Source organism: Ranitomeya imitator, chromosome 3, assembly GCF_032444005.1.
Source record: "Ranitomeya imitator isolate aRanImi1 chromosome 3, aRanImi1.pri, whole genome shotgun sequence".
Taxonomy (NCBI): domain Eukaryota; kingdom Metazoa; phylum Chordata; class Amphibia; order Anura; family Dendrobatidae; genus Ranitomeya; species Ranitomeya imitator.
Genome location: NC_091284.1, coordinates 615,831,183 through 615,903,271, shown reverse-complemented (window position 1 = coordinate 615,903,271; position 72,089 = coordinate 615,831,183).

The following is a 72,089-nucleotide window of genomic DNA, read 5'->3' as shown; positions in this document are numbered from 1 at the left end:
TCGCCCATCGTCGTCACCATTGGGAGCAGGGTTCTTTTTTGTAGCCAAGAAGGATGGTTCGCTAAGACCGTGTATTGATTACCGCCTTCTTAATAAGATCACTGTTAAGTTTCAGTATCCCTTGCCATTGATTTCTGACTTGTTTGCTCGGATTAAGGGGGCTAGTTGGTTTACTAAGATTGATCTTCGTGGTGCGTATAATCTGGTGAGAATCAGGCAGGGAGATGAATGGAAAACGGCATTTAATACGCCCGAGGGTCATTTTGAGTATCTGGTGATGCCGTTCGGACTTGCCAATGCTCCATCTGTTTTTCAGTCTTTAATGCATGACATTTTCCGTGAGTATCTGGATAAATTCTTGATTGTTTACTTGGATGACATTTTGATCTTCTCAGATGATTGGGAGTCTCATGTGAAGCAAGTCAGAATGGTTTTCCAGGTACTGCGTGCTAATTCCTTGTTCGTGAAGGGATCAAAGTGTCTCTTCGGTGTGCAGAAAGTTTCATTTTTGGGGTTCATCTTTTCCCCTTCTACTATCGAGATGGATCCGGTTAAGGTTCAGGCCATCCAGGATTGGACTCAGCCGACATCTCTAAAAAGTCTGCAGAAATTCCTGGGCTTTGCTAATTTTTATCGTCGCTTCATCTGTAATTTTTCTAGCATTGCCAGACCATTGACCGATTTGACCAAGAAGGGTGCTGATTTGGTTAATTGGTCTTCTGCTGCCGTGGAAGCTTTTCAGGAGTTGAAGCGTCGTTTTTGCTGTGCTCCTGTGTTGTGTCAACCTGATGTTTCTCTTCCGTTCCAGGTCGAGGTTGATGCTTCTGAGATTGGTGCAGGGGCGGTTTTGTCACAGAGAGGTTCTGGTTGCTCAGTGTTCAAACCATGTGCTTTCTTTTCCAGGAAATTTTCTGCTGCTGAGCGTAATTATGATGTGGGCAACCGAGAGTTGCTGGCCATGAAGTGGGCATTCGAGGAGTGGCGTCATTGGCTTGAGGGTGCTAAGCATCGCGTGGTGGTTTTGACTGATCATAAGAACCTTACTTATCTTGAGTCTGCCAAGCGCTTGAATCCTAGACAGGCCCGTTGGTCGTTATTTTTTGCTCGTTTTGATTTTGTGATTTCATACCTTCCGGGCTCTAAAAATGTGAAGGCGGATGCTCTGTCTAGGAGTTTTGTGCCCGACTCTCCGGGGTTATCTGAGCCGGCGAGTATCCTCAAGGAAGGAGTCATTGTGTCTGCCATCTCCCCTGATTTGCGGAGAGTGTTGCAGAAATTTCAGGCTAATAAACCTGATCGTTGTCCGGCCGAGAAACTGTTCGTCCCTGATAGGTGGACTAGTAAAGTTATCTCTGAACTTCATTGTTCGGTGCTGGCCGGTCATCCAGGAATCTTTGGTACCAGGGAGTTGGTTGCTAGATCCTTCTGGTGGCCATCTCTGTCACGGGATGTGCGTGCTTTTGTGCAGTCCTGTGGAATTTGTGCTAGGGCTAAGCCCTGCTGTTCACGTGCCAGTGGGTTGCTTTTGCCCTTGCCGGTCCCGAAGAGGCCTTGGACACATATTTCGATGGATTTCATTTCTGACCTTCCCGTTTCTCAAAAAATGTCGGTCATTTGGGTGGTCTGTGATCGCTTTTCTAAAATGGTCCATCTGGTGCCCTTGGTTAAATTGCCTTCCTCCTCTGATTTGGTGCCTTTGTTCTTCCAGCATGTGGTTCGTTTACATGGCATTCCTGAGAATATTGTTTCTGACAGAGGTTCCCAGTTTGTCTCGAGGTTCTGGCGAGCCTTTTGTGGTAGGATGGGCATTGACCTATCTTTCTCCTCGGCCTTCCATCCTCAGACTAATGGCCAGACCGAACGAACCAATCAGACCTTGGAAACATATCTGAGATGTTTTGTTTCCGCTGACCAGGATGATTGGGTGTCATTTTTGCCGTTGGCTGAGTTCGCCCTTAATAATCGGGCCAGCTCGGCTACCTTGGTCTCTCCATTTTTCTGCAATTCTGGGTTCCATCCTCGTTTCTCTTCAGGACAGGTTTAGTCTTCGGACTGTCCTGGTGTGGATTCTGTGGTGGACAGGTTGCAGCAGATCTGGACTCAGGTAGTGGACAATTTGACCTTGTCCCAGGAGAAGGCTCAGCTTTTCGCTAATCGCAGACGCCGTGTGGGACCCCGACTTCGTGTTGGGGATCTGGTTTGGTTATCTTCTCGTCATATTCCTATGAAGGTTTCCTCTCCTAAATTTAAACCTCGTTTTATTGGTCCGTATAGGATTTCTGAGATTCTCAATCCGGTGTCTTTTCGTCTGACCCTCCCAGACTCCTTTTCCATACATAATGTATTCCATAGGTCGTTGTTGAGGAGATACGTGGCACCTATGGTTCCATCTGTGGAGCCTCCTGCCCCTGTTTTGGTGGAGGGGGAATTGGAGTATATTGTGGAGAAGATTTTGGATTCTCGTGTCTCTAGACGGAAACTCCAGTATCTGGTCAAATGGAAGGGTTATGCTCAGGAATATAATTCCTGGGTTTTTGCCTCTGATGTCCATGCCCCAGATCTTGTTCATGCCTTTCATGTGGCTCATCCTGGTCGGCCTGGGGGTTCTGGTGAGGGTTCGGTGACCCCTCCTCAAGGGGGGGGTACTGTTGTGAATTCTGTGGCTGAGTTCACTTCTGTGGTCACAAGTGGTATTGCAGTCTCTGGGCTTCCTCCCTCAGGTGTTTTGGTGAGCTCGTTGGCTGCCTTGCTATTTAGCTCCACCTGAGTCTGTCTTCCTTGCTCCTTGTCAATGTTCCAGTGTTGGATCTGAGCTACTGCATCTTTCCTTGGGCCTGCTGCTCTGCTAGATAAGTGCTTCTAGTTTGTTTTCTGTTTTTTCTGTCCAGCTTGCTATTATCTTTTGCTGGAAGCTCTGAGAAGCAAAGGGGTGCACCGCCGTGCTGTTAGTTCGGCACGGTGGGTCTTTTTGCCCCTTTGCGTGGTTTTCGTTTTAGGGTTTTTTGTAGACTGCATAGTTCTCTTTGCTATCCTCGCTCTGTCTAGAATATCGGGCCTCACTTTGCTGAATCTATTTCATTCCTACGTTTGTCTTTTCATCTTGCTAACAGTCATTATATGTGGGGGGCTGCCTATTCCTTTGGGGTATTTCTCTGAGGTAAGTCAGGCTTGTATTTCTATCTTCAGGCTAGTCAGCTCCTCAGGCAGTGCCGAGTTGCATAGGTAGTGATAGGCGCAATCCACTGCTGCTTATAGTTGTGTGAGGATAGATCAGGTACTGCAGTCTACAGAGATTCCACGTCTCAGAGCTCGTCCTATTGTTTTTGGTTTTTGCCAGATCTCTGTATGTGCGCTGATTACTGCACGCTGTGTTGCCTGATTGCCAGCCATAACAGGGTCCCAGTTTGTGTCTAGATTTTGGCGGACGTTCTGTGCTAAGATGGGCATTGATTTTTCCTTTTCGTCTGCATTCCATCCCCAGACGAATGGCCAGACGGAACGAACTAATCAGACCTTGGAAACTTATTTAAGGTGTTTTGTTTCTGCTGATCAAGATGACTGGGTTACCTTTTTGCCGCTTGCCGAATTTGCCCGTAATAATCGGGCTAGTTCTGCTACCTTGGTTTCTCCTTTCTTTTGTAATTCGGGGTTTCATCCTCGTTTTTCCTCTGGTCAGGTGGAGCCTTCTGATTGTCCTGGAGTGGACATGGTGGTGGATAGGTTGCATCAGATTTGGAGTCATGTGGTGGACAATTTGAAGTTGTCCCAGGAGAGGGCTCAGCAGTTTGCTAATCGCCGTCGCCGCGTGGGTCCTCGACTTCGTGTTGGGGACTTGGTGTGGTTGTCTTCTCGTTTTGCTCCTATGAAGGTCTCTTCTCCTAAGTTCAAGCCTCGGTTCATCGGTCCCTATAGGATCTTGGAAATTCTTAACCCTGTGTCGTTTCGTTTGGATCTCCCGGCATCGTTTGCTATTCATAATGTGTTCCATCGGTCGTTGTTGCAGAAGTATGAGGTACCTGTTGTTCCTTCGCTTGAGCCTCCTGCTCCGGTGCTGGTGGAGGGAGAATTGGAGTATGTTGTGGAGAAGATCTTGGATTCTCGTGTTTCCAGACGGAAACTTCAGTATTTGGTCAAGTGGAAGGGTTATGGTCAGGAGGATAATTCTTGGGTGGTTGCCTCTGATGTTCATGCTGCTGATTTGGTCCGTGCATTTCATAGGGCTCATCCTGGTCGCCCTGGTGGTTCTCGTGAGGGTTCGGTGACCCCTCCTCAAGGGGGGGGTACTGTTGTGGATTCTGTTTTTGGGCTCCCTCTGGTGGTTACAGATGGTACTGGGTGACTTGTGTTCTCTGCGGTCTCTGGTGTCCACCTGTTCTATCAGGATATGGGAGTTTCCTATTTAACCTGGCTTTCTTGTCATTTCCTCGCCGGCGATCAATGTAATCAGTGTGTCTTGTTACCTCTGCTTTCCGTTTCAGTAATCTTCAGGACAAGCTAAGTTTTTGATTTTCCTGTTCCACGTTTTGCTTTATTTTTGTTTTAGTCCAGCTTGCAGTTATGTGATTCCTTGTTGCTGGTTGCTCTAGTGGGCTGATATTACTCCTCATGTTCCATGAGTTGGCACATGAGTTCAGGTAATTTCAGGATGTTTTTTTGTAGGGTTTTTCGCTGACCGCGCAGTTCACTTTTGTATCCTCTGCTATCTAGTTTTAGCGGGCCTCATTTTGCTGAATCTGTTTTCATTACTACGTATGTGCTTTCCTCTCATTTCACCGTCATTACATGTGGGGGCTGCTATTTCTGTGGGGTGTTTCTCTGGAGGCAAGAGAGGTCTTTGTTTCTTCTAATAGGGGAAGCTAGTCCTTCGGCTGGCGCGAGACGTCTAGAATCATCGTAGGCACGTTCCCCGGCTACTGCTAGTGTTGTGAATTAGGTTCAGGATCGCGGTCAGCTCAGTTTCCATCACCCTAGAGCTTGTTCTGTTTTTTGTGTGCTTGTCCTTTTGTGATCCCCTGCCATTGGGATCATGACAGGTTTCATTCCTGCCAGGTTCAAAGAATGTGAAAGCGGATGCTCTTTCTAGGAGTTTTGTGCCTGACTCCCCTGGAAATTCTGAGCCCACTGGTATCCTTAGGGATGGGGTGATTTTGTCGGCTGTCTCCCCAGACTTGCGACGTGCTTTGCAGGAGTTTCAGGCGGAGAAACCTGATCGTTGTCCGCCGGAAAGACTGTTTGTTCCGGATAATTGGACTAGTAGAGTCATCTCCGAGGTCCATTCTTCTGTGTTGGCAGGTCATCCTGGAATATTTGGTACTAGAGACTTGGTGGCCAGGTCTTTTTGGTGGCCTTCCTTGTCGAGGGATGTGCGTTCTTTCGTGCAGTCTTGTGGAGTTTGCGCTCGGGCTAAGCCTTGCTGTTCTCGGGCCAGTGGATTGTTGTCACCTTTGCCTATCCCGAAGAGGCCTTGGATGCACATTTCCATGGACTTTATTTCGGATCTCCCTGTCTCTCAAAAAATGTCCGTCATATGGGTTGTGTGTGACCGCTTTTCTAAGATGGTTCATCTGGTACCCTTGCCTAAGTTACCTTCCTCCTCTGAGTTGGTCCTTCTGTTTTTTCAAAACGTGGTCCGTTTGCATGGCATTCCGGAGAACATCGTTTCTGACAGGGGATCCCAGTTTGTGTCTAGATTTTGGCGGACGTTCTGTGCTAAGATGGGCATTGATTTTTCCTTTTCGTCTGCATTCCATCCCCAGACGAATGGCCAGACGGAACGAACTAATCAGACTTTAGAAACTTATTTAAGGTGTTTTGTTTCTGCTGATCAAGATGACTGGGTTTCCTTTTTGCCGCTTGCCGAGTTTGCCCTTAATAATCGGGCTAGTTCTGCTACCTTGGTTTCTCCTTTCTTTTGTAATTCGGGGTTTCATCCTCGTTTTTCCTCTGGTCAGGTGGAGCCTTCTGATTGTCCTGGAGTGGACATGGTGGTGGATAGGTTGCATCGGATTTGGAGTCATGTGGTGGACAATTTGAAGTTGTCCCAGGAGAGGGCTCAGCAGTTTGCTAATCGCCGTTGCCGCGTGGGTCCTCGACTTCTTGTTGGGGACTTGGTGTGGTTGTCTTCTCGTTTTGTTCCTATGAAGGTCTCTTCTCCTAAGTTCAAGCCTCGGTTCATCGGTCCCTATAGGATCTTGGAAATTCTTAACCCTGTGTCGTTTCGTTTGGATCTCCCGGCATCGTTTGCTATTCATAATGTGTTCCATCGGTCGTTGTTGCGGAAGTATGAGGTACCTGTTGTTCCTTCGCTTGAGCCTCCTGCTCCGGTGCTGGTGGAGGGTGAATTGGAGTATGTTGTGGAGAAGATCTTGGATTCTCGTGTTTCCAGACGGAAACTCCAGTATTTGGTCAAGTGGAAGGGTTATGGTCAGGAGGATAATTCTTGGGTGATTGAATCTGATGTTCATGCTGCCGATTTGGTCCGTGCTTTTCATAGGGCTCATCCTGGTCGCCCTGGTGGTTCTCGTGAGGGTTCGGTGACCCCTCCTCAAGGGGGGGGTACTGTTGTGAGTTCTGTTTTTGGGCTCCCTCTGGTGGTTACTGATGGTACTGGGTGACTTGTGTTCTCTGCGGTCTCTGGTGTCCACCTGTTCCATCAGGTTATGGGAGTTTCCTATTTAACCTGGCTTTTTTGTCATTTCCTCGCCGGCTATCAATGTAATCAGCGTGTCTTTTTTCCTCTGCTCCCTGCGTCTGTTATCTTCAGGACAAGCTAAGTTTTGATTTTCCTGTTCCACGTTTTGCTTTATTTTTGTCTTAGTCCAGCTTGCAGATATGTGATTCCTTGCTGCTGGTTGCTCTAGTGGGCTGAAATTACTCCTCATGTTCCATGAGTTGGCACATGAGTTCAAGTAATTTCAGGATGGTTTTTTGAAGGGTTTTTCGCTGACCGCGCAGTTCACTTTTGTATCCTCTGCTATCTAGCTTTAGCGGGCCTCATTTTTGCTGATTCTATTTTCATAACTACGTATGTGCTTTCCTCTCATTTCACCGTTATTACATGTGAGGGGCTGCTATTTCTGTGGGGTGTTTCTCTGGAGGCAAGTGAGGTCTGTGTTTCTTCTAATAGGGGAAGTTAATCCTTCGGCTGGCGCGAGACGTCTAGGTATCATCGTAGGCACGTTCCCCGGCTACTGCTAGTTGTGTGTTTAGGTTCAGGATTGCGGTCAGCTCAGGTTCCATCACCCTAGAGCTTGTTTGGTTTTTGTGCTTGTCCTTTTGTGATTCCCTGCCATTGGGATCATGACAGTAAAGCCAGTGACTGAGGGCAGATATTAATAGCCTGGAGAGGGTCCATGGTTATTGCCCCCCCCCCCGACTAAAAACACCTGCCCCCAGCCACCCCAGAAAAGGCACATCTGGAAGATGTGCCTATTCTGGCACTTGGCCACTCTCTTCCCATTCCCGTGTAGCGGTGGGTTATGGGGTAATGAAGGGTTAATGCCACCTTGCTATTGTAAGGTGACATTAAGCCAAATTAATAATGGAGAGGCGTCAATTATGACACCTATCCATTATCAATCCAATACTAGTAAAGGGTTAAAAAATACACAAACACATTATTAAAAAGTATTTTAATGAAAAAATCACAAAGGTTGTTGTAATATTTTATTCTACGCTCAATCCACTCACTGAAGACCCTCGATCTGTAACAAAAAAAAATAATAAACCAACAATATACATACCTTCCGCAGATCTGTAAAGTCCAACGATGTAAATCCATCTGAAGGGGTTAAAATATTTTGCAGCAAGGAGTTCTGCTAATGCAGCGATGCTCCTTGCTGCAAAACCCCGGAGAATGAAGGTAAAGTAGGTCAATGACCTATATTTACATTCATTTGCGGTGAGGCGCCCTCTGCTGGTTGTCCCTAGATCGCGGGAACTTTCCTAGAAAGCTCCCAGGCTAGAGTTAATATGAGGACAACCAGCAGAGGGCGCCTCTTATGAACTGGAGCCTGGGAGCTTTCTAGGAAAGTTCCCACGATCTAGGGACAACCAGCAGAGGGTGCCTCACCGCAAATGAAGGTAAATATAGGTCATTGACCTACTTTACCTTCATTCTCCGGGGTTTTGCAGCCACGAACAATGTTGCATTAGCAAAGCTGGTGGCTGCAAAATATTTTAACCCCTTCAGATGGATTTACATCGTTGGACATTACAGATCTTCGGAAGGTAAGGATATTGTTGGTTTATTATTTTTTTTGTTACAGGTCGAGGGTCTACAGTGAATGGATTGGGCGTTGAATAAAATATTACAACAACCTTTGTTTTTATTTCATTAAAATAATTTTTAATAATGTGTTTGTGTTTTTTTAACCCTTTACTAGTATTGGATTAATAATGGATAGGTGTCAGAATTGACGCCTCTCCATTATAAATTTGGCTTAATGTCACCTTACAATAGCAAGGTGGCATTAACCCTTCATTACCCCATATCCCACCGCTACACGGGAATGGGAAGAGAGTGGCCAAGTGCCAGAATAGGCGCATCTTCCAGATGTGCCTTTTCTGGGGTGGCTGGGGGCAGATGTTTTTAGCCAGGGGGGGGCCAATAACCATGGACCCTCTCCAGGCTATTAATATCTGCCCTCAGTCACTGGCTTTACTACGCTGGCGGAGAAAATTGTGCGGGAGCCCACGCCAAATTTTTCTGCCATTTAACCCTTTAATTTAGTAGATAGAACGGCCAAATTTTGCACATACACACTACTAACATTAGTAGTGTGGAATATGCAAAAAAATGGGGATATGACATGGTTTACTGTATGTAAACCAGGTCTCATATCAAGTTGGGTTTAGGAAGGAGATAGCAAAAGTCGGTAATTGAATTACCGGCTTTAACCCCTTCCCGACCCATGACGCCACGTAAGCGTCATGAAAGTCGGTGCCAATCCGACCCATGACGCCTATGTGGCGTCATGGAAAGATCGCGTCCCTGCAGATCCGGTGAAAGGGTTAACTCCCATTTCACCCGATCTGCAGGGACAGGGGGAGTGGTAGTTTAGCCCAGGGGGGGTGGCTTCACCCCCTCGTGGCTACGATCGCTCTGATTGGCTGTTGAAAGTGAAACTGCCAATCAGAGCGATTTGTAATATTTCACCTATTATAACGGGTGAAATATTACAATCCAGCCATGGCCGATGCTGCAATATCATCGGCCATGGCTGGAAATACTAATGTGCCCCCACCCCACCCCACCGATCGCCCCCCCAGCCCCCCGATCTGGCCGGTACACTGCTCCGGCTCCCCTCCATCCAGTGCTCCGCTCCCCCCGTGCTCTTGTCCGCTCCCCCCGTGCTCCAATCACCCCCCTGTGCTCCAATCACCCCCCCTGCATTCCAATCCACCCCCCCGAGCTCCGTTCCACCCCCCGTGCTCCGTTCCAGCCCCCCCGTGCTCCGTTCCACGCCCCCGTGCTACGTTCCACGCCTGCTGCGCTCCGATTCCCCCCCCGTGCTCCGATCCCCCCCCGTGGTCCCCCCCACCCCATCATACTTACCGATCCTGCCGTGGTACCGTCCGTCTTCTCCCTGGGCGCCGCCATCTTCCAAAATGGCGGGCGCATGCGCAGTGCGCCCGCCGAATCTGCCGGCCGGCAGATTCGTTCCAAAGTGCATTTTGATCACTGAGATAGATTATATCTCAGTGATCAATATAAAAAAAATAATAAATGACCCCCGCCCCTTTGTCACCCCCATAGGTAGGGACAATAAAAAAATAAAGAAATTTTTTTTTCCACTAATGTTAGAATAGGGTTAGGATTAGGGGTAGGGTTAGGGTTAGGGGTAGGGTTAGGGTTAGGGTTAGGGGTAGGGTTAGGGGTAGGGCTAGGGTTAGGGCTAGGGTTAGGGTTAGGGGTAGGGTTAGGGTTAGGGTTAGGGGTAGGGTTAGGGGTAGGGCTAGGGTTAGTGCTAGGGGTAGGGTTAGGGGTAGGGTTAGGGTTAGGGCTAGGGTTAGGGCTAGGGTTAGGGTTTCGGTATGTGCACACGTATTCTGGTCCTCTGCGGATTTTTCCGCTGCGGATTTGATAAATCCGCAGTGCTAAACCGCTGCGGATTTATGGCGGATTTACCGCATTTTTTTCTGCGCATTTCACTGCGGTTTTACAATTGCGATTTTCTATTTGAGCAGTTGTAAAACTGCTGCGGAATCCGCACAAAGAAGTGACATGCTGCGGAATGTAAACCGCTGCGTTTCCGTGCAGTTTTTCCGCAACATGTGTACAGCGATTTTTGTTTCCCATAGGTCTACATTGAACTGTAAACTCAAGGGAAACTGCTGCGGATCCGCAGTGTTTTCCGCAGCGTGTGCACATACCTTTAGAATTAGGCCATGTGCCCACACTGCGGATTGGCCGCTGCGGATTCGCAGCAGTATTCCATCAGGTTTACAGTACCATGTAAACATATGAAAAACCAAATCCGCTGTGCCCATGGTGCAGAAAATACCGCGCGGAAACGCTGCGTTGTATTTTCCGCAGCATGTCAATTCTTTGTGCGGATTCCGCGGCGTTTTACACCTGTTCCTCAATAGGAATCCGCAGGTGAAATCCGCACAAAAAACACTGGAAATCCGCGGAAAATCCGCAGGTAAAACGCAGTGCCTTTTACCCGCGGATTTTTCAAAAATGGTGCGGAAATATCTCACACGAATCCGCAACGTGGGCACATAGCCTTAGGGTTAGGGTTGGAATTAGGGTTGTGGTTAGGGTTGTGATTAGGGTTATGGCTACAGTTGGGATTAGGGTTAGGGGTGTGTTGGGGTTAGTGTTGGAGGTAGAATTGAGGGGTTACCACTGTTTAGGCACATCAGGGGTCTCCAAACGCAACATGGCGCCACCATTGATTCCAGCCAATCTCGTATTCAAAAAGTCAAATGGTGCTCCCTCACTTCCGAGCCCTGACGTGTGCCCAAACAGTGGTTTACCCCCACATATGGGGTATCAGTGTACTCAGGATAAACTGCGCAACAATTACTGGGGTCCAATTTCTCCTGTTACCCTTGTGAATCTAAAAAAATGCTTGCTAAAACATCATTTTTGAGGAAAGAAAAATGATTTTTTATTTTCACGGCTCTGCATTATAAACTTCTATGAAGCACTTGGGGGTTCAAAGTGCTCACCACACATCTAGATAAGTTCCTTTCGGGGTCTAGTTTCCAAAATGGGGTCACTTGTGGGGGGTTTCTACTGTTTAGGCACATCAGGGGCTCTGCAAACGCAACGTGACGCCCACAGAGCATTCCATCAAAGTCTGCATTTCAAAACATCACTACTTCACTTCCGAGCCTCGGCATGTGCCCAAACAGTGGTTTACCCCCACATATGGGGTATCAGCGTACTCAGGAGAAACTGGACAACAACTTTTGGGGTCAAATTTCTCCTGTTACCCTTGGGAAAATAAAAAATTGGCTCTGCGTTATAAACTTCTGTGAAGCACTTGGGGGTTCAAAGTCCTCACCACACATCTAGATTAGTTCCTTTGGGGGTCTAGTTTCCAAAATGGGGTCATTTCTGGGGGATCTCCAATGTTTAGGCACACAGGGGCTCTCCAAACTTGACATGGTGTCCGCTAATGATTGGAGCTAATTTTCCATTTAAAAAGCCAAATGGCGTGCCATCACTTCCGAGCCCTGCCGTGCGCCCAAACAGTGGTTTACCCCCACATATGGGGTATCAGCGTACTCAGGACAAACTGGACAACAATATTTGGGGTCCAATTTCTCCTATTATCCTTGGCAAAATAGGAAATTCCAGGCTAAAAAATCATTTTTGAGGAAATAAAAATTATTTTTTATTTTCATGGCTCTGCGTTATAAACTTCTGTGAAGCATCTGGGGGTTTAAAGTGCTCAATATGCATCTAGATAAGTTCCTTGGGGGGTCTAGTTTCCAAAATGGGGTCACTTGTGGGGGAGCTCCAATGTTTAGGCACACAGGGGCTCTCCAATTGCGACATGGTGTCCGCTAACAATTGGAGCTAATTTTCCATTCAAAAAGTCAAATGGCGCGCCTTCCCTTTCGAGCCCTGCCGAGTGCCCAAACAATGGTTTACCCCCACATATGAGGTATCGGCGTACTCGGGAGAAATTGCCCAACAAATTTTATGATCCATTTTATCCTACTGCCCATGTGAAAATGAAAAAATTGAGGCGAAAAGAATTTTTTTGTGAAAAAAAAGTACTTTTTCATTTTTAAAGATCAATTTGTGAAGCACCTGAGGGTTTAAAGTGCTCACTAGGCATCTAAATAAGTTCCTTGCGGGGTCTAGTTTCCAAAATGGGGTCACTTGTGGGGGAGCGCCAATGTTTAGGCACACAGGAGCTATCCAAACGCGACATGGTGTCCGCTAACGATGGAAATAATTTTTCATTCAAAAAGTCAAATGGCGCTCCTTCCCTTCTGAGCCTTACCATGTGCCCAAACAGTGGTTTACCCCCACATGTGAGGTATTGGTGTACTCAGGAGAAATTGCCCAACACATTTTAGGATCCATTTTATCCTGTTGCCCATGTGAAAATGAAAAAATTGAGGCTAAAAGAATTTTTTTGTGAAAAAAAAGTACTTTTTCATTTTTACGGATCAATTTGTGAAGCACCTGGGGGTTCAAAGTGCTCACTATGCATCTAGATAAGTTCCTTGGGGCGTCTAGTTTCCAAAATGGGGTCACTTGTGGGGGAGCTCAAATTTTTAGGCACACGGGGGCTCTCCAAATGTGACATGGTGACCGCTAAAGAGTGGAGCCAATTTTTGATTCAAAAAGTCAAATGGCGCTCCTTCCCTTCCAAGCCCTGCCGTGCGCCCAAACAGTGGTTTACCCCCACATATGAGGTATCAGCGTACTCAGGACAAATTGGACAACAACTTTCGTGGTTCAGTTTCTCCTTTTACCATTGTGAAAATAAAAAAATTGTTGCTAAAAGATAATTTTTGTGACTAAAAAGTTAAATGTTCATTTTTTCCTTCCATGTTGCTTCTGCTGCTGTGAAGCACCTGAAGGGTTAATAAACTTCTTGAATGTGGTTTTGAGTACCTTGAGAGGTGCAGTTTTTAGAATGGTGTCACTTTTGGGTATTTTCAGCCATATAGACCCCTCAAACTGACTTCAAATGTGAGGTGGTCCCTAAAAAAAATGGTTTTGTAAATTTCGTTGTAAAAATGACAAATCGCTGGTCAAATTTTAACCCTTATAACTTCCTAACAAAAAAAAATTTTGTTTCCAAAATTGTGCTGATGTAAAGTAAACATGTGGGAAATGTTATTTATTAACTATTTTGTGTCACATATCTCTCTGGTTTAACAGAATAAAAATTCAAAATGTGAAAATTGCGAAACTTTCAAAATTTTCGCCAAATTTCCGTTTTTATCACAAATAAACGCAGAATTTATTGACCTAAATTTACCACTAACATGAAGCCCAATATGTCATGAAAAAACAATCTCAGAACCGCTAGGATCCGTTGAAGCATTCCTGAGTTATTACCTCATAAAGGGACACTGGTCAGAATTGCAAAAAACGGCAAGGTCTTTAAGGTCAAAATAGGCTGGGTCATGAAGGGGTTAAAGCTATCTAGCGCTGTATGAAGTAATAATATATATACATATATGTGTCTAATGACACACACACATATATATAGAGAGAGAGAGAGAGACAGTATATACATTTTTTTTTTTTTAAACATGGATCCCTTGTATAGCCGTATGTTGGTTTGGCAAGCCTGCGAGAAAAACACGCAGTACGGATGCCATACGGATTACATACGGAGGATGACATGCGCAAAATACGCTGACACACCCTGCCTACGGAGGAGCTACGGACCACTTTTTTGGGGACTTTTCAGCATATTACGGCCGTAATATACGGACCGTATTGTCTTACACCAAGTGTGACGCCGGCCTAAACCTCTGTGTATCCATGTAGCCTCTGCCCACTACCTTTAGCTGATTGCATGACCACTTAAGGCTGTAGCTTTACATTTGTAACATGTGCTGGACAGCATAGGTCAATGACAGCTGCATCTGTTAGTAAATTCAGAGGTCAGGAACAGAGGTATATCTAGCTCTTCCTGCACCCGGGGCAAAGGATCAGTTTGGCACCCCCGCCCCCCTTCAGATTTCTGCCCCCTATAATATCCTCAGATTTCTGCCCCATAAAGTCCTCAGATTTCTGCCTCCATAATGTCCTGATTTCTGCCCCCATCCCCTCCCTTCCCGGGTGCAGTTGCATGTGGTGGAGAAATCTGAGGAACACAGTAGTATACAGCACTGCCCACATAGTAGTATACAGCACAGCCTGCTTAGTAGTATATAGCACAGCCCGCATAGTAGTATACAGCACAGCCCACATAGTAGTATATAGCACAGCCCGCATAGTAGTATATAGCACAGCCCACACAGTAGTATACAGCACTGCCCACATAGTAGTATATAGCACAGCCCACACAGTAGTATATAGCCCAGCCCGCATAGTAGTATACAGCACTGCCCACACAGTAGTATACAGCACAGCCCGCATCTCTCCTTCTGGCAGTTCGAAGTCTTCAGCTCCAGCCTCCTTTACCCAGCCATATGGAGCTGGAGCACTTACCACAAACCGCAAGGCTGCCTGTGAAGAGCCGGCGAGTGACGTCAGCAGCGTGATCATGTGACCTGATCATGCTGCTTGCGCTTCACTGATGCGGAAGTGCCAGCGGCGGTCAGGGCATAGATCAAGGGTACTAGCATCTGAAGACGCTAGTACATCCTTGGGAACCGACGCGCAGCTCTTTCTCTCTTTCAATTTGACAGCCGGCTCAGAGAACGGAAGAATCTCAGTGTGAGGGCGGCAAAATTCTGCCAACGGGGAGCCTCCTCCTTGGACCGCCACATCAGGCGGCCTGCTGGCACCCCCCTGTCGGCTACGCCCGGGGCACATGCCCCGGCTGCCTCCCCCCGGTTACGCCACTGGTCAGGAAGATGTGACCATGTGATCTCCAAGATAAGCAGAATTCATCCTTGGAATAAGAATTATAAACCACAAAGATTTCTTTAAGAGCACAACCAAGAGATATTTTTCTACTATAGGCTTGTGGGGCTCTGCCTGTAGTAGCAGCACTCTGGGCCGGGTAAATCTCCAGGTGGGATTCAAATTGAAGGGAAACTAAAGAACATAACTTATTTCCCACACACAGGCAACTGTCTCCCGAATCAGGGATGACAAAGATGATAATTATTATTATTATTTATTTATAAAGCACCATTGATTCCATGGTGCTGTACATGAGAAGGGGTTACATACAAATTACAGATATCACTTACAGTAAGCAAACTAACAATTACAGATTGATACAGAGGGGTGACCACCCTGCCCTTGCAGGCTTACATTCTACAGGATGGAGGGGGTGGAGACAATAGGTTGAGGGTTGTAGGAGCACCGCTGTTGGTGAGGCGGTAGCTTCAGTACTGGTGAGGAGGCAGCGGGGTCAGTGCAGGCTGTAGGCTTTCCTGAAGAGGTAGGTTTTCAGGTTCCATCTGAAGGATCCGAATGTGGTTGATAGTTGGATGTGTTAGGACAAAGAATTCCAGAGGATGGGGGATATTCTGGAGAAGTCTTGGAGGCGGTTGGTTGAGGAGCGGATAAGTGTGGAGGAGAAAAGGAGGTCTTGGGAGGACCGGAGATTACGTGAGGGAAGATATCGGGAGATTAGTACAGAGATATACGGAGGAGACAGGTTATGGATGGCTTTGTAGGTCAGTATTAGTAATTTGAACTGGATACGCTGAGGACATGGGAGCCAGTGAAGAGATTGGCAGAGAGGGGAAGCGGAGGAGTAGCAAGGAGAGAGATGAATTAGTTGGGCAGCAGAGTTAAGGATGGACTGGAGAGGTGCAACGGTGTTAGCAGGGAAGCCACAGAAAAGGATGTTGCAGTAGTCAAGGTGGGAGATAATGAGGGCATGCACAAGCATTTTAGTAGATTGACAGTTGAGGAAAGGATGGATTCTGGAGATATTTTTGAGCTGAAGGCGACAAGAGGTGGAAAGAACTTGGATGTGCGGTTTGAAGGACAGGGCAGAGTCAAGGGTTACTCCGAAGCAGCGGACTTCCGGTACGGGGGAAAACGTGATGTCATTAATTGCGATAGATAGGTTAGGTATGGAAGATCTATGAGATGGAGGAAAGATGATGAGTTCAGATTTGTGCACATTGAGTTTGAGGAAGCGAGAGGAGAAGAAGGAGGATATGGCTGATAGGCACTCCGGGATTCTGGAGAGCAGAGATTTGACGTCTGGGCCAGAAAGGTAGATCTGAGTGTCATCAGCATAAAGGTGGTACTGGAATCCATGGGACTTTATGAGTTGTCCCAGGCCAAGTGTGTAGATTGAGAAGAGTAGGGGTCCTAGAATAGAGCCAGGGGGACTCCAACAGAGAGAGGGTGGAATGAGGAGGTAGTGTGAGAGTTGGAGACGCTAAATGTGCGGTTGGAAAGGTATGAGGAGATCCAGGATAGGGCGAGGTCTTTGATGCCAAAGGAGGAGAGGATCTGTAGTAGGAGGCAGTTGTCAACTGTGTCAAAAGCAGAGGACAGGTCTAGAAGGAGGAGTACATAGTATTGTCCATTAGCTTTGGCTGTAAGTAGGTCATTAGTGATTTTGGTCAGGGCTGTCTCAGTTGAGTGATGGGGGCGGAAACCAAATTGTAGATTGTCAAAGAGCAAGTTAGATGAGAGGTGGGAGGAAAGTTCAGTGTGGACGTGCTACTCCAGGAGTTTGGAAGCGAATGGGAGCAGCGATATTGGGCTATAGCTGGACATACAGTAGCTGTTGGGTCAAGGGTTGGCTTTTTAAGGATGGGCGTGATTGTGGCATGTTTGAAAGCAGAAGGGAAGGTGCCAGAAGTTAGTGATAGGTTATTATGTAATTACCTAGTGATAGGTAATTATGATGGTTCTGTGGTGAACTAGACCTAAGAACCAGAGAGGAGTGACTAAAAAGGTTACAACATCAGAGGTGGAGAGTGTTACTTCGGTGATAGCGAAGGCAATGTGTGGCTAAAAGATGCTCTGAGGCAAAATCTGCCTGTTGTGTAGTTGTTTCTAGAGCAGGTGATGCCACATGTACTGTTAGTGGAGGAGGATCAAAAGTGCACGAAAGCTCTGGTCATCTTGGTGGCAAGTCATACATTTCAGTATCTTGTGTTTGGGAATGCTTTTTCGGGTTGCTGCCAGACAATTCTTTTGCAGTCTCTGCAGGAAGAAAATAAGCAGTGAACTTCCTTGTTTGCATAGATTAAGAGCTATGGCTCTTCATCAGCACATGAAGTGACATCGTTTGCTCAATTGGGAAAAGCAAGATGACAGCAATTAAAGCAAACATCAAATTGCCCTCATCCCCCTTCTTACGCTCGTCTTTCAGTTTAGTTAGGACGCAACCTCAAGTAGTACCTGATCAGTGTCTACACCTCCATCATTGTTATTACCCACTACTGCTTATTGTACTTCAAGTATGACTCCTACTCCTTCTCCATTGCACCACCAGATATCCATCCATGATTGTCTGTGAGAGCACCACCTAGTTTGTGATGTTTCACCTCACTGGAATTTTAGGATGCAGATGTTGGATAATCTGTCTGAGCAGTATAAAGAGGTCACAGGTTATATATTATGATGGCGGAATTGGGGAAGAAGGCAATGATGGGGTGATGGAGAGGGCAATGATGGGGGTTGTGGGGAACAAAGTAATGATAGAGGTGGTGGAAAGGGCAATGATGGGGGTGGTGGGCGAGAAGGCAGTGATGGAGGTGGTGGAAAGGACAATGATGGGGGGAGGGGGAGAACTATGATGGAGGTGGTGGAGAGGGTAATGATGGAGGCGGTGGAAAGGTAAATGATGGAGATGATGCTGGAGGGCAATGATTGGGGTGGTGGAGAGAGCAATGATGGGGTGTGGAAAGGGCAATGATGGGGTGGTGGTGCCACACTGCACACAGACACAGGGACTTAGCCTTATTATGTATAGAAGTGTCCAAAAGAAAGAAAAATGAAAGCGCACTCACCGGTGGTGAACTTCAGCGATTTATTAACACATAGTTACGTGATGCAGGGAGGGTAGTGAACGCATACAGGACGACAGCTGTTTCGTGCTATGCAGCACTTCGACAGGTCCGACCTGTCATTTTTCTTTCTTTTGGACACTTCTATATGAACTGTTTTTTCTTGTTAGCGGCACCCAGGTGGAATGCCCATGGCGATTGATGTTTTATTTTGACAAAAGGCATATACGGTACATTGCATATACCCCTGAGTCACAAGGGTCTAACTAATTACGGCAGTGCGGGTGTCATATCTCTTCAGTTTGGACTTATTATGTATAGCACAGCCTTAGTATATAGTGTACTCATTTATGTATGGTGCCACCCCTTATTGCGTACCATCCTCTCTAGTGAGTAAGGTGCCTTACCTTATTATATAGCTTCCTCTGCTGTTATGTACAATGCTGTCTCTTGCATAGTTTATTCTTGTTATTTTTGTTATTCACAGCACCCTCTTTTATTACATTAGCCTCTCGTTAGATGTAAAATGACTGCTAATGGAACAGCCGGTGACCAGAAGACCAGTCTATCAGCTCCTCCATTAGAAAAGAAGCTTTCCCATCCTCTATCAGCCATCATTGCATTATATATCTAACAAGAGAGGATGGTATGTAATAAAGAACAGGGCTCTATATAATTCGATATGTAAGGGACGGTACTGTACATAACAAGACAGGACACTTTGTAATAAGGGACGGCAATATACATAATAATGGAGACTATGTAATATATATACATGTGTGTGTGTATATATATATATATGTATGTATATATATATATATATATATATATATATATGTATACATATATATATATATATATATATATATATAGCTTTGTCACCATGAAAAGAGGGGGGCCCAGACACATTTCTAGCACAGGGGTCCCAAGCTGTCAGTGTCCGCTGCTGGGTTTACATTAGGTCTATGACATCGTGTGATTAAGAACTGACTAGCTGAATCCTTCTAAGCTCTATGTAGATATAGTAGTTCAATTTTCTCTGTATAAGTGACAAGTCACTGCAAAAGTACCTTGCAAGAAGAGGTGGGAGCAGCTGGGTCAGCAGTTGAAGAGGGAAAAGATAAATGCAGGGACAAGAGACTTCCTGTTTATACAAAGAGCAGAAAAAAGAAGAATTTACTAGGTAGAAAGGCAAATTGAGCAATTGTAAGTACATAGTGCTATATAATATGATGATTGCAATATATTAAGCCCCCCTGCCTTTGGATTGGAGGTGACCCGATGTCATCATGACGATATCCGGGTCACCAGACCTAGGAAACTTACTGACCATGCCCAGTGCATGATGAGCAAGTTTGTCTGTCAGTGCAGAGCTGACAGTTTCTACAGCATGGGCATGCCACATACAGAGTATTTTATCTTAGTGCATCGGTGTACCACACGGCCAAACCCTTATTGAAGGCTGGCTGTTTCATTAGGTATTGCACCTGTGCATTTGCTATTTGGTTTGGGTCCGCTGCACCCTGCTTGTGCATTTGTATTGAGGCCTATTCAGACAGGTAAGCATCTTTGCCTGTTTTTGGTGTTTTTTCTTGAATGTGTCCTTTTTTGGTGTTTTTCATGTGAGAGTAGGACTGGCAATACGTAAGGACCCTTGGCGTGGGTTGCCAGTTTCCATATTATGGCCCTAATATCAACTAATACCTTACATATATTTATATATTATTTTTTTTTGCACGTATATTTTTTGCAGGGTGCAGCTGGGCCCAAATTGTTCTGTACACTGTGGCCTCTGTTCACATGGGATGCATTTTAGCACTGGGCAGCCTGCCATAGGGCGTTATTAATAGGCTGTAGCCAGATGCTTTGTATTCCTTGTGTGAACATGCCACATACAGAGTATTTTATCTTAGTGCATCGGTGTACCACACGGCCAAACCCTTATTGAAGGCTGGCTGTTTCATTAGGTATTGCACCTGTGCATTTGCTATTTTGTTTGGGTCCGCTGCACCCTGCTTGTGCATTTGTATTGAGGCCTATTCAGACAGGTAAGCATCTTTGCCTGTTTTTGGTGTTTTTTCTTGAATGTGTCCTTTTTTTGGTGTTTTTCATGTTAGAGTAGGACTGGCAATACGTAAGGACCCTTGGCGTGGGTTGCCAGTTTCCATATTATGGCCCTAATATCAACTAATACCTTACATATATTTATATATTTATTTTTTTTGCACATATATTTTTTGCAGGGTGCAGCTGGGCCCAAATTGTTCTGTACACTGTGGCCTCTGTTCACACGGGATGCATTTTAGCACTGGGCAGCCCGCCATAGGGCGTTATTAATAGGCTGTAGCCAGATGCTTTGTATTCCTTGTGTGAACATGCCACATACAGAGTATTTTATCTTAGTGCATCGGTGTACCACACGGCCAAACCCTTATTGAAGGCTGGCTGTTTCATTAGGTATTGCACCTGTGCATTTGCTATTTTGTTTGGGTCCGCTGCACCCTGCTTGTGCATTTGTATTGAGGCCTATTCAGACAGGTAAGCATCTTTGCCTGTTTTTGGTGTTTTTCCTTGAATGTGTCCTTTTTTTGGTGTTTTTCATGCTGCTGCATCCCCATGCTGTAGAAGCGTTCAGCCTGCAAGAAATGATAGTCCCATAGTGGGACAAAGTAAAAAGGGAAGGGGGGTTAGCCCACAGCCTGGGCTAACAAGAGAAACTAAACTTATATGATATTTCATACAATATCGTGACACCTCCCCCTTTTGGTGTGCGCTACGGAGGCAGAACCCCTCGGTATGCCTCCATGCACACCTCAGTAGGATCACCCTGGCAGGACAGTCCATCTGCATTGCCATGCTCCCTGCCCGTTTTGTGTTCAATGGTGAAGTCAAACTGCTGAAGGGCAAGGCTCCAGCATAGCAACCTGCCATTGGTTCCACACATGGCGTTTAGCCAGCGCAGAGGGTTGTGGTCAGTCACCACAGTGAAGGTGCGACCATACAAGTAGGACTGCAAGCGCTGCAGGGACCAGACTATGGCCAGGCACTCCTTCTCGATGGTGGAGTAGACCACTTCCCTCGGCAAAAGTTTCTGGCTCAGGTACAACACGAGGTGCTCTTGGTCCTCTGAGTCAACCTGGCTGAGTACAGCACCGAGGCCAAACTCGCTGGCATCAGTCTGTACCAAGAACGGTCGACTGCTGTTGACTGCTTGCAACACAGGGGCGTTGCACAGTGCTGTTTTCAGTGCCTGAAAGGCCCCCTCACTGCCGTCGGTCCAGTTGACTATGTGGGGTACCTTCTTCCTGGTGAGGTCTGTCAAGGGTTTTGCCAGGCTACTATAGTATAGGTATAAATAAACATGGAACAGCTGAAAACGTAATCTTGTCCCGCAAAGCTGCCATACAGTTCCATCAGTGGAAAAATAAAAAAGTTGCAGCTCTCAGGGGGGCGTTGTACCCTGGTCTGTGTCCTGTGTAGCCAACCAGTGGGGCTTTGTACCCTGGCCTATGTCCTTGTGTAGCCACCCAGCGGGGCTTCGTACCTTGGCCTACGTCTGCCACCCAGAGGGGTTTGTACCCTGGCTTGTGTCCATGTCTCTGTGCCTTGTCTCGTTCCTGAGTCTGTCTTAGTCTAGTCCTGTTCCTGTGTTCGTTTATATCCTTGTCTTGATTTCCTTTCCCTCCTGTGTGTTCTCTGTGTCTTGCTGTGCTCCGCTTTCGGCTCCGCTCTCTGCGACCTTGCTTTGCTCCTTGCTCTGTATTCTGTTACCTTGCTCTGCACTCTGTGACTTTGCTCTTGGCTCTGCACTCTGTGTCTTGCTCTGCACTCTGACTTTGCTTTGCTCTCAGCTCTGCACTCTGTGGCTTTGCTCTCAGCTCTGCACTCTGTGTCTTGCTCTGCACTCAGCTCTGCACTCTGTGGCTTAGCTCTAGCTCTGCTCTCAGTGACTTTGCTCTGCACTCTGACCTTGCTCTGCACTCTGTGGCTTCGCTCGTCAGCTCCGCTCCTTGCGGTTCTACCTGGCTCTGCTCTTTGCGGTACTACTTTTCCTGCTCTTGGTTCCGCCTCCTGCGATTCTGCACTTGGCTTCGCCTCCAGCTTTTGGCTCCGCTTCCTGCTTTTGGCTCCACCTCTGGCATCTCTGTTGTTGGCTCTAGCTCCTATGCTTTTGCTCTGCCTCCACTCTTGTGGTCTTCCTCTACCTTTTCTTAAGTCCTCCTGTCTGAACAGGTTCTTACCTGTTTTACATACCTGTCTCTAGACTGGTCCCTACCGGTTCTTCCAGTGTACCAGCCTTGTCCGCCTGTCCTGCCAGAGAGCCAGCCATACCTGCCTGCCTACCAGAGAGCCAGCTGTGCCCGCCTGCCTGCCAGTGTCTCTGTTGTAGAAGTCTGTCTGCCTGTGTCCCAACCGTGCCAGCCTGTCTGCCAGAGTGCCAGCCATGCCAGCTTGCTTGTCTATGTTCCGTTCCCTGGTGGGATCAGCAGCCACAGCCAGACACCACCTTGGAGAGGTACCTGGTAGCTTCCTATTGCACAAGTCTGACCTCACTATCAGAGGCTCCAGCGAACACCTAGGAAGCTACTTAGTTATGCCCCTTCCAGGGAAGTTTGATCTGTGGTCCAGTGGGGCCACACCCCCGCACGCCCGTGCCAACCAGTCTGGGCGCGAGCGTGACAACGGTATCTGACCTGTGATCCGGCGGTGTCCGTCTTTTTAGGATTGCATAAAAGTGCCATCAGCCACAGTTTTGTGCACTTCTGAAAAGAAGGACACCACTGAACAGAGGCCAGACGGAGACTAGAATAACTCTATTGCCTCATTATAGTGAATGAATCCTTCGGGGGTTCCATCTGAATAACGTCACTTGGAGATTTAGTTGGAAACCCCAAAAGTAAATGCTGTGTGTAGAACACCGGATAAATGTGATCCCAAACATTATGTAAAATGTTCCCAATAAAAGCTTCAACTCAATCCACAAAAAAATAAAGCCCTCACTCAGATCTGTCATCTGTTAATGGAAATATAGTGGGCTTCCATGTTACTGGCAGCACAAAGGCTCTGGGAAAGCGAAATGGCTCCTCACCCGCCAAAAGAATTTCCTCAAATTCTGTGCTCCCAAATCCAAATTATCCCTCCATTCTGAGCCCCACTGTGTACTTAAACCACATATTGTGCCCACATTTGGCATTTCTGAAGCGATGAGAGCCCGCCTAACTTACGGGTGCATACCTCCAGAGGTATGGGTTGAGCATAACATGCTGGTGACTGCAACATACTGGTCACTACAGCGTACTAGTCACTACAGCATACTGGTCACTACAACGGCGGTTTGCAATTTTCACTCGGCAACATTCATTGCTGCTTGTTTCTGAAAAATACGCAGAGTCAAAATCGCCACTACACCTGTAGATAAATTCCCCAAGGGGTACAGTTTCCCAAATGGGATCACTTGAGGGAGAATTCTGCTCTTCTAGCAATTTGGGTCTCTGTATGGAGTACTCAAACTGTTATGGGGAAATCTGTGCTCTAGGAGGCAAATAGCGCTCCATTCCTCCCGAGTCTCTCCGTATGGCTAAGTATTACTCTAAAGCCACATATGGGGTATTGGCATGCTCAGTAGAAATTGTGGGACACATTTTGGTGATATTTTTACCCACTTCTTGTGTGAAAATGTAAAATCTGAGGCTAAAACTAAATTTTGGTGGTAAAATGTAGTTATTTTGTCTTCACTGTCCAATGGTATGAAATTCTGTGACACACCCCTAGATGAATTCATTGAGAGGTGTAGTTTGTGAAATAGGGTCACTTATGGGGTGTTCTGCTGTTCTGGCACCTCATGGGCTCTCGCAGTGGGTCATGGCACCTGCAAACCATAACAGTAAAATCTGGCCCTCCTTGCCTTCTGAGCTTTGCACTGTGCCTTAAAAATATTTCCTAATTACATGTAGGGTATTGGTGCACTCAGGAAAAAAATGGACCCCAATTTTTGGTTAAAAAAATTCCTATTAGTCCTTAGAAAAATTAAAAACTTGGGGCTAAATGTTGTGAATTCTGTGGTCAAGCTCCCTCCTGTGGTCACAAGTGGTACTTCGGCTGATTCTGTCTATGGGCTTCCGTTGGTGGATGTGAGTGGTACTGAGGCTTCTGAGTTTCCTTCCTCAGGTGATGAGGTTAAGTCGTTAGGTGCTGCTCTATTTAACTCCACCTAGTGCTTTTATCCTGGCCTCCAGTCAATGTTCTAGTATTGGTCTTGCTTCCTCCTGGATCGTTCCTGTGGCCTGTCTGCTCTGCATAAGCTAAGTTCTGCTTGTGTTACTTTTGTTTGCTATATTTTCTGTCCAGCTTGCTTTATTGGTTTTTCTTGCTTGCTGGAAGCTCTGAGACGCAGAGGGAGCACCTCTGTACCGTTAGTCGGTGCGGAGGGTCTTTTTGCCCCTCTGCGTGGTTGTTTGTAGGTTTTTGTGTTGACCGCAAAGCTATCTTTCCTATCCTCGGTCTATTCAGTAAGTCGGGCCTCACTTTGCTAAATCTATTTCATCTCTGTGTTTGTATTTTCTTCTTACTCACAGTCATTATATGTGGGGGGCTGCCTTTTCCTTTGGGGAATTTCTCTGAGGCAAGGTAAGCTTATTTTTCTATCTTCAGGCCTAGCTAGTTTCTCAGGCTGTGCCGAGTTGCATAGGGAGTGTTAGGCGCAATCCACGGCTACCTCTAGTGTGGTGTGATAGGATTAGGGATTGCGGTCAGCAGAGTTCCCACGTCTCAGAGCTCGTCCTATGTTTTTGGGTTATTGGTAATTCATAGCCATGAGTCTGACCAGACGTGTCTGACCATCTTAGAAATTGCATTTTTAAATTGCAGTTTTTTAATTGCTATGAATTAGACTAGAATTCCATGGGGCATTTGAGCATTCATCACTGCTGTACTTTCATCATCCTCATCACCACCTGTATCCTCTAATCAAGCTGTTTTGTCTACCCACAGGTATGCTGCTGTCCATCTACTCTGCCTTTCCTGCAATGTGTGTTTATGTGAACTGCATATAATTCCCACCTGGTATGCTGCTGTCCATCTACTCTGCCTTTCCTGCAATGTGTGTTTATGTGAACTGCATATAATTCCCACCTGGTATGCTGCTGTCCATCTACTCTGCCTTTCCTGCAATGTGTGTTTATGTGAACTGCATATAATTCCCACCTGGTATGCTGCTGTCCATCTACTCTGCCTTTCCTGCAATGTGTGTTTATGTGAACTGCATATAATTCCCACCTGGTATGCTGCTGTCCATCTACTCTGCCTTTCCTGCAATGTGTGTTTATGTGAACTGCATATAATTCCCACCTGGTATGCTGCTGTCCATCTACTCTGCCTTTCCTGCAATGTGTGTTTATGTGAACTGCATATAATTCCCACCTGGTATGCTGCTGTCCATCTACTCTGCCTTTCCTGCAATGTGTGTTTATGTGAACTGCATATAATTCCCACCTGGTATGCTGCTGTCCATCTACTCTGCCTTTCCTGCAATGTGTGTTTATGTGAACTGCATATAATTCCCACCTGGTATGCTGCTGTCCATCTACTCTGCCTTTCCTGCAATGTGTGTTTATGTGAACTGCATATAATTCCCACCTGGTATGCTTTGCTTACCCATTGTTTTCTATCCATTCGTATTTCACTTCCCTTGCTTCTTGCTTGCATACCTGAGTGGCCATCTACCCCACCCCCTCTTTATGACCTGGCTTAACTGTGAACATGTGCTCTAGACACACACGCCCACATCCTCCCTCTCAGCTGTGAGCCCTTAGGTGCCCATAAATTCATAGCCATGAGTCTGACCAGACGTGTCTGACCATCTTAGAAATTGCATTTTTAAATTGCAGTTTTTTAATTGCTATGAATTAGACTAGAATTGGACTGGAATTGACTGGAAGGTAAAGGAATAGAAAACCACTATAATGTTTCGGTTTCTTTTCACATTCACCCCCATACTACTCTATTTCTTCCTATCTCCTGTAGTCCCTCCACCCAGTAAAGAACTAGTCATTTCTCCCTCCATCCTCCCCAGTCATCTCACCTCCTCCACAGAACTATTCCTCCACATACAATCTTTTCTCGCCAGGCACACACGGCCACATCATGACCTATCCAGCTCACACCTTCTAACGCTCTGTCTGCTGCTCCTCATTGCTGGCGACATATCCCCAAATCCTGGCCCTCCTCATCACATCCCCACACTCATTTCTAATCCCCTGCCACGATCCTCTACACGTCCTCGCAACCACAGTAACCTCATACCCATTCATCCTGCCCCCACTCCCCCAATTTCCCTATCTGGAGCACTATGGAACGCACGCTCTGTCTGCAATAAACTTCCATTTATCCATGACCTCTTTATCAATAACAAACTCTCCTTCCTCGGCATCACTGAAACCTGGCTCACCCCTTCTGACACAGCCTCCCCTGCGGCACTCTCTTACGGTGGCTTCCACCTTTCTCACACACCCCGCCCCAGCAGCAAGCATGGCGGAGGAGTTGGTTTTCTCCTGTCAGATAACTGCTCCTTCACCCCAATCCCACTGCCACCCTCTGTTATCCTCCCTTCCTTTGAGGTGCACTCTGTGCGCATCTACTCCCCCTCCAACCTCCAACTGGCTGTCATCTACCGTCCCCCAGGGCCAGCCACCACCTTCTTCGACCACTTCACCACCTGGCTACTCCACTTCCTCGCCGCTGACATCCCCACTATCATCATGGGCGACTTCAACATCCCCATTGACACTTCCCTCTCAGCTGCCACTAAACTTCTATCTCTCACTTCCTCCTTTGGCCTCACTCAATGGTCTTCTACAGCCACCCACAAAGATGGTCACACACTGGACCTCATTCTCACCCGCCTCTGCTCCCTATCTAACCTCTCAAACTCACCTCTTCCTCTTTCTGACCACAACCTACTTACATTCTCTTCCCTTTCCACTCCTTGTCTACAACCCCCACCCCACAAACTCTCACACCCTCGCAGAAATCTTAAACACCTTGATCTTCACTCACTCTCTGAATCCCTCCTCCCTCTCACAGACATAAGCTCCCTACACAATGCGGATGATGCTGCCACTCTATATAACACCACAATAGCTGCAGCTTTGGAATCTCTTGCCCCTCTCACACATACCAAAGCTCGCAAAATCAACAGACAACCCTGGCACACCAGCATGACAAAAGAACTGAGGCGAGCTTCCAGAGCTGCTGAGCGCAGATGGAAAAGATCCCACTCCATCAAGCACTTCATCGCATTCAAACAGTCCCTCACTGCTTTCAAAACCATGCTCGCCACAGCAAAACAAACCTACTTCTCATCTCTCATATCCTCCCTGTCTCACAACCCCAAACAGTTATTCAACACCTTCAACTCTCCCCTCCGTCCCCCAGCACCTCCTCCCTCCCCACTCATCTCAGCTGAAGACTTCGCCTCATTTTTCAAGCAGAAAATTGAGAACATCAGAGACAATTTTAGTAAACAACCCCCAGAACCCTTCCTCCCAACTACCCAGCCCTCCACCTCCAAAACCAACTTCTCCACCATTACAGAAGACGGACTCTCCACTCTGCTCTCAAGATCGCATCTCACCACCTGTGCACTTGACCCACTCCCATCCCACTTCATCCCAAACCTCACCACAGTCTTCATCCCAACCCTAACCCATCTCTTTAACCTATCACTAACAACTGACATTTTCCCCTCAAGCTTTAAACATGCCACAATCACACCTATCCTCAAAAAGCCCTCTCTTGACCCATCCTCTGTATCTAGCTATCGCCCTATATCACTTCTCCCCTTTGCCTCAAAACTACTGGAACAACATGTCCATACTGAACTGTCCTCCCATCTATCTTCCTGCTCCTTCTTCGACCGCTTTCAATCAGGCTTCCGGTCACACCACTCCACTGAAACTGCCCTAACTAAGGTCACCAATGACCTATTAACCGCCAAGAGCAAGCGACACTACTCTGTCCTCCTCCTCCTGGACCTGTCCTCTGCCTTTGACACAGTGGACCATTCCCTATTATTACAGACCCTCTCATCCCTTGGCATCACAGAATTGGCCCTATCCTGGATCTCATCATACCTAACTGACCGTACATTCAGCGTCTCCCACTCACACACCACCTCCTCACCTCGCCCCCTATCTGTCGGAGTCCCGCAAGGTTCAGTTCTAGGACCCCTGCTCTTCTCCATCTACACCTTTGGCCTGGGACAGCTCATAGAATCTCACGGCTTTCAGTATCATCTCTATGCTGACGACACACAGATCTACATCTCTGGACCAGATATCACCTCCCTACTAACCAGAATCCCTCAATGTCTGTCTGCTATTTCATCCTTCTTCTCCACTAGATTTCTAAAACTTAACATGGACAAAACAGAATTCATCATCTTTCCCCCATCTCACGCGATCCCCCCAACGAACCTATCCATTACAGTAAACGGCTGCCCACTCTCCCCAGTCCCACAAGCCCGCTGTCTTGGGGTAATCCTTGACACTGATCTCTCCTTTAAACCACATATCCAAACCCTTTCCACTTCCTGCCGCCTCCAACTCAAAAATATTTCACGGATCCGCACATTCCTAAACCAAGAATCTGCAAAAACCCTAGTCCATGCCCTCATCATCTCCCGCCTTGACTACTGTAACCTCCTGCTCTGTGGCCTCCCCTCTAACACTCTTGCACCCCTCCAATCTATTCTAAACTCTGCTGCCCGACTAATCCACCTGTCCCCCGCTATTCCCCGGCCTCTCCCCTCTGTCAATCCCTGCACTGGCTCCCCATCACCCAGAGACTCCAGTACAAAAGCCTAACCATGACATATAAAGCCATCCACAACCTGTCTCCTCCATACATCTGTGACCTCGTCTCCCGGTACTTTCCTGCACGCAACCTCCGATCCTCACAAGATCTCCTTCTCTACTCCCCTATTATCTCCTCTTCCCACAATCGCATACAAGATTTCTCTCGTGCATCCCCCCTACTCTGGAATGCTCTACCACAACATATCAGACTCTCGCCTACCATCGAAACCTTCAAAAAGAACCTGAAGACCCACCTCTTCCGACAAGCCTACAACCTGCAGTAACCACCGATTGACCAAACCGCTGCACGGCCAGCTCTACCCTCACCTACTGTATCCTCACCCATCCCTTGTAGATTGTGAGCCCTCGCGGGCAGGGTCCTCTCTCCTCCTGTACCAGTTGTGACTTGTATTTTTCAAGATTATTGTACTTGTTTTATTATGTATACCCCTCCTCACATGTAAAGCGCCATGGAATAAATGGCGCTATAATAATAAATAATAATAATAATAATAATAATTGTCAGGTCACTTTGTGTGCTCTGAACTTCAAGGTCCATTGTAGTTCTGAATTACCTATTCATAACAGCTAAAACAACATTTTAGTGGTAAAAATGTAATTTATTCTTTCTTCACAGCTCAGTGGTATAAAATTCTGTGAGGCACATGTGGTGTCAATATAATCACTGCACCCCTAGATGAATTCAGGGGCTCTGCCAATGTGACATGGCACCCTCAAACAATTCCAGCAAAGTCTTCCCTTCTGAGCTTTGCTCTGTGCCTCAAAAGTAGTATTCCACCACATATGGGTATCGGAGTACTCAGAAGAAATTGCACAACAAATTGTATGGTGCAATTTCTCCTGTTACCCTTTTGAAAATGCAAAATTTGGGGCTAAAATAACATATTTGTGAGGAAAATATGATTTTATTATTTTCACAGCTCAACGTTATAAACTTCTGTGAAGCACCTGGGGGTTCAAGGTGCTCACCATGCATCTAAATACATTCCTTAAGGGGTCTAGTTTTCAAAACGGGGTCACTTGTGGGAGATTTCCATTGTTTAGGCACATCAGTGTTATGATACGGTGGTCTAGGAGCAACATGGAACGAGCTCTGAAGGACGTGGTAACTGTACTGACCGCAGTCCCTAAGCTCAACACAACACTAGAAGTAGCCGTGGTATGCTCCTAACTCTCCCTAGGCATCTCGTCACAGCCTAAGAGCTAACTACCCCTAAAGAAAGAAGAAGGAAAACTATCTTGCCTCAGAGAAAATCCCCAAAGGATAGATTAGCCCCCCACAAATAATGACTGTGAGTGGAGAGGGAAAAGACATACACAGAATGAAACCAGGATGAGCACAGGAGGCCAGTCTAGCTAAATAGATAGGACAGGATGAAATACTGTGCGGTCAGTATAAAATACTACAAAAATCCACGCAGAGTTTACAAAAAATCTCCACACCTGACTAAAGGTGTGGAGGGCAAATCTGCCTCCCAGAGCTTCCAGCAAGACAGAATAATTCACACTGATAAGCTGGACAAACATAGAAAGCACAGAATGGATAAGTCCACAATCTATGGACAGAAAAGAGCAAGCAAAAACTTAGCTTAGCTGGTCAGGATAACAGGGAACTCCAAAGAGATGTGAATCCAACCAGGAACCATTTACAAGTGGCACTGGCTGAAGAAAGAGCCAGACTTAGCCGAGCAGAAGAGACGATAAGTGGAGGCAGTTGATGACAGCTAACTCCAAGGAGCAGCCATACCACTAGAAACCACAAGAGGGAGCCCAAGAGCAGAACTCACAAAAGTGCCACTTACAACCACCGGAGGGAGCCCAAGAGCGGAATTCACAACAGTCAGGGGCTCTACTGATGGGACATGACGTCCGCTAATGATTCCAGGAAATTTTATATTCAAAAAGTCAAATGACGCTCCTTCCCTTCCAAGCCCTGCCGTGCTCCCAAACAGTGGTTTTCTCCCACATATTGAGTATCAGTGTACTCAGGAGAAGTTGCACAACAAACTATATGGTGCAATTTCTCCTGTTACCCTTATGAAATGCAATATTTTGTGCTAAAAACATATTTGTGGGAAAAATGTGATTTTTTTTATTTTTACGGCTCAACATTATAAACTTCTGTGAAGCACCTGAGGGTTCATTGTGCTCACCTTACATCTAGATCAGTTCCCTGATGGGTCTAGTTTCCATAATGGTGTCATTTGAGGGGGATTTTCATTGTTTAAGCACATCAGAGGCTCTCCAAACGAAACATGGCATCAGCCAATTGTTTCAGCAAATTTTGCATTAAAAAAGTCAAATGGTGCTCCTTCCCTTCTGAGCTCTGCCTTGCGTTTTCTCCATCATATGGGGTATCAGTGTACCCAGGAGAAATTGCACAACAAATTTTGGGGTCCGTTTTTTCCTGTTACCCTTGTCAAAATAAAAAAAAATTGGATCTGAAGTAAATTTTTTGTGAAAAAAAGTAAAATGTTCATTTTTTCCCACATTCCAAAAATTTCTGTGAAGCACCTGAAGGATTAATAAACTTCTTGAATGTGGTTTTGACTACCTTGCGGGGTGCAGTTTTTAGAATAGTGTCACTTTTGGGTGTCTTCTATCATATAGACCCCTCAATGTGACTTCAAATGTGATGTGGTCCCTAAGAAAAATGGTGTTGTAAAAATGAGAAATCGCTGGTCAACTTTTAACCCCTATAAATCCTAAGAAAACAAAATGGTGGGTCCAAAATTGTTCTGATGTAAAGTAGACATGTGGAAACTGTTACTTGTTAAGTATTTTGTGTGACATATCTCTGTGATATAACGGCATGAAAATTCAAAGTTGGAAAATTGTGAAATTTTAAAGATTTTCATAAAATTTCCATTTTTTCACAAATATATGCAAGTCATATCAAATAAATTTTACCACTATCATGAAGTACAATATGTGTTGAAAAAACAGTCTCAGAAACACCAGGATCCATTGAAGCGTTCCAGAGTTATTACCTCATAAAGGGACAATGGTCAGGATTGTAAAAATTGGAATGGTAATTAACGTGCAAACCACCCTTGGGGTTAATCAAAGACGTGGTGATAGTGAATGCTTTCTTCAAAATAGTTTGGACTGGTGGATTTTTAACCTTAATACAAGAGTTCCTTCTGGCATGAATCTCCGTAAGTAAATAATGTTGCATTATTAATTCCATTTTTGTGTTTTCCTTCCTTATCTTGTATTCACCAGAAACCCAATCCAGAAAAATGGACTCTGTGTAAAATGTAAAGAAAATAAGACTGAAATGGTTTTGAAATCATTTATAGCCATATTAGAACATAGGACACAGATCAGAAGGTAAAAGTTAGACATATTTCCATTTAAGTTGGCAGCAGAAAAAAACATAAAAAAAGATGGGTCAGGGCCATATCTGCCATTGTGCAGCATCACCTATCCTTTTTACAAAAGTTTGTAAATGTATCGGTAGAGAGGAGCCCAATTACTGGAGTTTTGGAATGTTGTCCCATTTTTGTCTAATGTAGGAATCTAGCTGCCCAACAGTCCTAGGTCTTCTTTTTTGTTCTTTTTTTTTATAATCAGGCGCGGACTGGCCCAGGTGGCAGGAATGCATATGCCCCCCGGGCCGGTGCCTAAGCAGCTGCACAGGGCCGCTGGAGGACTAGCAGTAGCAGTGATTGCAATACATAGCGCCACCTGTAGTGCGCGTTGGCGTCATCCTGCCAGCAGCCGACATGTAGGCTGCAGGGGTATGTGATGAGCAGGCTCCTGTGCGGCGCTGCCACTCTGAGGGAGAGAGCCAGCAGCAATCAAGATGAAAGGTCAGCGACTCAGCATACCTCCTGTGTGTGCACGGAGCTCCGGCTTCTCCTGCTCTTACCTGCTATCCCGGCAGAGAAGGAGAGACGGGGGAGGTGCCGGGATAGCAGATAAGAGCAGGAGAAACTGAAGAGCTGCACATGGACATCAGCCGCCCCTGCACCACAGAGGAGAGTGTGTGATGTGTGTATGAGCCTGGTATCTGGTGTGTTGTGTATGTGATGGCTGCGTGTGTGTGATGGCTGCATGCATGTGTGTGATGGCTGCATGCATGTGTGTGATGGTTGCATGCATGTATGTGATGGCTGCGTGTGTGTGATGGCTGCATGCATGTGTGTGATGGCTGCATGCATGTGTGTGATGGCTGCATGCATGTGTGTGATGGTTGCATGCATGTGTGTGATGGCTGCATGCATGTGTGTGATGGCTGCATGCATGTGCGTGATGGCTGCATGCATGTGCGTGATGGTTGCATGCATGTGTGTGATGGCTGCATGCATGTGCGTGATGGTTGCATGCATGTGTGTGATGGCTGCATGCATGTGTGTGATGGCTGCATGCATGTGTGTGATGGCTGCATGCATGTGTGTGATGGCTGCATGCATGTGTGTGTGATGGCTGCATGCATGTGTGTGATGGCTGCATGCATGTGTGTGATGGTTGCATGCATGTGTGTGATGGCTGCATGCATGTGTGTGATGGCTGCATGCATGTGCGTGATGGCTGCATGCATGTGCGTGATGGCTGCATGCATATGCGTGATGGTTGCATGCATGTGTGTGATGGCTGCATGCATGTGTGTGATGGTTGCATGCATGTGTGTGATGGCTGCATGCATGTGCGTGATGGCTGCATGCATGTGCGTGATGGCTGCATGCATGTGCGTGATGGCTGCATGCATGTGCGTGATGGCTGCATGCATGTGTGTGATGGCTGCATGCATGTGTGTGATGGCTGCGTGACCAGGGGCGGATTATAAGAGGGTCAATATAGGCGGTAGCCCAGGGCCAAGTGGTGTGTGTGGGGGGCCCTGGGCTACCGCACAGATTGCCTGCCGCCATCAGGGCATTACTGCCTGTGCCCTGACTGGCGTATCATATATGGGCCCGGTTGGCAGAGAGAGGGGGGCCCGCATCGGGCCCCGTCTCATCTGCTCACCGGGCCCCTACCGGTGCTGTGGTGGTTTCCTATTGACGTGCGGGCGCGTGCCCGCACGTCAATAGTTAACAACAACAGCCGCCAGCCAATTGGAGGCTGGCAGCTGAAGTCGTCCGCAGGCGCATGTGCAGCGCTAACGTCGCCGGCGTCTGACGTCATTGTCAGTCACCGCCGAATGCGCGCTGCTGGAGGGAGCTCACCGCCTGGAGCGCTGGTAAAGTGAGGAGAACTCAGTTTGTTGATGCTGGACACACTGGGGCAATGCTGGACACACTGGAGCAGATTGCTGGACACACTGGGGGTAATATGCTGGACACACTGGGGCAGATTGCTGGACACACTGTCTGGGGGCAATGCTGGACATACTGGGGCAGATTGCTAGACACACTGGGGGCAATGCTGGACACTCTGGGGCAATATGCTGGAGATACTGGAGCAGATTGCTGGACACTGGGGCAGGTTGCTGGACACTGGGGCAATATGCTGGACACTGGGGCAATATGATGGACATACTGGGGCAGATTGCTGGACACACTGGGGGTAATATGCTGGACACACTGGGGCAGATTGCTGGACACACTGGGGGCAATGCTGGACGCACTGGGGCAGATTGCTGGACACACTGGAGCAGATGATTGCTGGACACACTGGGGGCAATGCTGGACATACTGGGGCAGATTGCTGGACATACTGGGGCAATATGCTGGACATACTGGGGCAATATGCTGGACATACTGGGGCAGATTGCTGGACACACTGGGGGTAATATGCTGGACACACTGGGGCAGATTGCTGGACACACTATCTGGGGGCAATGCAGGACACTCTGGGGCAGATTGCTGGACACACTGGGGGCAATATGCTGGAGTCAGACACTGGGGAAGATTGCTGGACACACTGGGGGCAATATGCTGTACATACTGGGGCAGATTGCTGGACACACTGGGGGCAATATGCTGTACATACTGGGGCAGATTGCTGGACACACTGGGGGTAATATGCTGGACACACTGGGGCAGATTGCTGGACACACTGTCTGGGGGCAATGCTGGACACTCTGGGGCAGATTGCTGGACACACTGGGGGCAATATGCTGGAGTCAGACACTGGGGCAGACTGCTGGACACTGTCTGGGGGCAATATGCTGTACATACTGGGGCAGATTGCTGGACACACTGGGGGTAATATGCTGGACACACTGGGGCAGATTGCTGGACACACTGGGGCAGATTGCTGGACACACTGGGGCAATATGCTGGACACACTGGGGCAGATTGCTGGACACACTGGGGGTAATATGCTGGACACACTGGGGCAGATTGCTGGACACAGTGGGGGCAATGCTGGACACACTGGGGGCATGGTGGACACACTGGGGGTAATATGCTGGACTCACTGGGGGTAATATGCTGGACACACTGGGGCAGATTGCTGGACACACTGGGGCAGATTGCCGCCATCAATGTTGTGAATTCTGTGGTCAAGCTCCCTCCTGTGGTCACAAGTGGTACTTCGGCTGATTCTGTCTATGGGCTTCCGTTGGTGGATGTGAGTGGTACTGCGGCTTCTGAGTTACCTTCCTCAGGTGATGAGGTTAAGTCGTTAGGTGCTGCTCTATTTAACTCCACCTAGTGCTTTTATCCTGGCCTCCAGTCAATGTTCTAGTATTGGTCTTGCTTCCTCCTGGATCGTTCCTGTGGCCTGTCTGCTCTGCATAAGCTAAGTTCTGCTTGTGTTACTTTTGTTTGCTATATTTTCTGTCCAGCTTGCTTTATTGGTTTTTCTTGCTTGCTGGAAGCTCTGAGACGCAGAGGGAGCACCTCTGTACCGTTAGTCGGTGCGGAGGGTCTTTTTGCCCCTCTGCGTGGTTGTTTGTAGGTTTTTGTGTTGACCGCAAAGCTATCTTTCCTATCCTCGGTCTATTCAGTAAGTCGGGCCTCACTTTGCTAAATCTATTTCATCTCTGTGTTTGTATTTTCTTCTTACTCACAGTCATTATATGTGGGGGGCTGCCTTTTCCTTTGGGGAATTTCTCTGAGGCAAGGTAAGCTTATTTTTCTATCTTCAGGCCTAGCTAGTTTCTCAGGCTGTGCCGAGTTGCATAGGGAGTGTTAGGCGCAATCCACGGCTACCTCTAGTGTGGTGTGATAGGATTAGGGATTGCGGTCAGCAGAGTTCCCACGTCTCAGAGCTCGTCCTATGTTTTTGGGTTATTGTCAGGTCACTTTGTGTGCTCTGAACTTCAAGGTCCATTGTAGTTCTGAATTACCTATTCATAACAGCTAAAACAACATTTTAGTGGTAAAAATGTAATTTATTCTTTCTTCACAGCTCAGTGGTATAAAATTCTGTGAGGCACATGTGGTGTCAATATAATCACTGCACCCCTAGATGAATTCAGGGGCTCTGCCAATGTGACATGGCACCCTCAAACAATTCCAGCAAAGTCTTCCCTTCTGAGCTTTGCTCTGTGCCTCAAAAGTAGTATTCCACCACATATGGGTATCGGAGTACTCAGAAGAAATTGCACAACAAATTGTATGGTGCAATTTCTCCTGTTACCCTTTTGAAAATGCAAAATTTGGGGCTAAAATAACATATTTGTGAGGAAAATATGATTTTATTATTTTCACAGCTCAACGTTATAAACTTCTGTGAAGCACCTGGGGGTTCAAGGTGCTCACCATGCATCTAAATACATTCCTTAAGGGGTCTAGTTTTCAAAACGGGGTCACTTGTGGGAGATTTCCATTGTTTAGGCACATCAGTGTTATGATACGGTGGTCTAGGAGCAACATGGAACGAGCTCTGAAGGACGTGGTAACTGTACTGACCGCAGTCCCTAAGCTCAACACAACACTAGAAGTAGCCGTGGTATGCTCCTAACTCTCCCTAGGCATCTCGTCACAGCCTAAGAGCTAACTACCCCTAAAGAAAGAAGAAGGAAAACTATCTTGCCTCAGAGAAAATCCCCAAAGGATAGATTAGCCCCCCACAAATAATGACTGTGAGTGGAGAGGGAAAAGACATACACAGAATGAAACCAGGATGAGCACAGGAGGCCAGTCTAGCTAAATAGATAGGACAGGATGGAATACTGTGCGGTCAGTATAAAATACTACAAAAATCCACGCAGAGTTTACAAAAAATCTCCACACCTGACTAAAGGTGTGGAGGGCAAATCTGCCTCCCAGAGCTTCCAGCAAGACAGAATAATTCACACTGATAAGCTGGACAAACATAGAAAGCACAGAATGGATAAGTCCACAATCTATGGACAGAAAAGAGCAAGCAAAAACTTAGCTTAGCTGGTCAGGATAACAGGGAACTCCAAAGAGATGTGAATCCAACCAGGAACCATTTACAAGTGGCACTGGCTGAAGAAAGAGCCAGACTTAGCCGAGCAGAAGAGACGATAAGTGGAGGCAGTTGATGACAGCTAACTCCAAGGAGCAGCCATACCACTAGAAACCACAAGAGGGAGCCCAAGAGCAGAACTCACAAAAGTGCCACTTACAACCACCGGAGGGAGCCCAAGAGCGGAATTCACAACAGTCAGGGGCTCTACTGATGGGACATGACGTCCGCTAATGATTCCAGGAAATTTTATATTCAAAAAGTCAAATGACGCTCCTTCCCTTCCAAGCCCTGCCGTGCTCCCAAACAGTGGTTTTCTCCCACATATTGAGTATCAGTGTACTCAGGAGAAGTTGCACAACAAACTATATGGTGCAATTTCTCCTGTTACCCTTATGAAATGCAATATTTTGTGCTAAAAACATATTTGTGGGAAAAATGTGATTTTTTTTATTTTTACGGCTCAACATTATAAACTTCTGTGAAGCACCTGAGGGTTCATTGTGCTCACCTTACATCTAGATCAGTTCCCTGATGGGTCTAGTTTCCATAATGGTGTCATTTGAGGGGGATTTTCATTGTTTAAGCACATCAGAGGCTCTCCAAACGAAACATGGCATCAGCCAATTGTTTCAGCAAATTTTGCATTAAAAAAGTCAAATGGTGCTCCTTCCCTTCTGAGCTCTGCCTTGCGTTTTCTCCATCATATGGGGTATCAGTGTACCCAGGAGAAATTGCACAACAAATTTTGGGGTCCGTTTTTTCCTGTTACCCTTGTCAAAATAAAAAAAAATTGGATCTGAAGTAAATTTTTTGTGAAAAAAAGTAAAATGTTCATTTTTTCCCACATTCCAAAAATTTCTGTGAAGCACCTGAAGGATTAATAAACTTCTTGAATGTGGTTTTGACTACCTTGCGGGGTGCAGTTTTTAGAATAGTGTCACTTTTGGGTGTCTTCTATCATATAGACCCCTCAATGTGACTTCAAATGTGATGTGGTCCCTAAGAAAAATGGTGTTGTAAAAATGAGAAATCGCTGGTCAACTTTTAACCCCTATAAATCCTAAGAAAACAAAATGGTGGGTCCAAAATTGTTCTGATGTAAAGTAGACATGTGGAAACTGTTACTTGTTAAGTATTTTGTGTGACATATCTCTGTGATATAACGGCATGAAAATTCAAAGTTGGAAAATTGTGAAATTTTAAAGATTTTCATAAAATTTCCATTTTTTCACAAATATATGCAAGTCATATCAAATAAATTTTACCACTATCATGAAGTACAATATGTGTTGAAAAAACAGTCTCAGAAACACCAGGATCCATTGAAGCGTTCCAGAGTTATTACCTCATAAAGGGACAATGGTCAGGATTGTAAAAATTGGAATGGTAATTAACGTGCAAACCACCCTTGGGGTTAATCAAAGACGTGGTGATAGTGAATGCTTTCTTCAAAATAGTTTGGACTGGTGGATTTTTAACCTTAATACAAGAGTTCCTTCTGGCATGAATCTCCGTAAGTAAATAATGTTGCATTATTAATTCCATTTTTGTGTTTTCCTTCCTTATCTTGTATTCACCAGAAACCCAATCCAGAAAAATGGACTCTGTGTAAAATGTAAAGAAAATAAGACTGAAATGGTTTTGAAATCATTTATAGCCATATTAGAACATAGGACACAGATCAGAAGGTAAAAGTTAGACATATTTCCATTTAAGTTGGCAGCAGAAAAAAACATAAAAAAAGATGGGTCAGGGCCATATCTGCCATTGTGCAGCATCACCTATCCTTTTTACAAAAGTTTGTAAATGTATCGGTAGAGAGGAGCCCAATTACTGGAGTTTTGGAATGTTGTCCCATTTTTGTCTAATGTAGGAATCTAGCTGCCCAACAGTCCTAGGTCTTCTTTTTTGTTCTTTTTTTTTATAATCAGGCGCGGACTGGCCCAGGTGGCAGGAATGCATATGCCCCCCGGGCCGGTGCCTAAGCAGCTGCACAGGGCCGCTGGAGGACTAGCAGTAGCAGTGATTGCAATACATAGCGCCACCTGTAGTGCGCGTTGGCGTCATCCTGCCAGCAGCCGACATGTAGGCTGCAGGGGTATGTGATGAGCAGGCTCCTGTGCGGCGCTGCCACTCTGAGGGAGAGAGCCAGCAGCAATCAAGATGAAAGGTCAGCGACTCAGCATACCTCCTGTGTGTGCACGGAGCTCCGGCTTCTCCTGCTCTTACCTGCTATCCCGGCAGAGAAGGAGAGACGGGGGAGGTGCCGGGATAGCAGATAAGAGCAGGAGAAACTGAAGAGCTGCACATGGACATCAGCCGCCCCTGCACCACAGAGGAGAGTGTGTGATGTGTGTATGAGCCTGGTATCTGGTGTGTTGTGTATGTCATGGCTGCGTGTGTGTGATGGCTGCATGCATGTGTGTGATGGCTGCATGCATGTGTGTGATGGTTGCATGCATGTATGTGATGGCTGCGTGTGTGTGATGGCTGCATGCATGTGTGTGATGGCTGCATGCATGTGTGTGATGGTTACATGCATGTGTGTGATGGCTGCATGCATGTGTGATGGCTGCATGCATGTGTGTGATGGCTGCATGCATGTGCGTGATGGCTGCATGCATGTGTGTGATGGTTGCATGCATGTGTGTGATGGCTGCATGCATGTGTGTGATGGTTGCATGCATGTGTGTGATGGCTGCATGCATGTGTGTGATGTCTGCATGCATGTGTGTGATGGCTGCATGCATGTGTGTGATGGCTGCATGCATGTGTGTGATGGCTGCATGCATGTGTGTGATGGTTGCATGCATGTGTGTGATGGCTGCATGCATGTGTGTGATGGCTGCATGCATGTGTGTGATGGCTGCATGCATGTGCGTGATGGCTGCATGCATGTGCGTGATGGCTGCATGCATGTGCGTGATGGTTGCATGCATGTGTGTGATGGCTGCATGCATGTGTGTGATGGTTGCATGCATGTGTGTGATGGCTGCATGCATGTGCGTGATGGCTGCATGCATGTGCGTGATGGCTGCATGCATGTGCGTGATGGCTGCATGCATGTGCGTGATGGCTGCATGCATGTGTGTGATGGCTGCATGCATGTGTGTGATGGCTGCGTGACCAGAGGCGGATTATAAGAGGGTCAATATAGGCGGTAGCCCAGGGGCAAGTGGTGTGTGTGGGGGGCCCTGGGCTACCGCACAGATTGCCTGCCGCCATCAGGGCATTACTGCCTGTGCCCTGACTGGCGTATCATATATGGGCCCGGTTGGCAGAGAGAGGGGGGCCCGCATCGGGCCCCGTCTCATCTGCTCACTGGGCCCCTACCGGCGCTGTGGTGGTTTCCTATTGACGTGTGGGCGCGTGCCCGCACGTCAATAGTTAACAACAACAGCCGCCAGCCAATTGGAGGCTGGCAGCTGAAGTCGGCCGCAGGCGCATGTGCAGCGCACACGTCGCCGGCGTCTGACGTCATTGTCAGTCACCGCCGAATGCGCGCTGCTGGAGGGAGCTCACCGCCTGGAGCGCTGGTAAGGTGAGGAGAACTCAGTTTGTTGATGCTGGACACACTGGGGCAATGCTGGACACACTGGAGCAGATTGCTTGACACACTGGGGGTAATATGCTGGACACACTGGGGCAGATTGCTGGACACACTGTCTGGGGGCAATGCTGGACATACTGGGGCAGATTGCTAGACACACTGGGGGCAATGCTGGACACTCTGGGGCAATATGCTGGAGATACTGGAGCAGATTGCTGGACACTGGGGCAGATTGCTGGACACTGGGGCAATATGCTGGACACTGGGGCAATATGATGGACATACTGGGGCAGATTGCTGGACACACTGGGGGTAATATGCTGGACACACTGGGGCAGATTGCTGGACACACTGGGGGCAATGCTGGACGCACTGGGGCAGATTGCTGGACACACTGGAGCAGATGATTGCTGGACACACTGGGGGCAATGCTGGACATACTGGGGCAGATTGCTGGACATACTGGGGCAATATGCTGGACATACTGGGGCAATATGCTGGACATACTGGGGCAGATTGCTGGACACACTGGGGGTAATATGCTGGACACACTGGGGCAGATTGCTGGACACACTATCTGGGGGCAATGCAGGACACTCTGGGGCAGATTGCTGGACACACTGGGGGCAATATGCTGGAGTCAGACACTGGGGAAGATTGCTGGACACACTGGGGGCAATATGCTGTACATACTGGGGCAGATTGCTGGACACACTGGGGGCAATATGCTGTACATACTGGGGCAGATTGCTGGACACACTGGGGGTAATATGCTGGACACACTGGGGCAGATTGCTGGACACACTGTCTGGGGGCAATGCTGGACACTCTGGGGCAGATTGCTGGACACACTGGGGGCAATATGCTGGAGTCAGACACTGGGGCAGATTGCTGGACACTGTCTGGGGGCAATATGCTGTACATACTGGGGCAGATTGCTGGACACACTGGGGGTAATATGCTGGACACACTGGGGCAGATTGCTGGACACACTGGGGCAATATGCTGGACACACTGGGGCAGATTGCTGGACACACTGGGGGTAATATGCTGGACACACTGGGGCAGATTACTGGACACAGTGGGGGCAATGCTGGACACACTGGGGGCATGGTGGACACACTGGGGGTAATATGCTGGACACACTGGGGGTAATATGCTGGACACACTGGGGCAGATTGCTGGACACACTGGGGCAGATTGCTGGACACACTGGGGCAGATTGCTGGACACTGGGGCAATATGCTGGACATACTGGGGTTAATATGCTGGACAAACTGGGGGTAATATGCTGGACACACTGGGGTAATATGCTGGACACACTGGGGCAGATTACTGGACACACTGGGGGCAGGACTGGAGGCATGGGCAGAATGTAGATACGGGGCATGATTGGAGACACGGGGCAGAATGAAAGACATGGGGCAGGATTGGATTATGGGGCAGGATGGGGAGATCATATGGAGTAGAATGGATACTCATGAGGGCAGGATGCGAGAACATATGGCTGGAGCCCGGAATGAAATATACGGGGCCAGGATGGGGAATATTATTACCATAGGGGCTAATTAAGGGATATTAGGCGCATAGCAAATGTGGTGCCAATATTCAAAAAGGGCTCTAAAAGTGAACCTGGAAATTATAGGCCAGTAAGTCTAACCTCTAGTGTTGGTAAAATATTTGAAGGGTTTCTGAGGGATGTTATTCTGGATTATCTCAATGAGAATAACTGTTTAACTCCATATCAGCATGGGTTTATGAGAAATCGCTCCTGTCAAACCAATCTAATCAGTTTTTATGAAGAGGAAAGCTATAGGCTGGACCACGGTGAGTCATTGGACGTGGTATATCTAGATTTTTCCAAAGCGTTTGATACCGTGCCGCACAAGAGGTTGGTACACAAAATGAGAATGCTTGGTCTGGGGGAAAATGTGTGTAAATGGGTTAGTAACTGGCTTAGTGATAGAAAGCAGAGGGTGGTTATAAATGGTATAGTCTCTAACTGGGTCGCTGTGACCAGTGGGGTACCGCAGGGGTCAGTATTGGGACCTGTTCTCTTCAACATATTCATTAATGATCTGGTAGAAGGTCTACACAGTAAAATATCGATATTTGCAGATGATACAAAACTATGTAAAGCAGTTAATACAAGAGAAGATAGCATTCTGCTACAGATGGATCTGGATAAGTTGGAAACTTGGGCTGAAAGGTGGCAGATGAGGTTTAACAATGATAAATGTAAGGTTATACACATGGGAAGAAGGAATCAATATCACCATTACACACTGAATGGGAAACCACTGGGTAAATCTGACAGGGAGAAGGACTTGGGGATCCTAGTTAATGATAAACTTACCTGGAGCAGCCAGTGCCAGGCAGCAGCTGCCAAGGCAAACAGGATCATGGGGTGCATTAAAAGAGGTCTGGATACACATGATGAGAGCATTATACTGCCTCTGTACAAATCCCTAGTTAGACCACACATGGAGTACTGTGTCCAGTTTTGGGCACCGGTGCTCAGGAAGGATATAATTGAACTAGAGAGAGTACAAAGGAGGGCAACAAAATTAATAAAGGGGATGGGAGAACTACAATACCCAGATAGATTAGCGAAATTAGGATTATTTAGTCTAGAAAAAAGACGACTGAGGGGCGATCTAATAACCATGTATAAGTATATAAGGGGACAATACAAATATCTCGCTGAGGATCTGTTTATACCAAGGAAGGTGACGGGCACAAGGGGGCATTCTTTGCGTCTGGAGGAGAGAAGGTTTTTCCACCAACATAGAAGAGGATTCTTTACTGTTAGGGCAGTGAGAATCTGGAATTGCTTGCCTGAGGAGGTGGTGATGGCGAACTCAGTCGAGGGGTTCAAGAGAGGCCTGGATGTCTTCCTGGAGCAGAACAATATTGTATCATACAATTAGGTTCTGTAGAAGGACGTAGATCTGGGGATTTATTATGATGGAATATAGGCTGAACTGGATGGACAAATGTCTTTTTTCGGCCTTACTAACTATGTTACTATGTTACTATGTTACTATGTTATTACTGCAGTGATGTATTAATTTAATTTTTTTTTGAGTATACTGTTTTAAATGGGGGGTAAGGGCGGTCCTGTTACTGTGCAGAGTGACACTATGTCGCCTTTTTTTCTTCATGTGGTGTTGTGTAGAAGTTGTGAAAAATTAAGTAATGTGTTCTGCAAGAGGAGCTTGAGATAACTGTGTTATTTCCTGCAGAAACGAGTCCTGGCTGGAAGAAATGATGGCAGTCTGTGCTGGATGAAAGATGAAGGAGTTCACCTAGAGACATCACTGGTGAGTCAGTGTTACCTATACACTGACACTATACACTGTATACTATATACAGAGGTCCTGTGTACAATGTCACCAGTGATCACTGTATTACCTATACATTATATACAGAGATCCTGTGTATAATGTCACCAGTGATCACTGTATTACCTATACATTATGTACAGAGCTCCTGTCTATAATACCACCAGTGATCACTGTATTACCTATACATTATATACAGAGGTCCTGTGTACAATGTCACCAATGATCTCTGTATTACCTCTACACAGACACTGCATACTAAGTACAGATCTCCTGTGAATACTGGCACTTATGGTGATAGTATTGTGTTTTTTTGGGTTTTTTTTTATTACTGATCAGTATTGTACTATTCAGTCACTATGTGGTGGTAATATGTGGTCTGGAAAAGGTGTTGTGGTATTTGTCCCTTGTGTGTGCTATTTGGTCACCAAGTGGTGGTAATATGTGGTGTTGACATGGTGCGGTGGTATTTGTTCCTTGTATGTGATATTGGTCAAAATATTGGTCAAAAATTTAATAGGTTACAGTAGAGTAGGGCACGGCCATATTTCTGGAATAATCTGGTTCAGGTATATCATGACCCCCGTCACATGACCCCCGTCACATGACCCCCGTCACATGACCGAGGGGGCCCACAGTGTCTGAACAGCCCGGGGCCCTGGCTACCCTTAATCCACCCCTGGCTGCCTGTGTGTGTGATGGCTGCCTGTGTGTGTGATGGCTGCCTGTGTGTGTGATGGCTGCGTGTGTGTGTGATGCATTTGTGTCAGAGTTGCGTGTGTGTGTGATGGCTGCTTGTGTGATGCATTTGTGTCAGAGCTGCATGTGTGTGAGCTGCATATGTGTGTGTGTGAGCTGCGTGTGTGTGAGCTGCATGTGTGTGTGTGAGCTGCGTACGTGTATGTCATTATATAGTGGGGCTGTGCGTGTGTGTGTGTCATTATACAGTGGGGCTGTACGTGTGTGTCATTTTACAGTGGCGCCGTGCGTGTGTCATACAGTATGGCTGTGCGTATGTGTCATTATACAGTGGGGCTGTGCGTGTGTGTCATTACACAGTGGGGCTGTGCATGTGTGTCATTACACAGTGGGGCTGTGCGTGTGTGTCATTACACAGTGGGGCTGTGCGTGTGTGTCATTACACAGTGGGGCTGTGCGTGTGTGTCATTACACAGTGGGGCTGTGCGTGTGTGTCATTACACAGTAGGGCTGTGCGTGTGTGTCATTATACAGTGGGGCTGTGCGTGTGTGTCATTATGCAGTGGGGCTGTGCGTGTGTCTGTCATTATACGGTGGGGCTGTGTGTTTATGTGTCATTGGTGCATTCACTCTGTGTCATTCTATGTGACTGCAGACTTGTGCATCTCACATTGCTCGCAGAGCTGTGGTTATTTGGCGTGTGTCTGGCTGCAAGTTTGTGATTTGCATACATGCGGTCACATGCCGACAAGACTTGCATGGCGAATGCAACTGTATTGAACAAGGCCCAAAACAGTCTAGTCGAAATGTGGCTGGGAATACATATATTGCATGATTGTGGTCACAAGACCACCTGTTGCCGGCACCAGAGAATCCTCATAACGCACAGTGCGCACGATATGAGGATTCACACATAGTGACTGTAGACATGTAGCATTAGATCCGACAACCCCTTTAAGGATGAGCCGCTCCTCATGGGCTACTGCTGTGTGCTTGCCCCCCAGGCCAAAATTTGCCAGTCAGCCCCTGTTTATAATACACCAAATATAATCTATTGGTGAAAGGTTTGCAAGGCAGATGGCCAGTTCATCAACTGAGCTCTTCTTCAGCAAAGACATGCTGCTGTAATGGATATAGTATGTAATTAAGCATTGTTGTACTGAAATTTGCAATGCCTTCCCTGGAGACGGACTTGTGGCGCGTCTTTCCAGACCGCAGCATGTCTATTTTTCTTGAGGAGATGCAAATCTTCGCAAGATAAATATCATCCGTACAATGTATTGGACACTGTGATTCCGCACGGTTCAATGAACACATGCGGAATCACTTGCATTCCAAAGTCGGCAGCGCTTTGGATGCAGCAGATACAGTATGTGCTGGGTTCAAAGCGCTGCCGATTCATGACTGTGGACACATACCCTCACAGTTGAAGTATAAAAATTAAAGACCTGTCCATTCTTTGCAGGCGGGAAAACTTGAAAATTGGCAGTGTATCAAATACTTATTTTCTCCACGGTGTATACAAATATTTTTTTTTTCTTGCATGTGCATTGATAGTGCCTTTCAAGATGTGTAAGCTGCCCATGCAATATGCACTAGTGCAGCCTCATAGTATCAGAGATGCAGGATTTGGAACTCTTTGCTGATAACAAGTTCTATGGTTTTTCATTTTGCCTCATCCCAACTTTTTTTAAGATGTGTTGCTGTCATCAATTTCTAAATGAGTTATTTTTTTCAAATTAAATTGGAAAATCGCTAAATTTCCACTTCTGCAAAATTCTGTTGTGAATAAGATAAAGCTATAAGAAATTTTCAAGTTATTGCATTCTTCCTTTCTTTGCATTTTTCAACATATCCCAATGTTTTTTTTAAATTAAATTGGGGTTGTACTAAGTTTTTCTCTTTTTTTATCATTAGTTTCTTTTCTGGTGTTTGTTTTTTATCATGATATTTTTGGATTTCATCAGTCCCTGGGTTTAAATACTTTACTAATTAATGGGTATGGCAGAAGGTGAGTGAGGTGGTGTGATAAGCTTGGTACAGTTGGTTGTTTTTTACAAATTGAAAAATGCACCATGCTGGAGCTCATCCTCCAACCACATGGTATCTGTAACCGTTATTGATAAGGAGTGTACTGTCGGAACTTACTTTTGTAATTATCAGAGCTGTGATTGAAAATCTACCTGTATGTTAGACAAACCCCAGACAACTGTAGGAATACGGGTGCACACCAAAAATATAAATCCAATATAGTCCAAAAAAAGAAAAAAGGTGGCACTCACCATGCAATTAAAACAGTACTTTATTTAGTCCATAAAACCAGTACAGCGGGAGAGGAGCGGAAACCTTCTGTGGACGACAGCCATTTAGCACTGACTGCGCTTCAACGGGTCCTGTGCTCTATGATCTGGTGTGCTCTGTTTCCTTACAAATTTTTCGCTAACCTTAGATAATTAGTATAATGAAAAGAATGGCTAGGGTGATAGACTTAGATGTACAAAGAAATATGGGTAGGGTAGAACTGTGGAGAGCTTAGTGAGTGAATGAGTAAGCTTATGATATATTTTGTAGCAAATGGGCAACCAGTTCAAAGACTAGCACATGATATTTGTGCTGAAATTAGTGACATTTATTGCCTCTTGCCCCTTGCTGCAAAGTGGCAAGACAAGTGTGCCAGGCAGAGTGGTAAGGACCAACATTTGTCCACCAGATTCATTATTTTAAAAAAATTGGCAAATTTCATCAATCTCAATTTTAGTTGTTAGAGCAAGCCAAAATTTTCAAGAATGTGCTCCACATCTGTTTGAATGACAAGCCAGTCCTAATAAATCTCCATTCTTTAAAATTACAGTAGAAATTCAAAATTTTCTAAATACACTGTTTTTCAATGTTTCTAAGTCAAGTATCCCCTGCACAAACAAAAACATGTTATAGTACCTTCATGGTTTACGATCTGTAATGGACTGGATGATGGAACCACTGTGCCGTAATCCGAGTAGAGCCTGGAGGGGCGTGACTAGGTGCTTCACCATGTCTGATCTGATGCAAAGCAGCTGGCGATACCACGATCCGAGGACCAGGTGTTACACCAGAACTGCCCTCGGGTGAATGGCAGTTGACCCCAATGGACAGGAGGCCGGAACACCCAGAAAAGGTAGACACGGCAAGTACTGGCTGGCAAGGCTGGTATAGTGACTGACATGAGAGACATTCTAACAGCCAGGTACTAATGATATACAAGCAGGTGGTCACGGCAGATAGAGAGGCAGGCACGATTGTTATGCAGGCATGCATTCACGGCTGATATACAGGTCAGGTATACTGGGACCTGAGAACTAGCAAACGTGTTAGAAACAGACTATAATGTTGCACATGCACTCCCATGCAGGTGGAGGTGCCTTAAATAGTAATTGTCTCCAGATACAGGCTGGGTACACTTTAAGATGGTGCATCAGCAGCAGGCGAGGAGGGAGGATGTGGGGCTCTGCAGCAGTGAGTGAGTCATCATCTCTGCCCAGATAGGGAAGGCAGGATCCAGAGCTTCTGGTGCCACACAATCATAGCTCTGCACTGAGTAAAACAAAAATTGTTAAAACATCCGATAGAGAAAGAAACAGGCATTGATTCATTAGGAGTCGTGTTGTACACACCAGTGTTAGGCTACTTTCAGACTAGCGTAGTTTGCTGTATCTGCCCCCTCCTCCCCGGACCTTACAATGCGGCAGCGGATGCATTGTAAAACTACATCCGCTGCCCCGTTGTTCTTTTTGTTTGCAGTTTGCGTCGGTACGTTGGGCCGACGCATGGCGACGGCCCCGTACCGACGCTAGTGTGAAAGTAGCCTCAATGAAGGAGAATGGGCAAGAGGTGCCTGGTTCTAGGTAAGTGCTGTTTAACCCCTTAATGACTGCCGATACACCTTTTTAATGGCAGCAGTTAAGTGGCCATATTCCTCAACGCTGCATTTTAATGGTTCTAAGAAATAAGGGTATAGCGCCCCCCAGCATTGGAAAATCTCTGGGGTCTCTGCTACTGTGGGTAGCTGAAGCCCCAGAGAACATGATTTGGGTCAGTTTTTACCGTCCCCAGTCTTGTGATTGCCGTTATTTACCAAATAATGGCAATCAAAAAAGCAAGTCAGATTTCACATTAATTTCTCTCTCCTCTGATATGATCTAGCATACCAGAGGTGAGAGAAATGTGGTCCCAGAGGCCCCCAGTACCTTTGCCATCCCTGGACCCTCAGGCTCCGTAACCTTGGCCTCCACATCTTCTTCCTGGAAGAAAATGGTGAGTGCATGCACAGTGCACCTGCCGAGATTTGCCGGCCGTCACCCAGCAACAATTGGAGATTTTTCTTATTGGTTCATTTTGATCACTCTGATAGACCCTATCACAGTGATCAAAATAAAAAAAATAATAAATCAAACCCCCCTTTATCACCCCCTTAGTTAGGTATAAATAATAAAATTAAAAAAATGCTTTTTTTTCTATTTTTTGCAGTTTGCATTAGGGTTGGGGCTAGGGTTAGGGTTGGGGTTAGAGCTAGGGCTGTGGTTGGGGATAGGGTTAGGGTTGGGGTGAGAGCTAGGGTTAGGGTTGGGGCTAGGGTTGGGGTTAGAGCTAGGGTTTGCGTTAGGGGCTAGGGTTAGCATTGGGGATGGGTTTAGAGTTGGGGCTAGGGTTGTGGTCCATTTTATCCTGATACCCTTGTGAAAATAAAAAGGTTTGGGTCTAAATTAAAATTTTTGTGAAAAAAATAAAATTTTTTCCTTCCACATTACTTTAGTTCTCGTGAAACACATGAAGGATTAATAAACTTCTTGAATGTTGTTTTGAGCACCTCGAGGGGTTCAGTTTTTAGTATGGTGTCACTTTTGGATATTTTCAGTTATATTGACCACCCAAATTCACTTCAAAGGTGAGGTGGTCCCTAAAACAAATGGTTTTGTAAATTTTGTTGGAAAAATGAGAAATTGCTAGTCAACTTTTAACCTTTATAACGTCCTAACAAAACAAAAAAAGTTTTCCAAAATTGTGCTGATGTAAAGTTGACATGTGGGAAATGGTATTCATTAACTATTTTGGGCGACATGACTTTCTCATTTAAGGGCACAAAAATTAAAAGTTTGAAAATCGCAAAATTTGCAAAATTTTTGCCAAATTTCCATTTTCTTCATAAATAAGTCATATTAAAGAAATTTTATCATTAACATGAAGTACAATATGTCACGTAAAAACATTATCAGAATCAGTGGAATCCGTTGAAGCGTTCCTGAGATGTAACCTCATAAAGTTACAGTGGTCAGAATTGTAAAAATTGACTTGGTCATTAATGTCAAAATTGGCTCAGTCACTAACGGGTTAATTATATAGACTTCTGCTACTTAGCAGTTATAACAACCACAGTGTCAGTAGGGACTCATCTGTTCAGGTTAAATCTGGAATTGGCACTGCTTTGACTGCCATTTTCAATCTCAAACCGCAAAGGCGTTGTGTATGTGGTATGCCGGCCCAAAAAACAACAGTTTATATAATATATTTATATAAATAAATTGCTGATCACTGTGGGTTTAACTGCTGGTGCTCCCACTAAACTAGAGAATGGGCTTCTGGATTGGTGCGCATGCAGAATTATCACTCCATTCAAATTATAATCTCTTGAAGATGATGTTAGGACTGGCGGAACGCACCAAGAGAGATGATATAAATGCGTTCGCAGTCCGGGGTCCACCATGCAGGTGAAACCTGCTGCTAGGAAATGACAGACAATATGGCGGTATTCAAAAGTATACACGCGTGGGTTAAACCTCACCCAGCGTGAAGAAAGCGATCCTGTTGCGTCACAGGACCGCGGTACCGCACATAGAGCGCGAGCAAGTGGTCAGCGAACTAAACCCCAACAGGGATTGTAGTCCGATTAGACCCTTGCTGGCACTACACCGCAACTGGGTGTGAAAGGAATTATATAATTAAGGCACCGAAGTGCGAACTGTGACGTGCTGGCAGGCACCACTAAGCACCCAGACATGGGTCAGGAAGCGCACACTGGCGCGTGGCACCGCACTGGCGGTCACAGCAGTAGACGCTGACACGTGTGTGACACATTGAGTGATAAGTCGGGCGCTAGATAGCAGCCATACTCCATACGCGAACAGTCATACAATAGGCTAGGGGTATTTAAAGAACGACTTGCACTCACAACAAACACACGTATTAAATTGTACACTAGCGCATGGCCGTGCGGTCATGCGCAGTTTATATAGTTGCAGGACAGGAAGCGGCCACAGAAACTTTGCCCTTCCAAGACCTGCCAAGAGGACCAATAGAATGCGCTGCAGAGTCTGAGCACATGACCCTCAATCTCCAACGGGAGATCTTGCCCTGGGCATGCTCAGTGTGCGCAGACAAGGACTTAGTCCCAGAGAAGTCCACTCGCTGCTGACCAGTATAGGCTTTACAGGCAGAAGCTGGAGAAGCAGCAGTAACTCTTCTCACAGAGTCAGACTGAGCGAGACGCTGGGATCGACGTCCCTGCTGAGCAGGCTCCACTGCGGCTGGAGGAGAATGGGAGACCGCAGCGGAGACGGATCGAGATTCCCCCTGTGCAGCAGAGGAAACTCGACTCCTAACAGATGATTTTTATAAAAAATAAATAATAAATAAATTTGATTGAAAAATATTTTTAGCAGAGTAATTGGAAATGAGTACATAATTCATACTCTTTGAAGTATTGCAATTGTTTGACAGCTTGGATTTTACATAGTAACATAGTAACATAGTTAGTAAGGCCGAAAAAAGACATTTGTCCATCCAGTTCAGCCTATATTCCATCATAATAAATCCCCAGATCTACGTCCTTCTACAGAACCTAATAATTGTATGATACAATATTGTTCTGCTCCAGGAAGACATCCAGGCCTCTCTTGAACCCCTCGACTGAGTTCGCCATCACCACCTCCTCAGGCAAGCAATTCCAGATTCTCACTGCCCTAACAGTAAAGAATCCTCTTCTATGTTGGTGGAAAAACCTTCTCTCCTCCAGACGCAAAGAATGCCCCCTTGTGCCCGTCACCTTCCTTGGTATAAACAGATCCTCAGCGAGATACAGTGGGGCAAAAAAGTATTTAGTCAGTCAGCAATAGTGCAAGTTCCACCACTTAAAAAGATGAGAGGCATCTGTAATTTACATCATAGGTAGACCTCAACTATGGGAGACAAACTGAGAAAAAAAAATCCAGAAAATCACATTGTCTGTTTTTTTTAACATTTTATTTGCATATTATGGTGGAAAATAAGTATTTGGTCAGAAACAAAATTTCATCTCAATACTTTGTAATATATCCTTTGTTGGCAATGACAGAGGTCAAAAGTTTTCTGTAAGTCTTCACAAGGTTGCCACACACTGTTGTTGGTATGTTGGCCCATTCCTCCATGCAGATCTCCTCTAGAGCAGTGATGTTTTTGGCTTTTCGCTTGGCAACACGGACTTTCAACTCCCTCCAAAGGTTTTCTATAGGGTTGAGATCTGGAGACTGGCTAGGCCACTCCAGGACCTTGAAATGCTTCTTACGAAGCCACTCCTTCTTTGCCCTGGCGGTGTGCTTTGGATCATTGTCATGTTGAAAGACCCAGCCACGTTTCATCTTCAATGCCCTTGCTGATGGAAGGAGGTTTGCACTCAAAATCTCACGATACATGGCCCCATTCATTCTTTCATGTACCCGGATCAGTCGTCCTGGCCCCTTTGCAGAGAAACAGCCCCAAAGCATGATGTTTCCACCACCATGCTTTACAGTAGGTATGGTGTTTGATGGATGCAACTCAGTATTCTTTTTCCTCCAAACATGACAAGTTGTGTTTCTACCAAACAGTTCCAGTTTGGTTTCATCAGACCATAGGACATTCTCTGAAAACTCCTCTGGATCATCCAAATGCTCTCTAGCAAACTTCAGACGGGCCCGGACATGTACTGGCTTAAGCAGTGGGACACGTCTGGCACTGCAGGATCTGAGTCCATGGTGGCGTAGTGTGTTACTTATGGTAGGCCTTGTTACATTGGTCCCAGCTCTCTGCAGTTCATTCACTAGGTCCCCCCGCGTGGTTCTGGGATTTTTGCTCACCGTTCTTGTGATCATTCTGACCCCACGGGGTGGGATTTTGCGTGGAGCCCCAGATCGAGGGAGATTATCAGTGGTCTTGTATGTCTTCCATTTTCTAATTATTGCTCCCACTGTTGATTTCTTCACTCCAAGCTGGTTGGCTATTGCAGATTCAGTCTTCCCAGCCTGGTGCAGGGCTACAATTTTGTTTCTGGTGTCCTTTGACAGCTCTTTGGTCTTCACCATAGTGGAGTTTGGAGTCAGACTGTTTGAGGGTGTGCACAGGTGTCTTTTTATACTGATAACAAGTTTAAACAGGTGCCATTACTACAGGTAATGAGTGGAGGAAAGAGGAGACTCTTAAAGAAGAAGTTACAGGTCTGTGAGAGCCAGGAATCTTGATTGTTTGTTTCTGACCAAATACTTATTTTCCACCATAATATGCAAATAAAATGTTAAAAAAACCGACAATATGATTTTCTGGATTTTTTTTTCTCAGCTTGTCTCCCATAGTTGAGGTCTACCTATGATGTAAACTACAGACGCCTCTCATCTTTTTAAGTGGTGGAACTTGCACTATTGCTGACTGACTAAATACTTTTTTGCCCCACTGTATTTGTATTGTCCCCTTATATACTTATACATGGTTATTAGATCGCCCCTCAGTCGTCTTTTTTCTAGACTAAATAATCCTAATTTCGCTAATCTATCTGGGTATTGTAGTTCTCCCATCCCCTTTATTAATTTTGTTGCCCTCCTTTGTACTCTCTCTAGTTCCATTATATCCTTCCTGAGCACCGGTGCCCAAAACTGGACACAGTACTCCATGTGCGGTCTAACTAGGGATTTGTACAGAGGCAGTATAATGCTCTCATCATGTGTATCCAGACCTCTTTTAATGCACCCCATGATCCTGTTTGCCTTGGCAGCTGCTGCCTGGCACTGGCTGCTCCAGGTAAGTTTATCATTAACTAGGATCCCCAAGTCCTTCTCCCCGTCAGATTTACCCAGTGGTTTCCCGTTCAGTGTGTAATGGTGATATTGATTCCCTCTTCCCATGTGTATAACCTTACATTTATCATTGTTAAACCTCATCTGCCACCTTTCAGCCCAAGTTTCCAACTTATCCAGATCCATCTGTAGCAGAATACTATCTTCTCTTGTATTAACTGCTTTACATAGTTTTGTATCATCTGCAAATATCGATATTTTACTGTGTAAACCTTCTACCAGATCATTAATGAATATGTTGAAGAGAACAGGTCCCAATACTGACCCCTGCGGTACCCCACTGGTCACAGCGACCCAGTTAGAGACTATACCATTTATAACCACCCTCTGCTTTCTATCACTAAGCCAGTTACTAACCCATTTACACACATTTTCCCCCAGACCAAGCATTCTCATTTTGTGTACCAACCTCTTGTGCGGCACGGTATCAAACGCTTTGGAAAAATCGAGATATACCACGTCCAATGACTCACCGTGGTCCAGTCTATAGCTTACCTCTTCATAAAAACTGATTAGATTGGTTTGACAGGAGCGATTTCTCATAAACCCATGCTGATATGGAGTTACACAGTTATTCTCATTGAGATAATCCAGAATAACATCCCTCAGAAACCCTTCAAATATTTTACCAACAATAGAGGTTAGACTTACTGGCCTATAATTTCCAGGTTCACTTTTAGAGCCCTTTTTGAATATTGGCACCACATTTGCTATGCGCCAGTCCTGCGGAACAGACCCTGTTGCTATAGAGTCACTAAAAATAAGAAATAATGGTTTATCTATTACATTACTTAGTTCTCTTAGTACTCGTGGGTGTATGCCATCCGGACCCGGAGATTTATCTATTTTAATCTTATTTAGCCGGTTTCGCACCTCTTCTTGGGTTAGATTGGTGACCCTTAATATAGGGTTTTCATTGTTTCTTGGGATTTCACCTAGCATTTCATTTTCCACCGTGAATACCGTGGAGAAGAAGGTGTTTAATATGTTAGCTTTTTCCTCATCATCTACAACCATTCTTTCCTCACTATTTTTTAAGGGGCCTACATTTTCAGTTTTTATTCTTTTACTATTGATATAGTTGAAGAACAGTTTGGGATTAGTTTTACTCTCCTTAGCAATGTGCTTCTCTGTTTCCTTTTTGGCAGCTTTAATTAGTTTTTTAGATAAAGTATTTTTCTCCCTATAGTTTTTTAGAGCTTCAATGGTGCCATCCTGCTTTAGTAGTGCAAATGCTTTCTTTTTACTGTTAATTGCCTGTCTTACTTCTTTGTTTAGCCACATTGGGTTTTTCCTATTTCTAGTCCTTTTATTCCCACAAGGTATAAACCGCTTACACTGCCTATTTAGGATGTTCTTGAACATTTCCCATTTATTATCTGTATTCTCATTTCTGAGGATATTGTCCCAGTCTACCAGATTAAGGGCATCTCTAAGCTGTTCAAACTTTGCCTTCCTAAAGTTCAATGTTTTTGTGACTCCCTGACAAGTCCCCCTAGTGAAAGACAGGTGAAACTGCACATATAATCCACATTTTGGTGGATTATATTATTTTTCTCACCATTGAGGGGCCCGCACCCCTGTTTCCCATGATGCATGACCCATTATTAACCTTCTTGTCCTGATAAGAACATAACCAAAATTTGTATGGCCAACAGTAACGTTTGAGATACGATATATAAGAACAAGACTGTGGAGACCTGGGTGTCGTAACCAGTGCCTTCCCCCCTCCCATCACTCCCGTAATGAAACACACACAGTCCTAGGTGGGTTGAACAGGTCGGTCACAGTTTATTAATTAAATAAGCAGAGAAAGGCAATTACATATCGTAACGGGCGGCTCACGCCGAGCTCCTGTCCGTGATCGACAGGGGAATTGGCCCAACGAGCGGTTACAACCTTTGCCCTCCTCCGCTTCTTCCGCCATGGAGGATCCCGTGTATTACTGACGTGGGACTCCAACCCCACCCATCAATGTTAGGGCCTGTTCAACCCCATGCTGTAATCCAGACAGAAAAATATCGAGGCCAATGTCCGTTAGGTGAACTCCGTCCGGTCTTAATAGTGGCGTGTTATCCCCTTGTAGCTGGTGGTGACGAATCACGATACCGCCTCTTCCTTTCACATATTTTCCAATCCAAGCATTGAATTTACTCCTTGTCCGCTCTATGGCTTTTTTATCTCTTGCTCCTCGCCAGACGGCCCGTGGTATTATATCCGACCACACCAGTATTATGTTCCTGAATAGACAGCTGAACCGTTCCATATCCGTTGTCATCCATTTGTACAATTCGGCCACCTTTTGTTTGCCTAGGTCATTGCCGCCCGCGTGTAACACCATTATCACTGGGTGTTCCGCCCTCCTTGCTATGCCAACCATCTCCTTCAACACCTGTTTCCACTGGAGGCCTCTGATACCCCTCCAGTTAACTTTTATGCCCGGGATGCAAAGATTTGATCCTCCTGGCCCCAGTTTGGCCCTCTTTTCGGCCCAGTATACGTAGGAATGTCCTACAACCCAAACTTCAACCCCTGTAAGTGACAACATATGTTAAGTAAGCAAGTCAGGTCTTATGTATCTGGCGAAGCATGCGGACTTCCAACGACCCATTCTCTGCACTTCGGCCTCTGACACTCCTGCCCTAGCTGCTTCTGTGGCCGCCCCTATCCGGAATGAATGTGTTCCGTACTCCTTTGGATTTGCACCAGTTTTTTCCAAGCGTAGCTTGAACATTGCCTGGAACTGGTACTTGGTCATAGGGGACCCGTCTGTATGAGTGAAGAAAAATCTACTTGCGTGTCTTATTACGGCGTATCTTTTAACAATTTTTAGCGGGCAAACTGGGCTATCTGTAGAGTTAACCAGGACCCATGTGCCCCTACCGGTGGGATCGCATTTGGATTTTCTAACCCTGATACGCCGGCCAATCAGATTTGCACCAGTGGTTTTTATAAATTGCTGCAAAGCCCTCTTTTTTGTTCCACCCTATTGTCAGCCCTAATTCCTTGCTTGCAGTCTATCTAGCCATGACGCACGTGTGACTGTTGTACAATTGTAGGAACGTCTGCCATACTAGCAGATCTACTTTTAGCGAATGAGTGAGCCTAATTCTATGGCCGGGCTGAGAAGCGTCTTTTGTTGCCAAAGATAGTCTGCGCGAGAATGCTCTGCCGACCGGCATTATGCGGCAGGCGAACGTCAGTAGGCCCAATAATGCCTACATTTGCTGTAGGGTTACCTTGCTAACATTGCGAAAGCCTTACAACATTTGCTGGGTTTTTAGTATTTTATCCTTAGGTAAGCGGAAAACCATCGAATTGGTATCTATTTCGATGCCCAAGAAAGGAAATACATTACATGGTCCCTCCGTTTTCTCCGGTGACAATGGTACACCGAATTTGTGTGAGATAGATTTGAATTTTTCTATATCGGAGCAGAGTGTAGAATTTCTGGGGCCGATGAACAGGAAATCGTCGAGGTAGTGAATTAGGGATTTGCTGCCTGTCTTGTACCGAACTACCCAATCTAGGAAGCTGAAACAAAACCTCAGATACAGATACCATTACAGTAAAATACAGTCACGTCTGGACAACACAAGACTGATAGGGTAAATACCCTGAGATACTTCCTCAAATCTAACTAACCAAAGGACATGAAGTATATAGACTCAAAAAATATATATAGTTCCATATAAAATTGTATGTTTATTGGTGCAATCGTAAGCAACACTAAAATATACAACAAACAAAATATCCAGATATATTAACAGATTAGAAACAGAAACATTTGAGTATAGAGAATGGGTGCAGTAAAAACAGTGTTGCACCACGGATATAGGAAAACCGAGGGGGGGGAATTGATATATTGGGGGTCATAAGACCTAGTAACACAAGAAGGATGCTGCCACAGGGCTACAGTAAAGTGCTCAGTGCTCAATCAATACCCTCACAGCTATATGGATTGTGAACGTTACATCAAGTGAAAGGAAAATATCCTATAGTTCAACACATCCACAATAAACAAGGAGTGAACTAGTCCCATATCCCCATCTTACCATTTTCCTTTTCCATAGTTCACAACACGCGCCCCTACGCGCGTTTCGCCCACAGCTTCGTCGGGGGGCCCGCAGTAGTTTCCTATATCCGTGGTGCAACACTGTTTTTACTGCACCCATTCTCTATACTCAAATGTTTCTGTTTCTAATCTGTTAATATATCTGGATATTTTGTTTGTTGTATATTTTAGTGTTGCTTACGATTGCACCAATAAACATACAATTTTATATGGAACTATATATATTTTTTGAGTCTATATACTTCATGTCCTTTGGTTAGTCCAATCTAGGAAGCTGCTGAATAGCTCGAAATAGTGACATGAGATGGAACATCCCATTGGAAGGCACATATTGAAGTAATAGAGCTGGTCCACTTTGCAGCCCAAAAGGTGGAAACATTCAGGGTGCACGGGTAGTAAACGGAATGCCGATTCTATGTCGGATTTGGCTAGCAGGGCGCCGGGTCCGGCTGCCCGGAATAATTCTACCGCCTTATCGAAAGACGCGTATGAGACAGAAGCTTCTTCTGGGGAAATTGCGTTAACCGAATCGCCCTTTGGGTGAGATAAATGATGGATTAGACGGTATTTACCGGGTTCCTTTTTTTGGAATAATGCCTAACGGTGATATTTTGATGTTTTTGAAGGGAAGAGAATGAAAAGGGCCTGCTATTCTACCTCCTTTTCTATTTTTTGTCTAATTCAGGGAATTCAGGGAATTCGCGAGCAGATTTTAGGTTATCGGATAGGGTTGGCGTTCTTGTAAACCTGAAGGGGACAAAAAACCTGTCGGAGAATCCCGCTTTCAGCTGCTGTGCCACTTTCTTATTGGGGTAGAGATTTAGCCAGGGGGCCATCGCGGTTACGCTCACTGGGGTTCTGCCTTGTAGGCGCTTTGTATGGCTGACGAGTGCACCTTGACGCTGGCTGTCCCCCCCCCCCCGCAAGCGTAGCAATCATGTCTGAACTTGCATAACACGTGGAAACGGCAGTTTCCCTCGTTAAATAACCAGCAGGCCCCGGGTTTTCGCACGACCACTGAGTTCTGACCTGTGGCTGCGGAGTAATTAGTGGTCGTGACTGAAAAGGGGGGCTGTTTTTGTGACAGCATCAGTTGCACCCACACGTCTGTCACTTTAACTCCCCAGCCTAGATCAGGTTGCAGGGCCAGACGCCTGCGGAACTCCTCGTCATACCGCCGCCAGGCTGAACCACCATGCGACTTGTATGAACTATATATCATGTCTTGATATATAAACAATTCGGAGCAGCGTTCCGGATGTTTCTGGCCCATAATACAGCCCAATACTGCGAAGGCCTGGAGCCAATTATTCATGGTTAATGCGATTTTTTATCTACTCCTATCTAACCCCTTTCGTTAGCTGTATCCACCGTTTGTTGGTCCGCTGATAACACGAACCAAATGTCAATATAATCGTTGCTCCAGATTTTCTGTCTAGTTTCCTGATCTATAAGGGCGCCAAGCGGGCTGATCCCGCAGAAGAAGGCGTCTTTGTGTAGATTAGCTGACTGTGGTGTTGTATTGTTCACCACTTTTCCGCTCGGATGTGATAGGTGTAGGATTAACTGCTTTATCACTGAGGTTAGCTTAATTTCCTTTAAGTCAACCCCGTAGCGTAACATTTCATCGCTACCCTTGAAACACTCACCGCTGTGTGACTCTGGACGAGTGTACTCCGATCTTGGAAGAACCCCAACTCCCGTTGATTTTGACGGGGTGATGTCACAGGATGGGGAAACTCTGGCTCCTGCTACAGCAAGGGACTGGCCGATGCGCTGACTATCGTGCATTGGAGCCTGATGAAAACCACGTAGTGGCGGATTAATGGCTCTGTCTTCAGCAACTGCATGGCAGTTGTTGTGGCTGGAAGCCACGGGGGGTTGTTCTCCCTAGCTGATATCCCTAGCATGTGCATGTGATTGAAAGGATTTGTCACGTGCACGATAACTTCTATCCGGGCTCTGCGATACTTCGGACCCCTCGGATGTTGCTGATGACAGCCATCCTGAGGCTCGCGATCTGCGGCGGCTCCTATGGGAGCTGCATCTGTATCGGTGACGGGAGGGGCATTTAGAGGGGTAGCGCGAATGGCGATGGGAGTTATCAGAGGAAGATTGGGAGGACGTTTGGTGTCTACGCCTTCATCCACCGTTACTATGCGGTGTAATGGGGGGATTCTATCAGTCGTCCGAGGGGGATTATTGGCAGTAGTTGGTACCATCGTGCTACACAAAAGGGGGGGGGGCGTTAGGAGGTAACTGTATTCACTCCCATTGCTGGGATTTGACGGGGCAGTGGTTCACAGATAATCTTTATTAGGAATTTGGGCTGTGGGTGGAGGTGTAAATGTGTCTGTGTTTGGTGCCATTAGTGAAATTTCACAGTGATTTGTGTTGTGCAGCTGTTGAGCGCCTTGATCGGTCCTTGTGGACCGAACAATGCGCTCTTCTGCTGCCCTGTAACCTCTACGGCCTGACCCCTGATACCCCCGTGCAGGCATCAGGGCTTCGTCTGCCGGGGGTAGGCTCGAGGTCAGGCCTGGTGAGAAATCAGCGCGCTGCTCAGTCGGGTTTGACCGATCAGCGCGCTCTGGGGACTGTGTGGCGTTAATGCCAGCCTCCTGATTACCCCCTGCGCGTGGCCGATATGTGCCCACAGGGAAGGTAATGGAGGACTGACCAGCGCTTAATTCCTCTGGAATGCTCCGACCTCCGGACCACCGGGAGCTGGCATGCTGGAAAGCAGCAGAGGTGAGCTAGGCCTAAGGGGACCCAGAGACAAAGGGGTGAGGGAGGACAGATTATCCGGACCGGATAAGGGGAGTGTGAGCAGGGGGTCAGGAGAGTGCCCAGGGAGGTAAGCCCTGATGCCATTGAAAAGGGCCTGAAGCCAGTGCTCACCTTCCTGCGCCGCTCTCTGCAGCAGGACCTCAACAAGGGGATCTGACATCACTGCAGGGACAAACAAAAGCTTCCAGGTGTCCGCCGGGAGGAAAAGAGGAAGTTCCCGGCCTGACACCTGGATTTAACCCCTATAGGTGTGGCCGTAGGACCCCTCCCCTCTAGTGACCACTGGCCGCCTGGGGGTCTCCTAATTAGTGCATCACCAAGGGGGAGTGATGCTAGGGGGGAACTGGGTACTGACAACATTTTAATGCTGCCCTCACTGTGTACTCCCCAGTCAGAGGCGCGCACCTTATTCAGTACCGCACCTGCCAATATTTTCATTTGTGAATACTAATAGACTTGGTGAGTATTTCTTTTTATGAAGAGAAATCACAGGCTTTTTTCTCAAATATCTTTCCCTGCCAGTTCCAGCACACCTGGGATATGTAGGGATGGAGGTATTTGTTCTTTTCAAAGTGTTTTATGTTTCCTTTAAAATGTATAAATAAAGCATTATAGGAAAAAAGGAAATTATTACTCTGGAGTTTTACTTCTCTCATGTCAGTTCTTTTAAGATTATAGTAAGAATGAGCAAACCTTCTGATACAATTTCTGCTAATGACAGGCAAGGGGGAAACCAGCAAGTAAAATACAGTTTAAATATAGATATAATAAATAGAAAATAATACGTGCTTTTCTGTTTTGACGCTTAATGTGAAACAAAAAGTTTATTATACCATTTTTGCATTGAAAAAATGCTGCCATTTTCAAAAGGTTTTTCTTTTTCAAATTTGTTTTTAAAATAAAAAACATACAAACTTCCTTTATTCACCCTCCCGAGGTCCAACACTGACTTTCAGCCACTACCAGTGTAATGTAATCGAGGAAACACAGCACTCCCAAAAATGTCAGGTGCACGGATAGGATCCCCCTCCTTCTCAACATGTTCAACAGGGAATCCAGCACTCAGAGAGGTGTATTTTATGGAATTAGTGAGCTGTATACAAACAGGTTGACATTTTGGTTTGACAGAACTTCACCAGATATGCACAGATAAATTGTTAGAATATGAGTCAAAAGGAGACAGGCTGCAGCAGCAAGGAAGCACATGCGACTAGGGTTGAGCGAAACGGGTCGAACATTTTCAAAAGTCGCCGACTTTTGGCTAAGTCGGGGTTTCATGAAACCCGATCCGACCCCTGTGCGGGGTCGGCCATGCGGTACGCGACTTTCGCGCCAAAGTCGCGTTTCAATGACGCGAAAAGCGCCATTTCTCAGCCAATGAAGGTAAACGCAGAGTGTGGGCAGCGTGATGACATAGGTCCTGGTCCCCACCATCTTAGAGAAGGGCATTGCAGTGATTGGCTTGCTGTCTGCGACGTCACAGGGGCTATAAAGAGGCGTTCCCGCCGACCGCCATCTTACTGCTGCTGATCTGAGCTTAGGGAGAGGTTGCTGCCGCTTTGTCAGAAGCAGGGATAGCGTTAGGCAGGGTCCATTAACCACAAAACCGCTTGTGCTGCAGCGATTTGCACTGTCCAACACCACCCTCGGTGTGCAGGGACAGTGGAAGTTTTTTTTTTTTTTTTTTCCCCTCAGCGCTGTAGCTCATTGGGCTGCCCTAGAAGGCTCCCTGATAGCTGCATTGCTGTGTGTACGCCGCTGTGCAAACCAACTGCTTTTTTCAAAGCACAAATCCTCTTGTTCCTTCCTTTCTGCACAGCTATCTTTTTTGTTTGTCCACACTTTTTATTTCATTTGTGCATCAGTCCACTCCTTATTGCTGCCTGCCATACCTGGCTGAGATTACTGCAGGCAGGGAGATAGTAGCTGCCTGCCATACCTGGCTGAGATTACTGCAGGCAGGGAGATAGTAATTGTAGGACATTCCCTGTGTTTTTTTTTTGTTTTTTTTTGGTGGGAGATTAAGATTGGCAATTTGGCATTTCTGCTAGAGTGCCATCCCTGTGTGTGCCATCTCTCTCACATAGTGGGCCATAGAAAGCCTTTTCATTTTTCTGTATTTTTTTTTGTGGGGTGTATAAATTCTCCCTGATAAAAATACAGTGGGAGATTAATATTGGCCTTTGGGCTTGTGTGCCAGTCCTGAGTGTGCCATCTCTCTCACAAATAGTGGGCCATAGAAAGCCTATTTTATTTTTTTTGGGGTTTTATAAATTCTCCCTGAAAAAAAGGGAGATTAATATTGGCCTCTGGGCTTGTGTGCCAGTCCTGAGCGTGCCATCTGTGCCAGCCCTGAGCGTGCCATCTCTCTCACAAATAGTGGGCCATAGAAAGCCTATTTAATTTTTTTTTTGGTTTTATAAATTCTCCCTGAAAAAAAGGGAGATTAATATTGGCCTCTGGGCTTGTGTGCCAGTTGTGAGCGTGCCATCTGTGCCAGTCCTGAGCGTGCCATCTCTCTCACAAATAGTGGGCCATAGAAAGCCTATTTAATTTTTTTTTTTTGTTTTATAAATTTTCCCTGAAAAAAGGGAGATTAATATTGGCCTCTGGGCTTGTGTGCCAGTTGTGAGCGTGCCATCTGTGCCAGTCCTGAGCGTGCCATCTCTCTCACAAATAGTGGGCCATAGAAAGCCTATTTAATTTTTTTTTTGGTTTTATAAATTTTCCCTGAAAAAAGGGAGATTAATATTGGCCTCTGGGCTTGTGTGCCAGTTGTGAGCGTGCCATCTGTGCCAGTCCTGAGCGTGCCATCTCTCTCACAAATAGTGGGCCATAGAAAGCCTATTTAAATATTTTTTTGGTTTTATAAATTCTCCCAGAAAAAAAGGGAGATTAATATTGGCCTCTGGGCTTCTGTGCCAGTCCTGAGCGTCCCATCTCTCTCACAAATAGTGGGCCATAGAAAGCCTATTTTTTTTTTTTGGGGGGTTTTAGAAATTCTCCCTGGAAAAAAAAAGGGAGATTAATATTGCCCTTTGGGCTTGTGTGCCAGTACTAAGCGTTCCATCTCTCTCTCTCTCTCTTAGTCAGTGGGCCATAGAACGCCTATTTTTGGTTTTATTTGTTTTCTAAATTCTCCCTGAAAAAATCATTTTATTTTATTTGGTTTCTAAATTCTTCCTGACAAAATCATATTTTTTTTATTATTTTTTTTTCTAAAGTCTCCCTGAAAAAAAAAAAAAAAACAGTGGGAGATTAATATTGGCCTTTCTGCTTGTGTGCCAGTCTTGACTCCTGGGTGCGTCATCTCTCAGTCAGTGGGCCATAGAACGCCTATTTTTGGTTTTATTTGTTTTATAAATTCTCCCTGAAAAAATCATTTTATTTTATTTGGTTTCTAAATTCTTCCTGATAAAATCATATTTTTTTTATTATTTTTTTTTCTAAAGTCTCCCTGAAAAAAAAAAAAAACAGTGGGAGATTAATATTGGCCTTTCTGCTTGTGTGCCAGTCTTGACTCCTGGGTGTGCCATCTCTCTCTCTCTCTCTCTCTCTCTCTCTCTCTCCAATTGTGGTCCATAGAAAGCCTATATTTTTTTTCCTTGATTTGGGTTCCAAAATCTACCAGAGAAAATAACTCCATCAATCATTGGTAGAAAAATATTGGCCTCTGGGCTTGTGTGCCACTCCTGATTCCTGTGTGCGTCATCTCTCAGTCAGTGGGCCATAGAACGCCTATTTTTGGTTTTATTTGTTTTATAAATTCTCCCTGAAAAAATCATTTTATTTTATTTGGTTTCTAAATTCTTCCTGATAAAATCATATTTTTTTTATTATTTTTTTTTCTAAAGTCTCCCTGAAAAAAAAAAAAAAAAAACAACCAAAAAAAACAGTGGGAGATTAATATTGGCCTTTCTGCTTGTGTGCCAGTCTTGACTCCTGGGTGTGCCATCTCTCTCTCTCTCTCTCTCTCTCTCTCTCTCCAATTGTGGTCCATAGAAAGCCTATATTTTTTTTCCTTGATTTGGGTTCCAAAATCTACCAGAGAAAATAACTCCATCAATCATTGGTAGAAAAATATTGGCCTCTGGGCTTGTGTGCCACTCCTGATTCCTGTGTGCGTCATCTCTCAGTCAGTGGGCCATAGAACGCCTATTTTTGGTTTTATTTGTTTTATAATTTCTCCCTGAAAAAATCATTTTATTTTATTTGGTTTCTAAATTCTTCCTGACAAAATCATATTTTTTTTATTTTTTTTTTTTCTAAAGTCTCCCTGAAAAAAAAAAAAAAAAAAAAAAAAACAGTGGGAGATTAATATTGGCCTTTCTGCTTGTGTGCCAGTCTTGACTCCTGGGTGCGTCATCTCTCAGTTAGTGGGCCATAGAACGCCTATTTTTGGTTTTATTTGTTTTATAAATTCTCCCTGAAAAAATCATTTTATTTTATTTGGTTTCTAAATTCTTCCTGATAAAATCATATTTTTTTTATTATTTTTTTTTCTAAAGTCTCCCTGAAAAAAAAAAAAAAAAAAAAAAAAAACAGTGGGAGATTAATATTGGCCTTTCTGCTTGTGTGCCAGTCTTGACTCCTGGGTGTGCCATCTCTCTCTCTCTCTCTCTCTCCAATTGTGGTCCATAGAAAGCCTATATTTTTTTTCCTTGATTTGGGTTCCAAAATCTACCAGAGAAAATAACTCCATCAATCATTGGTAGAAAAATATTGGCCTCTGGGCTTGTGTGCCACTCCTGATTCCTGTGTGCGTCATCTCTCACTCAGTGGCCCATAGAAAGCATATAGTTTGTTACATTTGTTTTCTAAATTCTCCCTGCAAAAATCAATGTTTTTTTTGGGGGGGGGTTTCTAAAGTGTTCCTGAAAAAAAATAAAAATAAAAAAAAAATAATAGTGTGACATTAATATTAACATTTGTGCTTCAGTGACAGTCCTGCGTGTGGGGCATCTCTCTAATTTGCAGCCACCAAAAAAAGAGTGTGTAACATTGGGCCTGATTTTCGCTGTGGTCTCACCAACCTGTAAAGGGGTAGCTAAATCATACTGAAGTTATAGCTCACCGTGTAAGTTGTGTGACTGCAACAAATAACGTTAGTTTGGTTACGTTTTTAAAACAATGAGGAAGTCTAGTGGAAGAGGTCGTGGCCGGGGGTGTTCATTGTCAGCTGGTAATGAGGGTAGTGGTAGTGGTGGAGCATCAGGTGGTCGTGGGGAAAAAAATATTGCACCTAAGTCTGGAGCTGTGGAGCCAGGTTCGTCGTCCGGCTACACAAGGCCTCGAACGCTCCTTTTTCTGGGATTAGGAAAACCGCTTTTAAAGCCGGAGCAGCAAGAGCAAGTTTTGGCTTATCTTGCTGACTCAGCCTCTAGCTCTTTTGCCTCCTCTCGTGAAACTGGTAAAAGTAAAAGCAGCGCGTCGTTAGTGGATGTTCACGGTCAGGGACAAGTCACTTCCTTGTCCTCTTCAGCAAAAACAACAACAGAGAAGAATGCAGCAGGCGACACAACGGGTTACTCCATGGAGCTCTTTACACATACCGTCCCTGGCTTAGAAAGTGAAGCAGTTAACAGTCCATGCCCATTACAAATTGAATCTGACATGGAGTGCACTGACGCACAGCCACAGCCAGACTACTATGCTGGTCCTTTGACTCAGACCACAACATTGCCCTCGCAGGGTGCTGATCAAGAATCAGACCCTGATGAGACTATGTTGCCCCATCACGAACGCTATACCACCGAACGACACGGTGACACAGACGAAGTTGCGCAGGAGGTACAAGAAGAGTTATTAGATGACCCAGTTCTTGACCCCGATTGGCAGCCATTGGGGGAACAGGGTGCAGGCGGCAGCAGTTCTGAAGCAGAGGAGGAGGAGGGGCCGCAGCAGGCATCAACATCGCCACAGGTTCCATCTGCCGGGCCCGTATCTTGCCCAAAACGTGTGGCAAAGCCAAAACCTGGTGGAGGACAGCGTGGCCATCCGGTTAAAGCTCAGTCTGCAATGCCTGAAAAGGTATCCGATGCTAGAAAGAGTGCAGTCTGGCATTTTTTTAAACAACATCCAATTGATCAGCGCAAAGTCATCTGTCAAAAATGTTCTACTTCCTTAAGCAGAGGTCAGAATCTGAAAAGTCTCAATACTAGTTGCATGCATAGACATTTAACCACCATGCATTTGAAAGCTTGGACTAACTACCAAACGTCCCTTAAGGTTGTTGCACCCTCGGCCAATGAAGCTAGTCATCAACGCAACATCCCTTCCGGCAGTGTAGGACCACCATTTAGCGCACCACCTGCTGTATCTGTGCAGGTATCTTTGCCAGGCCAAAGCAGTCAGGGTCAGGGAATCACCAGTTTCGTAGTAGGAAACACTGCATCTAGGGCACCGGCGGCAACAATACCATCTCCCACCGTCTCTCAGTCTGCCATGTCCACCGGCACCCCCGCTAGTTCCACGATCTCCATCTCTCCAGTCCAGCTCACCCTACATGAGACTATGGTTAGAAAAAGGAAGTACTTAGCCTCGCATCCGCGTACACAGGGTTTGAACGCCCACATAGCTAGACTAATCTCGTTAGAGATGATGCCCTACCGGTTAGTTGAAAGCGAAGCTTTCAAAGACCTGATGGACTACGCTGTACCACGCTACGAGCTACCCAGTCGACACTTTTTTTCCAGAAAAGCCATCCCAGCCCTCCACCAGCATGTTAAAGAGCGCATCGTCCATGCACTCAGGCAATCTGTGAGCACAAAGGTGCACCTGACAACAGATGCATGGACCAGTAGGCATGGCCAGGGACGTTACGTGTCCATCACGGCACACTGGGTAAATGTGGTGGATTCAGGGTCCACAGGGGACAGCAAGTTTGGGACAGTTCTGCCTAGCCCACGGTCTAGTAAACAGTTGTCTGTAGCCGTTCGCACCCCCTCCTCCTTCTCCTCCTCCTCGTCCTCCTGCAGAAGCAAGAGCTCGTCCACAGACCGCAGTCGCACAAACACTCCATCCGCACCTGCCACAGTTGCACACCAGGTCTCCCATTATGGGGCAGCTACTGGCATACGTCAGCAGGCTGTATTGGCTATGAAGTGTTTGGGCGACAATAGACACACCGCGGAAGTTCTGTCCGAGTTCTTGCAGCAAGAAACGCAGTCGTGGCTGGGCACTGTAGATCTTGAGGCAGGCAAGGTAGTGAGTGATAACGGAAGGAATTTCATGGCTGCCATCTCCCTTTCCCAACTGAAACACATTCCTTGCCTGGCTCACACCTTAAACCTGGTGGTGCAGTGCTTCCTGAAAAGTTATCCGGGGTTATCCGACCTGCTCCTCAAAGTGCGTGGACTTTGCGCACATATCCGCCGTTCGCCTGTACACTCCAGCCGTATGCAGACCTATCAGCGTTCTTTGAACCTTCCCCAGCATCGCCTAATCATAGACGTTGCAACAAGGTGGAACTCAACACTGCACATGCTTCAGAGACTGTGCGAACAGAGGCGGGCTGTTATGTTTTTGTGGGAGGATACACATACACGGGCAGGCAGTAGGATGGCAGACATGGAGTTGTCAGGTGTGCAGTGGTCGAAGATTCAAGACATGTGTCAAGTCCTTCAGTGTTTTGAGGAATGCACACGGCTGGTTAGTGCAGACAACGCCATAATAAGCATGAGCATCCCCCTAATGCGTCTGCTGATGCAAAGTTTGACGCACATAAAGGATCAGGCGTCTGCACCAGAGGAAGAGGAAAGCCTTGATGACAGTCAGCGATTGTCTGGTCAGGGCAGTGTACATGACGAGGTACCGGGCGAAGAGGAGGTGGAGGATGAGGAGGATGATGGGGATGAGTATATTTTTAATGAGGAAGCTTTCCCGGGGGCACGGGAAATTGGTGGCGTGGCAAGGCCGGGTTCTGGTTTTTTGAGGGACACAAGTGACGTAGATTTGCCTGCAACTGCCCCTCAACCAAGCACAACCGCAGATTTGACAACGGGAACTTTGGCCCATATGGCGGATTATGCCTTGCGTATCCTCAAAAGGGACACACGCATTACAAAAATGATGAACGATGACGATTACTGGTTGGCCTGCCTCCTTGATCCTCGCTATAAAGGCAAATTGCAAAATATTATGCCACATGAGAACTTGGAACTAATATTAGCAACAAAACAATCAACTCTTGTTGACCGTTTGCTTCTGGCATTCCCTGCACACAGCGCCCGTGATCGTTCTCACACGAGCTCCAGGGGCCAGCAGACCAGAGGTGTTAGAGGGGCAGAAATCAGAAGTGGCGTTGGCCAGAGGGGTTTTCTGACCAGGTTGTGGAGTGATTTTTCTATGACCGCAGACAGGACAGGTACTGCAGCATCAATTCAAAGTGACAGGAGACAACATTTGTCCAGTATGGTTACAAACTATTTTTCATCCCTTATCGACGTTCTCCCTCAACCGTCATTCCCATTTGATTACTGGGCATCCAAATTAGACACCTGGCCAGAATTGGCAGAATATGCATTGCAGGAGCTTGCTTGCCCGGCAGCTAGTGTCCTATCAGAAAGAGTATTCAGTGCTGCAGGTTCAATACTAACAGAAAAAAGGACTCGTCTGGCTACCCAAAATGTAGATGATCTAACCTTCATTAAAATGAACCACAACTGGATTTCAAAATCTTTTGCCCCACCCTGCCCGGCTGACACCTAGCTTTCCTATGAAAAGGTCTTGCCTGTGGACTATTCTGAATGACTTTTCCAATCTCGTAATTTTCTTCACCTGATTGTCCAGCATACGACATGTTTCCACCTCACGAAATGGCCAAACTCCCCACACGGGGCCGTGCTATCGCCACTTTGCGCTTGGACCCTTGAGAGTGCTGTTTGTCTGAAGAGGTGGGTGTGGCCGCTTTTGGTCGACGGCACTGCCACTGGGTCCCTCATAGTACAATAAAGTGTCTCTGGCGGTGGTGGTGCGCACCCAACGTCAGACACACCGTTGTAATATGAGGGGCCCTGTGCCTGTACCGCCGGCCACAAGCCAGTTCCCCCCCCAGCTCAAACAGTGCTCTACCACTAGCAAAATTATCTCTCACAGCTTCACCAATGTGTAGTCTAGGCGCTGACATCCTTCAATGCCTGGCACTGACAATACCATTGTTTTGACATTTTTGTTATGTTAGGCCTTCGAAGACTGTCTGCCGTCACTCCTTCCACTAGACTTCCACTGACCATACACTGCTGCCCATGTACCCCTGGAACCAATTTAAAGTGCCTACAGCCAGCCCAATTTTGTTATGTTAGGCCTTGGAAGCCTGTCTGCGGTCACTCCTTCCACTAGACTTCCACTGACCAGACCACTGCTGCCCATGTACCCCTGGAACCAATTTAAAAGTGCCTACAGCCAGCCCAAGTTTGTTATGTTAGGCCTTCGAAGCCTGTCTGCGGTCACTCCTTCCACTAGACTTCCACTGACCAGACCACTGCTGCCCGTGTACCCCTGGAACCAATTTAAAAGTGCCTACAGCCAGCCCAAGTTTGTTATGTTAGGCCTTGGAAGCCTGTCTGCGGTCACTCCTTCCACTAGACTTCCACTGACCAGACCACTGCTGCCCATGTACCCCTGGAACCAATTTAAAAGTGCCTACAGCCAGCCCAAGTTTGTTATGTTAGGCCTTCGAAGCCTGTCTGCGGTCACTCCTTCCACTAGACTTCCACTGACCAGACCACTGCTGCCCGTGTACCCCTGGAACCAATTTAAAAGTGCCTACAGCCAGCCCAAGTTTGTTATGTTAGGCCTTGGAAGCCTGTCTGCGGTCACTCCTTCCACTAGACTTCCACTGACCAGACCACTGCTGCCCGTGTACCCCTGGAACCAATTTAAAAGTGCCTACAGCCAGCCCAAGTTTGTTATGTTAGGCCTTGGAAGCCTGTCTGCGGTCACTCCTTCCACTAGACTTCCACTGACCATACACTGCTGCCCATGTACCCCTGGAACCAATTTAAAAGTGCCTACAGCCAGCCCAAGTTTGTTATGTTAGGCCTTCGAAGCCTGTCTGCGGTCACTCCTTCCACTAGACTTCCACTGACCAGACCACTGCTGCCCGTGTACCCCTGGAACCAATTTAAAAGTGCCTACAGCCAGCCCAAGTTTGTTATGTTAGGCCTTGGAAGCCTGTCTGCGGTCACTCCTTCCACTAGACTTCCACTGACCAGACCACTGCTGCCCGTGTACCCCTGGAACCAATTTAAAAGTGCCTACAGCCAGCCCATGTTTGTTATGTTAGGCCTTGGAAGCCTGTCTGCGGTCACTCCTTCCACTAGACTTCCACTGACCATACACTGCTGCCCATGTACCCCTGGAACCAATTTAAAAGTGCCTACAGCCAGCCCAAGTTTGTTATGTTAGGCCTTCGAAGCCTGTCTGCGGTCACTCCTTCCACTAGACTTCCACTGACCAGACCACTGCTGCCCGTGTACCCCTGGAACCAATTTAAAATTGCCTACAGCCATGTTTTATTATTTTAGGCCTTCGATGCCTGTCTGCGGTCACTCCTTCCACTAGTCCTCCACTGACCACACCACTGCTGCCCGTGTACCCCTGGAACCAATTTAAAATTGCCTACAGCCAGCCCAATTTTTTTATTTTAGGCCTTCGATGCCTGTCTGCGGTCCATTCTTTCAACTACTACTACACTGACCAGGGCACTGCTGCCCAAGTACCCCTGGAACCAATTTAAAATTGACTACAGCCATGTGTTAATATTTTAGGCCTTCGATGCCTGTCTGTGGTCACTCCTTCCACTAGGCCTCCACTGACCACACCACTGCTGCCCGTGTACCCCTGGAACCAATTTAAAATTGCCTACAGCCATGTGTGATTATTTTAGGCCTTCGATGCCTGTCTGCGGTCACTCCTTCCACTAGGCCTCCACTGACCACACCACTGCTGCCCGTGTAACCCTGGAACCAATTTAAAATTGCCTACAGCCATGTGTTATTATTTTAGGCCTTCGATGCCTGTCTGCGGTCACTCCTTCCACTAGGCCTCCACTGACCACACCACTGCTGCCCGTGTACCCCTGGAACCAATTTAAAATTGCCTACAGCCAGCCCAATTTTTTTATTTTAGGCCTTCGATGCCTGTCTGCGGTCCATTCTTTCAACTACTACTACACTGACCAGGGCACTGCTGCCCAAGTACCCCTGGAACCAATTTAAAATTGCCTAC